The 72,089-nt window shown below is 43.7% G+C and overlaps 1 protein-coding gene across 2 annotated transcripts; it reads right to left on the bottom strand.

The window, feature by feature from the left end:
• Nucleotides 1-34,266: 34,266 nt before the first annotated feature.
• On the bottom strand, nt 34,267-67,034 carry fmoda (fibromodulin a). Of its 2 annotated transcripts, XM_061984835.2 has the most exons (7): nt 66,975-67,034; nt 63,382-63,760; nt 61,075-61,197; nt 45,999-46,139; nt 45,659-45,926; nt 41,347-41,522; nt 34,267-39,469 (listed from the first exon to the last, which is right to left on the bottom strand). In XM_061984835.2, exons 2-6 carry the CDS (start codon nt 63,724-63,726, stop codon nt 41,371-41,373), a joined length of 1,029 nt encoding a protein of 342 aa, XP_061840819.1. In that variant the 5' UTR covers nt 63,727-63,760; nt 66,975-67,034; the 3' UTR covers nt 34,267-39,469; nt 41,347-41,370. The 2 variants fall into 2 exon arrangements, with proteins under 2 accessions (XP_061840819.1, XP_061840818.1); XM_061984834.2 differs by having other exon boundaries at nt 34,267-41,522.
• Nucleotides 67,035-72,089: the final 5,055 nt, after the last annotated feature.

Genomic DNA, 72,089 nt, shown 5'->3' with positions numbered 1-72,089 from the left:
TTGCCTGTTCACCTGTGGGATGTTCCAAATAAGTGTTTGATGAGCATTCCTCAACTTTATCAGTATTTATTGCCACCTTTCCCAACTTCTTTGTCACGTGTTGCTAGTATCAAATTCTAAAGTTAATGAATATTTGCAAAAAAAAATGTGTATCAGTTTGAACATCAAATATGTAGTCTTTGTAGCATATTCAACTGAATATGGGTTGAATATGATTTGCAAATCATTGTATTCCATTTATATTTACATCTAACACAATTCCCCAACTCATATGGAAACAGGGTTTGTTTTATATATATATATATATATATATATATATATATATATATATATACACACACACATACAGAGGCAAATCATATTTTTTATGTAGATGATCTATATCTGCTGTACAGATTTATTTTAGAAAAGAGAAGTGTTGGATACTTCTCTCGTTGCCTTATTTGTATTTGACTTCATTAACCCTTGTATTATGTTGAAAAAAAATTACATTGATTATGTTGCGGGTCATTTTGACCCGTACTGTGTAAATGCACTCAAAACAGTCAAGAAAACAGGTTAAACCAATAACAACTTTATTTTAGGTTATATAAACATTTAGAAAAGTGACATACAATAAATTTTTAATTCCAACACTATATTTAAGAAATACTTTAACTTCAACTTTAACTTCATCCCAGCGAACTTCAACATTTTCAATGTTCTCCAAATTTTCTTCAACATTTTCGATGCTCTCCACATGATGGACAGAATGTTACTGTGTGCTTTCTGTAGATGCAATTCTTGCATTTCACACAAGAGGTACCGGTACTTGTTTTACTGTCCTCTCGGGAGGGACATACCTGGCATATTTTCCTTTTCTTTCCACTTGTGTCCACTGGATGTTGGTTGGGTGAGGTTGGGTTGGGTGACCTGAGTCTGACCTTTTCAATGACAGCTGCAGCTGCTGGGGATCGAGCTGACCTGGCTCGCGTCTGGATCTTGGGAGTGACAAGTGCTTTGCCGAGTTCTTCCAGGAAAAGCCGACGTCTGTACAATTTGCCGGCATTCCATTTCTGGTCGATTGCAGTCCACAGGACATAGGCATTGTAAGCAGACACGTCCACAATGTTGTAGAAAATCACCAAAGGCCAACGGGCTGTCTTGCGCTGGCAGCTGTATGTTGCTGTGACTTTGTCCAGATTGTCAACTCCTCCTTTGGTGGAGTTATAATACAGGATCATTTGTGGCTTCATGTCTTTTCTTGTGCTCAGAGATGCATCTGTGTGCATTGTACTCATTACAAGAACATTCTTGTTTCTCTTTGGGCAGTATGAAACAACTGTTGCTTTCTCAGTGAAAGCAAATATTGAGGAATGCACAGGTCTACCCTGCATCTTCAGAATTTCGGTGGGAAGTTCTGGCTTATTTCTTGACTGTTCCCAACATGGTCAGCTTTCTCTTCTGACGTTCATCTCCAAGGCGGTAGGATGTAAAGAAATTGTCACATGTGATGTTATGACATTGCAGCCCTTCACTCATTTCCAGCACCACACGCATCCCCTGATTCTTCTCAGATGTTCCTCCAGGTAGCTTTCCAGTGTATACTTGCATATTCCATGCATAGCTGGATTTTGCATCACAGGCTGCCCATATTTTGATGCCATACTTGGCGGGCTTGTTGGGCATGTACTGTCGGAAAGGACAGCGCCCCCTGAATGGAACAAGGCGCTCATCTACAGTAACATGGGGACCAGGATTGTACAACAAAGGTACATTTTCAACCCATTTATCCCACACATCTCTGATCGCAGCGAGTTTGTCTCTTTCACGTCCACCAGCTCTGGTGTCGCGGTTGTCAAAGCGGATCACACGAGATATCATGTGGAATGTCTCCAGAGACATTGTTGCACGAAAGATTGGCCTTCCATTCTCTTCATTCCATAGACTTGCAGTGGCTTCTCCCTTTGACCTGTACACTCCAGCTAATAACAGAACTCCAATGTAAGCATGCAAGTCAGTCTGATCCAGTGGCTTCCATTTCTCTTGAAACACACGTCTCCCCTCCAAGTTGGTCATTTCCAGTACAATCCTCTCTATTGGTGGGGATATGAAGAGCTGAAATGCTGATTGAATCTCATCAACTCGTGTGACAGCAAATCTTGTAGGACCGGGAGTCATTTTGATCACATTGGAAGATGATAGTCTGCCTCGGCTTGGGTGTGGTGATGTTGACCATTTTATATTACCGTCCTTAGATGCCCATGTCCCCTCTGTGGATGATGATTGCTGCATTTCTTGGTTTTCATCTGTTGGAGGAACAACGGCAGACTCGTCCTCTGAATCCTCCTCATCGTAGGAAAATTGACAATCTGGATCAGCAATAACATTGTCCTCTGTCTCTGAAAAATCCTCTGTTTCTGAAATCTCTTCCTCTACATCACTATCCCAGTTAAAAATCAGTGATAAAGCCTCCTCAGATGTCATCATTCTGGAGCTCATTTTTGGTGAGTTTGTCAAAGAGATGACATGAGAACAGTGACAAGGACAAGTGTGAGAAAGTTCCCTCTCTTCACAAACCTGGCTCTGGATCTCAGAGGCAATCAAACTACAAACAATTGTACATCAAAGTAAAAAGTACATCATAGAGACATGTTTATTTTGGATCTGAACAGCTGTTTACCCACATCAAAGCGTCTGGGTCAAAATGACCCGCAACATCATCTTTGTATACAACTCTAGACAGACATTCCACTACACATCAAAGTGTCCAGATTTTACACACCAGTTCATGACCCTAGATGAGGAAAAGTCACCAAATTTCAGCAAGAAAAAGAAAGGATAACCAGTACTTTGATCAACACAAAAACTGAAATGGGTCAAATTGACCCTTAACAATTTTAAAAAACAAAACCAGTTTCCTTTTAATAAATATATAAATGTATCAGAACTGTTTATCCACTCTATGGAGGGCTGTAGTTATTCATAGAACTGGCACCTGATGTTATTAAACAAGTATTGATTTTGAATCAAGAATTGTCTGGAATCGAGAATCGATTATGAATCGATTCGTTACCCCCAGGAATCGAATCGAATCGTGTGGTGCGCAAAGACTCACAGCCCTAGTAGCTAGTAATACGTTTGCAGTAAAATGTCATATGACGCACCCTGTCATTGAATAATTGACATTTTACACGCGCTTATTCACACAAAACCAGCCCCCTACGTGATCAGCGTGGGGCGAGGGGCGGCCCTGATTGAAGCACTTGTAGTTTGCAGCCATGTTAAAACTTCACTGTGCCCCTACCTGCATTAGTGAGCGTCACAACAAAGGCATCCTTCAACACGTTGTTGTGAAATTTGTTATAGGAGGCAAGAGTCATGACTCCTCCCCAGCCAACTGACAAAGAGTAGAAGGTCTGAACTGCAGCGTCTTTCCACACCTAAAACACGGAGTGATGATCAGTCCGACAGTTCTTCAGACGGGATAGGCATTGAATTCATCAAGTCCATACTTGTGCCTCGGTCAGCTTGGTCAAGTTGGACCGGGACCCGACGTAGAGCTCCATCCCATCTCCGGCTCCCTCCAGCGTCACCCCCCTGATCAGCAAGACCACAAGCACCATGTATGGAAATGTGGCGGTGAAATACACGACCTGGAGGAGCAATGGACAAAAGCTGTAACAATATCATGTGCACGTAGGAGCTTATTATTCTTAACATTGATGTTAACTCCGATGCTCTGCAGGGATATTCAACTTTCCGGAATATAAGCCGCACTGGTGTATAAGCTGCACCCACTAAATTTGAGAAGAAAAAAGATTTTATCATATACTATCCGCACCGGACTACAAGTTGCAGATATATACAAATACGTTGTGGAAAGAGTTATTTACAAAGACTTTGTAAACGTTTATTTACATACCTTAATTGTTTCCAAACAACGGTAAAACGGCTGATTTGATTTCTTTGCTTAATCTATTCCATAATATATCCGTTAGCGAAGAAAAAAACATAGATTTGCCGCACCTTCGTATAAGCCACAGGGTTTCGAAGCTTGAGAAAAAAGTAGCGGCTTATAATCCGGAAAATACGGTAAATTGTTTTGGAGGCCACATTTCCATAAATCAAAGGACCAGTGTGCCGGACTTCTCCCTTCACTCTTAGTCATATTTTTTATATTCTAGAGAGCCAGCATCCTCTACAGCAGACATCTGATTTTGGTCTGTTTATATTGTTGGAGTTACTGGCGCACTCTGTTTTTAAGGACATTCTGCCAAAAAAATAATCAAAGATCATCTCAATGACACTACTCTAAAATCTGCCGTAAAAATGTGAGTTGAAGTACCTCAGTCTTGTTCACGAGTGAGGGAAAGGTGGATTGTGAGATCGACAGGTGGATCGGTTTGCCGTCTGCAGTGATGCGTACCCTGTATCGGTCCGTCGTGGTGAAAAAGGAGCTTTAGCGGAAGGCAAAGCCCTCGATTTACCGGTCGATCTACGTTCCTACCTTCACTTATGAGCTTTGGGCTATGACCGAAAGGACAAGATCTCGGGTACAAACGGGCCAAATGAGTTTCCTCCGTCAGATGGCGGGGCTCTCCCTTAGAGATAGGTTGAGGAGCTCAGAGTAAAGTGCCTGCCCCTCCACATCGAGAGGAGCCAGATGAGGTAGTTCAATCATGTGGTCAGGATGCCCTCCAACCACCAATAAACACATGATTATATTAGTTTTTACAATGCCCCACTTTTTGTACGTTTTGATTTTCAATGAAAATTTTCTCCAAAGTATTGTTTCGGTTTACACCCACCTGAAGACTCCAGTGAAGCTTTTGCCCCTAACTCCCCACCCCCCCACTCAACACTAACTGCTGATTAATCTGAGGGATTGTACTATCTAGTCCTACGAGCTCAACTGATAAACTGGAGAAATCCAGTGACTGCTGTGAAAGGGCAGCTGACAACTAGGGAAAGACCTTGTGACAGCTTGGAAAGACAGCTGACAGGAGGGAAAGACCCCGACGGGGCTGTCATGGACTAGCTATCCATGATGGCAGGCTCTGTCGCTTAATAAGTAGACAAAGGCCACCCCTCATTGCTACGACACGCCCAAAGAGAAAAATACCCCCAGAGTCTGCGAGAGCGGGGGCGGAAGAAGACTCATCGGCTGAACACCCGGCAAATGACCCTGGATTGAACACGACGACGAAACAGATAATCAGCACAGAACAAGCAACATCAGCTGAAGGACAAGAGCGCCAAGTATGCAGCTGTGGCTGGTCCAAAATAACATCCATCAGAGGCCTTAAAATACATCAAGGGCGGATGAAGTGCTTGAAGAAAACAAAGCCAGGACCTCGCATTGATCTCTATCTTTTGAGAGAAAGGTCAAGTCAGGCGAGTGAAGCTCAGCGGCAGGATTTAACCCACAGTCCACCGAGCATCAATAACCCAGAGGCTGAAAGTAATTCAAGCACTACATCAGAGATTGTGGAACCAAGCCACTTGCAACCTGCTTTGGAGAAGAACATGCAAGGCCACAGACCTCATGTGAAGTGGCCAAAGTCCAGCAGCAAGAAAGAGTGGGGAATAATCGATGCAGACCTGATCAAGATCCTGGACGGAATCAAAGGAACGGTGGAGAAGAAACTGGAGAAGATGGGAGATCTGATCTACTCCTATGGAGCAGAAAGATTCGGAACACACCTGACAGGGAAAAAGGACATGCCATCAACAACCCCTCCAAAGTCCAGAAGGCAAAAGGAAATCGAACGACTGGTCAAAGAGAGAAGGGTTTTGAGAAAGGAATGGAAGAGAGCCTCACTGGAGGAAAGAGTGGGCATTGACCTCCTGCAAACAGACCTGAAGGGACACCTGGGAAGATTGCGGAGAGCTGAAAACCTCAGGACTCGACGCAAGAGGAAGGAAAGGGCGAGAACATCCTTCTACAAGGACCCTTTCAGATTTGTGAAAGGCCTCTTCACAAAGGAAAAGAGTGGATCACTTAAGGTGCCAAAGAGGGAACTGGAAGACCACTTGAAAACCACTCACACAGACAGTCAAAGATTCGAACAGAGAGAGATACCATCAGACATGCCACCAATACCTCAACCAGAACACCAGCTGGACGACAGTCCCCCAAGGTGGAGCGAGGTTGAGGAAGCAGTGAGGAAATCAAGGGCAGCTTCAGCTCCAGGACCAAATGGAGTACCATATCAGCTGTACAAAAATTCACCAAATGTCTTACGCTTTCTGTGGAGGCAGATGAAGGTGATGTGGACGAAGCAAACCATCCCAAAAGTGTGGCGCAGAGCTGGGGGAGTGTTAATCCCAAAGGAAAAAGATGCCTCAAACATCGATCAATTCCGGCAAATCAACCTGGTAAACGTTGAAGGGAAGGTCTTCTTTAGCATCGTTGCTAAAAGGATGACAACGTACCTGAAGCAAAACAGCTTGATTGATACATCCGTGCAGAAAGCTGGAATACCTGGTTTCTCAGGCTGCTTGGAGCATACAAGCATGATATGGCACCAAATCCAATCTGCCAAGAGGGAAGGAAGAGACCTGCACGTCTTATTCCTAGACCTAGCCAATGCTTTTGGATCCGTCCCTCATTCTCTCATCTGGACAGCCTTCAACTTCTTCCACATCCCAAATACCATCACAAACCTGGTGAAAAACTACTTCCGTGATCTGCAATTCTGTGTCAAAACAACAGAATACACAACATCATGGCAATCTCTGGAAGTGGGAATAATGGCTGGATGTACCATCTCCCCTCTAGCCTTCACCATGGCAATGGAAGTGATAATTCGAGCTTCCAAATGGGTTGTGGGTGGAGAACGTCTGAAAGGGGGACAGCGTCTACCTCCCATCCGTGCCTACATGGACGACGTGACCACCTTGACCTCAACCGTTGCATGCACTAAACATCTGCTGGGAAAGCTTCATGCCAACATTACATGGGCACGGATGAAGTTTAAACCCAGCAAGTCCAGGAGCATATCTATCGTCAAGGGGAAACTCATGGACCAGAGGTTCTACATCGAGGATACTCCCATTCCGTTGGTGTCAGAGCTGCCAGTCAAGAGTCTAGGGCGATTATACAACGCAAGTCTCAAAGACTCGGACCAGAGCAATCAGCTGAGGGAAGAAACCATCAAAGGCCTTGTCCGCATTGACAAGACCTTACTTCCTGGCAAGTTGAAACTGTGGTGCCTACAGTTTGGATTGCTCCCCCGTTTGATGTGGCCACTAACGGTCTATGAGATCCCCATGTCCAAAGTCGAGAAGCTGGAGAGAACAGTCAGTGCATACATCAAGAAGTGGCTTGGCCTTCCACGGTGCCTCAGTAACATCGGCCTATATGGTCATGGTGCCCTGGAACTGCCCATCTCTAGCCTCACGGAGGAGTTTAAATGCACCAAGGTGAGGCTGAGCATGACACTGACTGAGTCTCAAGATGAGGTGATCCGAGCGGTTGCTCCCAGACTGACAACCGGGAGGAAATGGATCCCATCTGAGGCCGTGCAACAAGCCAAATCTGCTCTCAGGCATGGAGACATAGTGGGACAAGTGCAGCACGGAAGAGGTGGGTTTGGACTTGAGGCTAGTCGACCCACATGGCACAAGGCGACATCAGCCCAGAGGAGAAAGCTGGTGGTTGATCAGGTTCGACAACAAGAGGAGGCAGACAGATGTGCAACAGCAGTGGCACAGTCCAAACAGGGACAGTGGACTAGCTGGGAAAACCTGGAGCATCGTAAGCTCACATGGAAGGATCTGTGGGAAATGGAAGGGAGCCAAATCAGCTTCATCATCAGAGCCACCTACGATGTTCTTCCCACACCCAAGAACTTAAACCAATGGTTTGGAGAAGATCCTTCTTGTGCACTCTGTCACACCCCTGCAACACTCAATCACATCCTCACCGGCTGTAAAATCAGTTTGTCTCAAGGCCGCTACACCTGGAGGCACAACCAGGTCTTGAGACAACTGGCGATCACTCTGGAGGAAAGGAGAAATAACAACAAGGCCCTCCCTCCCCCAATCCCTAGTCACCCAATCACCACTCAGTTTGTAAGAGCAGGACAACTCCCACCAAAACCATCTGCAAGAGTGGAGGCAACCCTTCTGGACTCTGCCCGGGACTGGAAAATGCAGGTTGACTTGGACCACAAACTCATCTTTCCGCCTGAAATCATTACAACCAGCTTCAGGCCGGACCTGGTCTTGTGGTCAACCTCCCAGAAGATTGTGCTCATTGTTGAACTAACTGTACCATGGGAAGCAGCAGTTGGTGAGGCATATGAGCGCAAACAACTGAGGTATGCGGACATAGCAGCCGAGGCAGAGCAGCGCGGCTGGCGTGCCCGAGTGCTTCCAGTTGAAGTCGGGTGCAGAGGCTTTGTTGCTACGTCCACAACCAAGCTCCTCAAAGGAATGGGATTAAGAGGTCAGGCCTTCCGGCGGGCTGTCAAATCGCTGTCGGATGCGGCTGAACGAGGTAGCAGATGGATATGGTTCAAGAGAAAGGACCCAAACTGGGCTGCTAAATGACATCTAGGGGTAAAGGCAGAGGGGGGCACACCTGGGACGCCAGATGTCGCCGTTGAGCCCTCCGGAGGTGTCGTGGGCCTATCAACGAAACACCAATGAAGGAGGGTGCCCACCTGAAGACCCCAGTGAAGCTTTTGCCCCTAACTCCCCACCCCCCCACTCAACACTAACTGCTGATTAATCTGAGGGATTGTACTATCTAGTCCTACGAGCTCAACTACGGTCCCGGTTAACGTACAGCCAAATTTGGCATGTAAAATGCTTTTGTCCGACCCGTAGGAGGTTACGGGGTAGACCCAGAACACGAGGAGGCACTATGTCTCCCAGCTGGCCTGGGAATGCCTCGGAATCCTACGAGAGAAGCTGTACGAAGTAGCTGGGACGAGAGAAGTCTGGGCTTCTTTGCTTAGGCTGCTGCCCCCACGACCCGACCTCCGTATAAGCGGAAGAAGATGGATGGATAGATGGAAAAATGTGAGTCTGTCACAATTTGTTTGAACTGAACTTGCGGGCCACCAGTTGAAAGCCCAAATAATGAAAGAGAGAGGACCTAAAATGGAACTTTGAGGAGCACCACAAGTATAACTGAAGAAGTTGAACAAATGATTACTGACTGCATCTGAAGTAAACAAGCCACAGCAACAACAGAGATAGATAAATCACAGAAAAAAGGCACTGTCAAAAAGGAGAGGATTTAGAAGGGTCCCTTAAGGAACGCCTCAGTTATGTAATTCACAAGTTTGGTTCCTCGGACCACCAAGCACTGACATGACAGTTCTGTTTCAGGGTTTACAACACTGTTTTATTTTGCAATAGTTCAGTTTCTTCGGTACTTTTCAGCAATTGTCCTTGTCTGGCTGTCTCTGTCTCTCGCTCTCGCTCTCGCTCCAACTCCACCACCTCTCTCCTCCCCGGCTGCTGCCTTTTAACAGAGCGACAGGTGATTAGATAAGCAGCCCCAGGTGGGCCATCTACGCACCTGTCGCTGATCTCGAAGCCGGTCCTGGCACACCCCGCTTCACTGCAGGTTTGCAGACCACGCCCCCCTCCACAGTTTGCTAGCAATTTTCAAATGTCATAGCAAGGATCTGCCAAAGTGTTTACTTTGGTCCAAGTTCCTCTCGGAGCACTCTATTGTTTTTTAGGAATTTGTTGCAAAAAATGTTTTGCACTGAACTCTGCAACCGGTATTTTAGGCCCCCGGGCTTCTGTAGGCTTCGAATTGCTGCAGATTTATCAACGTACTTTTCCTGATGACTTGATGCCTTTGACAAGCGCTGCAGCAACGAGGACAGAGCTGAGCAGCAAACAGAGAGCCAAGTGCCGAACGACTGGACCGGTCTCCTCGAACTAGCGGATCTCTGTAGAGTCACATGACTGTGGAACAAGAGAGCCTGAGAACCACATTCTGTAGACTAATGTGTGAAGACATGCGAGTGGGACACCCTTACTCCCAGTACTGCTCACTGGGATTCTGCACTGGAACTCTTATCTTGCTGGATGAAGGACAACTTGTGTTTTCTTGAGTCCAGTTGGTCACTAAAAGTCCATTGCAATACTCTGGAGAGATAGAGAAAATGAGTCAGCACTTTGCGGGTGTCGCAAATCTCTTACAACGGAATCCAAGTAATAAAAACACCATTTGGTGAGGTGCTGCAGTTGCTGTCGGCCCACTCCATGCAAGTGGACCAAGGCAGAGGAGACTGGAAGGATGCAAACATGTAATAGAGGCTGTAGGCGATGATCACGTTGTAGTAGACGGACACCATCAGGGTCACCAGCACCATGGCAACGCCAACACCTGCAGATAATTGAAGACACGTTTTCACTGAACCACAATTTCCTGTCTAACCCAAAAATTCCCTTGAAGTCGAGTTAGTAAGTTTATGAATACTTTATGAGGGAAGAGAACAGACTTTGGGTATTAGCTTCAGTTCAAATAGTCTTTTATGGTCTACTGCTTCACTGTTTGTTCTGTTTAGTATGAACTGTTTCAACCGTTATTTAACACGGAAGCTCTCAACATGAGCAACTATTTTTAATGACAGTATATTCTTACAGAATAATACAAAACCCAAAACCAGTGAAGTCGGCACGTTGTGTAAATGGTAAATAAAAACAAAATACAATGATTTGCAAATCCTTTTCAACTTATATTTAATTGAATAGACAGCAAAGACAAGATATTTAATATTCGAACTGAGAAACTTCTTTTTTTTTTTTGCAAATAATCATTAACTTAGAATTTAATGGCAGCAACACATTGCAAAAAAGTTGTCACAGGGGCATTTTCACCACTGTGTTACACGGCCTTTGCTTTTAACAACACTCGGTAAACGTTTGGGAACTGAGGAGACCAATTTTTGAAGCTTTTCAGGTGAAATTCCTTCCCATTCTTGCTTGTTCAACAGTCCGGGGTCTCCGTTGTGGTATTTTAGGCTTCATATTGCGCCACACATTTTCAATGGGAGACAGGTCTGGACTACAGGCAGGCCAGTCTAGTACCTGCTCTCTTTTACTATGAAGCCACGCAGTTGTAACACGTGGCTTGGCGCACCAGCGGCGCACGTCTGCCCGAATGCCCGGCCAATAGAATCGGACCATGACCCGATTGAGTGTCTTATCGTAGCCCATGTGGCCAGACATGGGATTAAAATGCGCCGCCTGGAAAATAATTTTCTGGCGGTGTTTTGGCACCAACAACTGGGTGGATTCCTCTCCCGTTTGAGTGCCACGGCTCACTCTGTATAGCCTATCTCTAATAATTGACAAGTGGGGGAATACCTGCGCTTTCCCCGGGCGCACCAGCTGACTGTCGATGCAATCCACCTGGTCCCAGGCCGAGCGCAAAGTATCATCACGGGACTGCTCAAGAGGAAAATCCCCCGTCGGGTGCCAACAGGGGACCGGGGGGGCTTCCCGCGAAGCCCCCGCCGGTTCCTGCTCGGCAGTGCCGGATGAACCCGCGTCACCACTGAGAACGGCGCGGATATTCCCCTGTCCTACCGTCCGTGAACACACCCCCACACATTGTGTCACAAGCTGGTGAAACCCCGGCCAATTTGTCCTTAAAATTATGGGGTGCATCAGGTGCACGCTTACGGCAACCTTAACCCTATGATTTTGTCCCTTATACCAAATCTCTACTGGCACAATAGGGTACGCGTGCACATCCCCATGTATACACCTAATTCGCCCCTGTGTCACATGCCTCAACGCCCCGGGTCAAACCAGGTTCTGGTGGATCATGGACTGTTTGCAGCCCGAATCCACCATGGCCCGGTATGTACTCCCTTGTACCCTTACCGGGACACAATTCGTCTCCCCTGGATCGGGGGAGGGCGTCGGATGGCCGGCAATCCGCGTCACATGTCCCACCTCCATCATGGAGCACTCTCGTCTCACATGACCGGGCTGCCTGCACCTCCAGCACGCCTGCCTTGGTGTTCGAGGTGCCGTCTGCGGGGGAAGCCCCCTCTCAGCAGTGCCGGTACCCTGGAAATAAGGAGCAGAGGAGAGATTATAGAAGTAAGCCGGCTCCTGCACATGCCCCGCCCGCAGGCGGCGCGTGGACCACGCCCCTTCCACACCAGCATTACATGTTATGTAGACCACAAGGAAGTCTTTTACATTTAGAAAAAAAATAATAATAATATGACTCCTTTAATGCGCCCTATAAGCCGGTGAATTTTGTATGAAAAAAGATCAACAATAGACCATTCATTGGCAGTGCGCCTTATAATCCGGTGCGCCCTATGGTCCGGAAAATACGGTACTTAACATTTTTTGTGTAATTGTCATTACAAGCGCTGCAGGGCCCTATTTAAATTGCTAACTGTTTATTATTATTATTTTATCACTTTGGATGCATTTTTGAGGGCCGAGCATGCACAAAAAGTCACCAAACTTTGCAAAAATGTCTGATAGGGATCTGATCAGATATTTCCAAGGTGCCGAAACCAAACTTTAAAAAATTGTCTCTCTGGCGCCCCGTTTAAAGTTGGAAAATTGAGCCCTTTTGGCCCATATTAATGTATCGTCACAAAAATCTCAGGAGACATCAGTCGTGACAGGACACACGTAAAAGTCTCAAGCACCCATTTCTGAAAACAAACAGGAAGTCGGCAATCTTTGTTTTCCGTCGACTATTTTACGGTCAAAAACAGGGATCGAACTTTAACAAACTACTCTTAGTTTATGTTGTATTTTGTTTATTACTACAGTAGAATATCTATTTTACTAATGTAGGAGAGATAGCTGCTTTATTAAACTCCGCCGGGAAATTCAGCTTTTCAGCATAATTCCGTTCAAGATTAGTCAAACATTGTTGGGGGAGGCAGAACAGGAACGCTGACGGGGCTGCCAATCACAGAGCCCCTAAAAAGGGTTAGGGTTTGTGGTCCATCCATTCATTTCAATCCACTTGTCCCTCTTGGGGACGCAGGGGTGCTGGAGCCTATCCCAGCTGCACACCGGCAGAAAACGGGGTACACCCTGGACATGTTGCCTCCTCTTGAGGGCCAACACAGATAGATATAACATTCAAGTTATTTTTAAAACAAATGATTTTTTTCTGATACCCCAGCCGGGCTTTGGCTCTCTTAAGACCTCATTCTTGTGTTTGTATTCTCATGTTTTTTTTTATTTTATTTTTTTAATAATACATTTTATATTACATTATTGTTTCTTTTGTTAATATCAGAGTCTGTTCTGAAAAAAGGTCATCCCTAGAAGTACACAGTTTATGGATAGGGACCCCAGTTAAAATATACATCATATAATATACAATATACAGTACAATACAATTCATTTCAAACTGGTATGACATTTACAATTTCATACCAACCTACCAACAGGTTGACATTTATAGAGAAGGAATCTTTAAATCCACTAAATCAGTCTCGATATCCTCCATCCATCCATTTTCTACCGCTTAATCCCTTCGGGGTCGCGGGGGGCGCTGGAGCCTATCTCAGCTACAATCGGGCGGAAGGCGGGGTACACCCTGGACAAGTCGCCACCTCATCACAGGGCCAACACAGATAGACAGACAACATTCACACTCACATTCACACACTAGGGCCAATTTAGTGTTGCCAATCAACCTATCCCCAGGTGCATGTCTTTGGAGGTGGGAGGAAGCCGGAGTACCCGGAGGGAACCCACGCAGTCACGGGGAGAACATGCAAACTCCACACAGAAAGATCCCGAGCCTGGGATTGAACCCACGACTGCTCAGGATCTTCGTATTGTGAGGCAGACGCACTAACCCCTCTTCCACCGTGCTGCCCGTCTCGATATCCTATTATTCAAATTTGATTAAAAGTTGCATCTTGAAGATCTGCGATGATCTCATGATACATACAGAGGTCAAGACCAAAATGATGCAACTAATGTGAATTCCTCAGCCACGAGGGGTGTGCTAAATATACTAAGCATAACGTCGCAATAAATTTAGCTTAAAACACTTTTAAATATGTTTAAAGAGTGTGATTTTTTTTAATAAAGCTATCAATTTCATCCCAGATCATCGGGCCTCTCCAGGCTATACTAAAACTTGTAGACTTTAGACCATTTTTCCCTCTTAATTAAGGTTTACTTCTGGTGTTACATCCATGAGAAGGAGTGGTCACTGGCAGAGTCTAGAATTTAATCCATCTACCACCTAATACAAGCACGGTGGAATCTGTTGCACTCAGTAAGCTTCAGGAGATTGTATCCATAAAAAAAGAGGATCTGAGGGAGCATTAAAGTTTGCCTGTATGACTTTCTTCTGAAGAATCTCCAGTTTTTGAAGATAACTGGGATACGTGTCACACCATACGACATTGCAACAGTTTATATGTGGTTCATATATAGTCCAATATGAATTAGGAGAGCGTTAAGAGGAAGAAAGTGCATAAATTTTGGGAGTAGACCGACATATTTAGATAATTTATTCATTAAATATTCAATATGGCTTTTGAAATTTATGAATCCAACTATGTATGTATCATCCGAGAAATGTAGTGCTCTCAACTCTCTCAATTGTTCTGAACTAAACAAAGTTGATACGAATCAACTGTTTTTTGCTATTCTTTTATCCAAATGAGAATCAACAAAGAACAGAATTGAAAGTGGAACCAGAATCGGAAAAATCCTATCAATTTCCATATCTTCATGCGACCAAAATGAGAACGGGAGTCTGATTATGGACTGAATGAAGTCTTGCATCTCACTTTCATTGACAGTTTTCATTCAAATTGAACCTCTGCTCTTAAAGCTCACCTGTCAGTATTACATGAACACAAATAAGCTATCATTTATTGCAGAGTTGCCACATAAACACATCTACTGTGTGGTGGGAGTGAAGTCATACCTGATAAACCACAGCAGGCTTAGACCCAATCAGATCCTTCACCTTGTTCCAGATGTGTTTCCTCATGTCCCCGAAGTTTATCTTTTCAGTCCGTATTGGTAGAAAATACTCAGACAAGTTCTTCCACCAATCGTAAGGACCCACCTGACCCTCACTAAATACCTGTATATGTGTGTGTGTGTGTGTGTGTATGTGTGTGTGTGTGTGTGTGTGTGTGTGTGTGTGTGTGTGTGTGTGTGTGTGTGTGTGTGTTCTGGCAATGCTTATTTATTGGGGACATCACTCTGTTTACAAAGTCACTTTAGGGGACCTTTGACGTTATGGGGACAAAAAAACAGGTCCCCTAAAAGGAAACCTTTTTAAATTATTGTCAGATCCATTCTGAAGATGCCTAAGTGATTTTTAAGCTTTTTTTTTTTTTTTTTTTTCATAAAACATGTTTACTGGTTAGTTTGAGTGTGATACATGTGCACAGCAGCCCCTTAACCGGGCTGCAGCTGGTACTGCACTAGAGATGCGCGGTTTGCGGACACAACCGCAGAGTCCGCAGATAATCCGCGGGTCGGGCGGGTGAAATTAAAAAAAATTAGATTTTAAATACATTCAGGCGGGTGGCGGTTAAACCAATTCGGAAATATATATACATAGTTAAATGTTGTTACCCACATACGAAAAACGAGCAGCACTCTTTGAAACAGGCAATTATTTATCAGGCACTGCACTGCAGCACACCACCACACAACACAACAGAAGAAGAAAAAGATGGCAACGCCGGCAGCAAACGTGGTACGCGACAAACTAAAAAAGGGAATACTAAAGACCAGGGGAAAAAAAGGCCAGAAAAGTTCAGCGTGGATTAGTTTTTATGAGGTTGTAAATCAGGATGATAGTAATGCTGGCTACGTGATTTGCAAGAGCTGCGACGCTGTTTATGTCTACGACAGTCACAAAACCGGGACATCTAACATGGTGCATCACATTTGTGCAAAACCCCGAAACTCCACAAACACCCTGAGCATGAGCAGTTTCGTCCGCCGTGATCCCAGAAGAGTGCCACAGGATGTTAAAACAAGGCTTACAGATGCACGTGTGGACCTGTGCACTAATGATATGCGCCCGTTTGATATAGTATATATATATATATATACATATATATATATATTAGATGTGTATGTAACCAAACAGGAAATAGGTGTCAGACTATGTGTGGAATTTAACTGGAGGGTTTTACCGTAAGTGTTGGAGGTGCGTGTTGAGAGGAGCGGTGCTGTCAGACAAGGGCGAGGCAGGCAGGGTTTGTCCAGGGGCGGAAGCGTGGTCGGGAGGCAGGAGGAGGATCTCTGGTGGCGGTTGTTTAAGTAGTCGTCCCTCTCATCAGTGCCGGGTGTGTTGATTGAAGATGGAACGCAGCTGCCTGCAGCAGATTGAGTGACACGCGCGCGAGCGCGCTTGGAGGTGCGCTCAGCGCGGCTCCCAGATGATTGCGCACTGGTGTGCGTCTGGGCCGTGACAGCGTGGCACGCATTGAATGTCTCTGCTATATTGGATCAGTCTCCTTTCTTTAACAGGCAAAAGCTTTATAACCTCACTAATGCCTTGCATCGTCTATATTAGATATATAACAACGGGCGGTTGCGGGCGGGTGTGGTTTTGATAAAATGTTGGTTCGGGTGGATGGCGGATGGTTGACGACTTTTGTGATGCGGTTGCGGATGGAACAATTGCCTATCCGCGCATCTGTATACTGCACTGACTGGTCCTTCATGGATGACTTTAAAAATTAACACCTGGCGCGCCACACAGAGACAGCGTGAGCGCAGTACAGGAAGGAGTTCTACATTTTGGACGTCGAGACACGGAAACAAGTCGTTTAAACTAAAACGTAACAACATATTTCTTATAAATGGAGGTTATTGACTATCATTTGTAGAATATTAATGTGTTAATGACCAAGTTAAGCCAAAAAATTAGCAGCGAAGCGAACCTTTTCCAACAGGTGCATTTAATTAAGAACATGAGCCTTGCTCAAAAAAAAGCTTGTGAATCACTTTGTTTTTTTGTTTTTTTTTGGCATTTGGACTGGTTTATAGTCAAAGTAGCTCTAATTTAATGCTAATTTGTTTTCTATAAGGACTTTTAAGAAGTTATATGTATAGTTATGATGGACATTGGAGATTAAGTACATTTTAAAAACCTCACATTGAATTTGTTTCACACATTTTAGATGAAAGACATATGTACATAGACCACATGGACATGGGACATAAACAGCATAACACCTGACGTCACTGGAACAGAGAAATACTGCTCAAGTCAGGAAACGATTGACAATGTAGTTGTTCACCCTCCCATTACAAAACATGGAAAAAGAGTTTACAACAAAATACATTATTGCTTGTATTGCTGTAAGCCTTATGCCGAGCTGGCACGACATCTAAAAAGTGCACACAAAAACAAATTGGAAGTAGCCACAGCTCTTAGCTTTCCAGCGAGTTCCATGGAGAGAAGGAAACAGCTAGAGAATATTCGTAATGAAGAGAACTACGCTCACAATACTGCTATTATGGAGTCAGGGAAGAGTGAACTAGTGCCATTCAAACGACCACCTAAAGAAGCTAAATGAAATGATTTCATGCACTGTGCACATTGCCAAGGACTGTTTACCAGAAAGGTACTGTGGAGACACATGCGAAGTTGACGCCTCAAACCTTCATCAGTCACCCGAAAACCAGGAAAGAACCGTGTCCAGTCTCTCTGCAATATACTGGGCCTGTATCTTCAAGTGTATCCAAACAACTGTGGGGAGTAATAAGTGTCATGATTCCTGATCCAATCACAGAAATAATAAAAACTGACCATGCCATCAGAGATGTTGGGCAGCACCTGTTGAACAAAAGTGGTATGCCAGCAAAAAATCAACAATGTGTCAGAGAGAAGATGTGGTAATTAGGAAGACTGGTTTATAATGCCAGGAGAGTAACTACCTTGAAAAAAATTGAGGATTTTGTGAATCCTAAGAACTACTTGGAGATGGTCAAAGCTGTCAAATGTATGGCTATGATAGTGACACTAACAAATTCTGCATTCCATCACTGGCAACTAAACTTGGGAATTCCCTGGTTATAGTCAGCAAACTTTTGAAAGCACAAGGTTTGATAAACAACAATGAAGATTTGGTCAGGAATGCCACTCAGTTCCAAGATGTCCATTGTGAGAAGTGGAACGAGTTGATCTCTGCAACAGCCCTTAGGAATATAGCCGAAAAAAAGTGGAATGTACCACAACTTATGGCCTTCACTGAGGATGTTCAAAAAATGCATCCGTTTCTCAGTCAAATGCATGATGAGTGCAGCAGTGCGCTATCTGAAAATTCTTCCACAAAGGCCTGGTCAGACCTGACAAAAGTATGTTTGACACAGATCATCCATTTTAACAGACGAAGAGAAGGAGAGGTAGCAGCCATGCCCCTGTTGGCTTTTTTGTCAAGAGACACAACTGATCCTCCTGAAGATGTTGATTGGGCTCTGTCTGAAGTGGAAAAAAAACTCTGCAGACATTTTTCAAGGATTGTCATCAGGGAAAATGAGGCAGACCTGTTCATATTCTCTTGACTTCAAAAATGGTGTGTGCATTAGAACTTCTCATTAAGTACAGGGAAACTTGTGGGGTTGTCAAAGACAACACTTACCTGTTTGCAAGACCCACAGCGATGACACATTTTTGTGGTTCTGACTGCATACGAGACTATGCTAAAGCATGTCATGCAAAGTGTCCTGTTTCCCTTACATCCACGAAACTACGAAAACATGCTGCCACCCTTTCAACTGTGCTAAACATGACAGACACAGAGATGGACCAGCTGGCCAACTTTCTTGGCCATGATATTAGAATTCATCGTGAGTTATATAGACTTCCGGAAAAGACATTGCAGCTGGCAAAAATCAGCAAAGTTTTGATGGCACTGGAGCAAGGTTGATTATCTGAGTTCCATGGAAAGAACTTGGACGAAATCACAATTGGTCTAAATGGTATGTTGTCATCTTTGTTGTTTGTTTGGTTTGAACTCAATTATAAGCTTAACATGTTATGTGTACCACAGAATCCATCCATCCATCCATCCATCTTCTTCCGCTTATCCGAGGTCGGGTCGCGGGGGCAGCAGCTTAAGCAGGGAAGCCCAGACTTTCCTCTCCCCAGCCACTTCGTCCAGCTCCTCCCGGGGGATCCCGAGGCGTTCCCAGGCCAGCCGGGAGAGATAGTCTTCCCAGCGTGTCCTGGGTCTTCCCCGTGGCCTCCTACCGGTCGGACGTGCCCGAAAAACACCTTCCTAGGGCGGCGTTCGGGTGGCATCCTGACCAGATGCCCAAACCACCTCATCTGGCTCCTCTCCATGTGGAGGAGCAGCGGCTTTACTTTGAGCTCCCCCCGAATGACAGAGCTTCTCACCCTATCTCTAAGGGAGAGCCCCGCCACTCGGCGGAGGAAACTCATTTCGGCCGCTTGTACCCGTGATCTTGTCCTTTCGGTCATGACCCAAAGCTCATGACCATAGGTGAGGATGGAAACGTAGATCGACCGGTAAATCGAGAGCTTTGCCTTCCGGCTCAGCTCCTTCTTCACTACAACGGATCGATACAGTGTCCGCATTACTGAAGACGCCGCACCGATCCGCCTGTCGATCTCACGATCCACTCTTCCCCCACTCGTGAACAAGACTCCGAGGTACTTGAACTCCTCCACTTGGGGCAAGATCTCCTCCCCAACACGGAGATGACACTCCACCCTTTTCCGGGCGAGAACCATGGACTCGGACTTGGAGGTGCTGATTCCCATCCCAGTCGCTTCACACTCGGCTGCGAACCGATCCAGTGAGAGCTGAAGATCTTGGCCGGAGGAAGCCATCAGGACCACATCATCTGCAAATAGCAGAGACCTAATCCTGCAGCCACCAAACCAGATACCCTCAACGCCCTGACTGTGCCTAGAAATTCTGTCCATAAAGGTTATGAACAGAATCGGTGACAAAGGGCAGCCTTGGCGGAGTCCAACCCTCACTGGAAACGTGTCCGACTTACTGCCGGCAATGCGGACCAAGCTCTGACACTGATTATACAGGGAGCGAACTGCCACTATAAGACAGTCCGTTACCCCATACTCTCTGAGCACTCCCCACAGGACTTCCCGGGGTACACGGTCGAATGCCTTCTCCAAGTCCACAAAGCACATGTAGACTGGTTGGGTAAACTCCCATGCACCCTCAAGGACCCTGCCGAGAGTATAGAGCTGGTCCACAGTTCCACGACCAGGACGAAAACCACACTGTTCCTCCTGAATCCGAGGTTCGACTATCCGGTGTAGCATCCTCTCCAGTACACCTGAATAGACTTTACCGGGAAGGCTGAGGAGTGTGATCCCACGATAGTTGGAACACACCCTCCGGTTCCCCTTCTTAAAGAGAGGAACCACCACCCCGGTCTGCCAATCCAGAGGTACCGCCCCCGATGTCCACGCGATGTTGCAGAGTCTTGTCAACCAAGACAGCCCCACAACATCCAGAGCCTTAAGGAACTCCGGGCGGATCTCATCCACCCCCGGGGCCTTGCCACCGAGGAGCTTTTTAACTACCTCGGCAACCTCAGCCCCAGAAATAGGAGAGCCCACCTCAGATTCCACAGGCCCTGCTTCATAGGAAGACGTGCTGGTAGGATTGAGGAGGTCTTCGAAGTATTCTCTCCACCGATCCACAACATCCGCAGTCGAGGTCAGCAGAACACCATCCCCACCATACACGGTGTTGACACTGCACTGCTTCCCCTTCCTGAGGCGGCGGATGGTGGTCCAGAATTGCTTCGAAGCCGTCCGGAAGTCGTTTTCCATGGCTTCCCCGAACTCCTCCCATGTCCGAGTTTTTGCCTCTGCGACCGCTGAAGTCGCAGACCGCTTGGCCTGTCGGTACCTGTCCGCTGCCTCAGGAGTCCTTTGAGCCAAAAGAACCCGATAGGACTCCTTCTTCAGCTTGACGGCATCCCTCACCGCCGGTGTCCACCAACGGGTTCTAGGATTACCGCCACGACAAGCACCAACTACCTTGCGGCCACAGCTCCAATCAGCCGCCTCGACAATACAGGCGCGGAACATGGTCCATTCGGACTCAATGTCCAGCACCTCCCTCGTGACATGTTCAAAGTCGTTCCGGAGGTGGGAATTGAAACTCTCTCTGACAGGAGACTCTGCCAGACGTTCCCAGCAAACCCTCACAATGCGTTTGGGCCTGCCAGGTCTGTCCGGCATCCTCCCCCACCATCGCAGCCAACTCACCACCAGGTGGTGATCGGTAGAAAGCTCCGCCCCTCTCTTCACCCGAGTGTCCAAAACATGAGGCCGCAAATCCGATGACACAACTACAAAGTCGATCATGGAACTGCTGCCTAGGGTGTCCTGGTGCCCAGTGCACATATGGACACCCTTATGTTTGAACATGGTGTTCGTTATGGACAATCTGTGTCGGGCACAAAAGTCCAAAAACAAAACACCGCTCGGGTTCAGATCCGGGCAGCCATTCTTCCCAATCACGCCTCTCCAGGTTTCACTGTCGCTGCCAACATGAGCATTGAAGTCCCCCAGTAGCACGAGGGAATCACCCGGGGGAGCACTCTCAAGTACTCCCTCGAGTGAATCCAAAAAGGGTGGGTACTCTGAACTGCGGTTTGGCGTGCAAGCGCAAACCACAGTCAGGACCCGTTCCCCCACCCGGAGGCGGAGGGAAGTTACCCTCTCGTCCACCGGGTTGAACTCCAACATACAGTCTCTGAGCCGGGGGGAAACAAGAATTGCCACCCCAGCCCGTCGCCTCTCACTGCCGGCAACGCCAGAGTGGAAGAGAGTCCAGCCCCTCTCGAGAGAACTGGTTCCAGAGCCCTTGCTGTGCGTCGAAGTGAGTCCAACTATATCTAGCCGGAACTTCTCCACTTCGCGCACTAGCTCAGGCTCCTTCCCCCCCAGCGAGGTGACGTTCCACGTCCCAAGAGCTAGCTTCTGTAGCCGAGGATCGGACCGCCAAGTGCCCTGCCTTCGGCTGCCGCCCAGCTCACATCGCACCCGACCTCTATGACCCCTGCTATGGGTGGTGAGCCCATTGGAGGGGGGACCCACGTTGCCTCTTCGGGCTGTGCCCGGCCGGGCCCCATGGGGACAGGCCCGGCCACCAGGCGCTCGCCATCGTGCCCCACCTCCGGGCCTGGCTCCAGAGGGGGGCCCCGGTGACCCGCGTCCGGGCGAGGGAAATCTGGGTCCTTGTTTTTTATTATATTTTTTTATTATATTTTTATTATTTTATTAGTACCACAGAATGTCTTGTGCAAACTGAAGAGGAAGATATCACCAGAGAGGAAGGACACTATCCATGTCCTGACAATGGTAAGTTAATAGTCATTTTTCTGGTTTATTAAAGGTGTCCTATGGTAAACATGACACTGAATGTTTATTACATTTAAACCACAACAGAGGTGGCCTTACCAACCCCTGATGATGAACACATCCCGCCACCCAAGAGACTGAAACCACCTTTAAAAGATATGGATGCATCATCACGACATTGTGCAGTGAGACATTCTTTCAATGGTATGTTGTCATCTTTGTTGTTTCCTTTGTCTATAATTTTTTTCCATCATTGTGTTTGGTTTGAACTCAATTATAAGTTTAAGAAATTGAAAGAGTAAATAAAACCAAATTTCTAGGTATGAAGATTGATGATAAATTGAACTGGAAATATTTTGTATGGTCACTTGCAGGTAAAGCTGCACAGAAAAGGGGACCCTGGACACAGAAAGAGGTGAAGGCTGTCGAGAAGCACATGAAGCGATTCATCCCTTCTGGTATTGTACCAGGAAAGAGTGACTGTTTAAAATGTTTGAGGGACGAACCGGAAGCTCTCCAAAACCGGAAATGGCAAGCATTGAAGTTCTATGTGTACAACTGCATTACGGCCTACAAAAGGAGATTGCAGCTAAAATAGTAGATTACGAGATAATCAGCAAGACTGGTGAAGTAGAACAGTTTTTTTGCCAGCCAAACATTGCACACACACCTTCTTCCTTGGCTAGAATGCGGTCAAGGGCTATGCGGTTCTGGACAGCCATAAGGGAGGTTGGGGCAAGTTGTTCAGCAAGTCCCTCAACAGCGTCACGAGTCAGGTTGGTCAGTCTCAACAGATTATAAAAAACATAGTTAATGTATTCTACATTTTAGTAGCAGTCACAGGGAAAATAGCACTAATGATAGGAAGGTTCTTGGCACCTGCACAGGATTCACACCACAATTTGTGCTCCCCACAATAACAAAATAAGTCAGTCCGTGCCCAAGGACCTATTTTTTGAGCCATCTAACAGTCTGGTGCACCAGGAAGGGTCAATGTCACCCAATTTGTTGGGGGACGAAGATGGTCCTGTGAATTGAAAACATGTGTAATTCAGCTTTTGGGCTACAAAAGGAAGAAGTAGGGTGGAATTGTCAACAGGAGGGTACACTCTCGCCAACAAATCGCAACCTGGCGGCGTGGGTTCAGAAAACAAGGAAATAAGACAGTTTGAGCCATTGTATCAGCCAACTTAAAAGGGGCGGGATAAGTGTGGGGAAAGGGACGTCCAGTAGAACAAGCAATACAGTCACCTAGATCTTAGCTCTTGTCCAGGCTAGTCATCCACCTGAGCCACAGGTTGTCTGCGCCCGCTCCTATGGTCAAAGTTACCAGGTCTTCGGTGGTGATGTCGTTAGTATAACAAACATAGAGGTCACGACCACGGTAATTGCTATTACATCCCCTGCAATTAATCACACTGCACAGGTCAAAAAAGTAAGTCTTGCTGTCCCCCTTGACCCAGTCTATTTCAAATCCGCCATATGTTCTAAGACACTTGTCAGTCACTGTCGTCAGGAAGGAGGGACTGAGGCACAAGGACAGTAGAACAAGCCCAAGCACCAGTCCCTCAGGGAATACTACTGGGTGTAACATCCTGTCTTTCGTCTATCAAATCAGGGTAATTTAGGTAACGAAACGGGGATCAACATCAAATTTTTCATTTATTTCAAAGATACAAAAAGCTACGTGGAAAACAAGCAAGAGAAACTAAGAAACAATTAGCATTTGGACTAGTCTCAAGCAATGATATACAATATAGTAGTTGAACAAGTCTGGAAGATCTACACGACGGTAGACGGCAGCTGAACGGAAGGAGATCTCTCTCAGCGTTGTCTTCTGGGACCCTTCTGTGGCAGGTTCCTCAACAGGAGTGCAGAGGGAGAGGTGGTACCAGGTGTCCCCTTTACCAGCTAGTCGAAGGGCGTGGGACGTTGGTTCCACGACCGTGAAGGTACCAGTCCACCTGGGCTCCGTCCACTTGCGCTTGATGACCTTGACCCTGACCCTCTCAGCGGGCGGAAGGGAATCTGGAGTTGCGGGCTGTCATCCTCGAATCTGTACAGAGGAACTGGCACACAATTTCTGCATTTTGTAAAAATACAATTTTGGTCTCACGCTGGTTCCTTCTTCCAAGGGAGCTGCTGGTCCTGGGAAGGGCTGACCTGTATGCAGTTCATAGGGTGAAAAATTCAAATGGCGGAAAAACTGTTTTATTCACGGACATTCGAATGATCATTAACACAATTGGCAACATGTCAATTCAATTCAATTTGGTCTGTGCACAGATTTTAGCCAATTTGTTTTGATGTTCTGGTTCATCTTTTCAACCTTATCTTGGGACTGTGTTCTAGTCAGAGAGGCTTTTCGACCAAGGCTAAGTGAGTATTTATAAAATGGGTGCCGTTGTCTGACCTATTCTTTTTGGGGAAACCATGTCGGGGTATTAGTTTCATTCACAAGCCATTTAATTACTGATTTGGCATCCTCCTTTGAGGTTGGGGTTGCTTCCGGCCAACCACTGTAATTGTCAACACAAGTCAGCAAGTACCTTTTCCCTTGCACCGGATTGATCATATCAATGAAATCAAAAACTCGACGCGCTGAAACTCGACACAATCCACCCTCACCTCCTCCCCCTTCTGTTTCTAAAAAAGGGACTGTGTTAGTAGTACTATCACTTTCAGAAACATCCAAGAAAAAGGGCAGCTGATAGTCAAGCACAGCAAGAGCAGAGGCGGAGGACAGGTCATGTTTGAGGTCAATGAAAGCCTTTTCAGCCTCTGTGGACCACTGGAGGATGGCATTAGTGTAGGGGACCCCTTAGCGATATCAACCCTACATTTTATGCATATTATTCAATATGGTGAAAGCCACAAAATATGCTTAAATATATATATTGACACAAATACTAGAAAACCACTAACCTTATGGCGGATGCTTTTGCGATAGTAATTTCATATTTTACAACACCTAGTGGCCACAATAATTCATTAAGTCAAGCTCATATTGTAGAAAGTTGAATGACGCGGACACGTTTGTTACTGAATACTTTCTATCAGACTTCTGTCTTGGCGACTGTGTATGTAATAAGCAACTATAATTATTTGATATGCTTAAATGTGTTGTTTTAGCTCAGCTGTTGTGTAGCTGCTAGCTCCTTGTAGCCTACAGCAGGGGTGTCCAAAGTGCAGCCCATAGCTATGTGTTTAATAGACAACTGAAACAATTGAAAATGTGGTACTTGCGTGTCGATTCAATCAGCGGCAGCTACGCCCTGTTTCATCATTGGATCTAAGTCTTTGGTTTCGCAAGCGGGACAGAGAGAAAGGGAACAATGTGGGACAGCAGTTGTGTCCATCTTATACCACGCTAGTTGTTGTAAGGATAGTTCACATGAGCAGCCACACCTTGAGTTCCAACATATATAGAAGTCAAAGGCCTCCTAGTATGAGTCGTCTAACTGGTGATCATAACATGTGGCGGGTCGGGTGGTACGGCACACACGGACACAGCTCAGTCAGCCAGGGTTTTCACTGATAGAACAGTTGGAGCAGTCCTTGTCCTTCACTCGTTCCTGGGAGGAGGCGTATCCAGTAGATGTCAGCCATTTTTGGTACTTCAGGCTGTGGTATGAGCTCATGCTCATGGTGTCATGTCTGTGTGATCATGTTTTGTTTCATTCATGTTCGGTTTTGTTTTTGGACCTTTTGTTTTGTTTTGTCACCATAGCAACCCATTAGTCTTCACCTGTCACGTCACGCACCTGTTTCACGTTTTGAGTCACGCACCTGTTTTCGTTAATCATGTCTGTAGTATTTAAGTTCACTGTTTTCAGTTTGTGTTTCTGGCGAAATCCCGCATTCTTACCCCTGTCACACTCTGTCTACCTCTGCGCACTTCATGCCATGTCCACGTAAGTTTTTTCTATTAATGCCACAGTTAGTGTTTTTGTTTAATTGTTCACAGTTTTTTGCCCACGTGCAAGTCTTTTTGTTTCATTAGTCAAGTTTGCACATCCGCCTTGAGCGCGCCTTTTGTTCCTTTGAGTGTTATTATTAAATATGTATTTACCTTCACGCCATGACCAGTCCAGCTTTACTTGCATCTCGGGAAAACAAACACACCATAGTCCACGTCGTGACAGATTTCGCCAGCAACATAGTTTTTCCGCGAGAAAGTTGGACAGTTTGGACGAGGCAACGTGGGAGGTCCTCCGCGCCATGGAAGCCGAGACGCTTCGCTATTCTCCCATGGAGCGCAAGGATCTCATTTGGGGTCCTGGCGGAAAACTGGTGCCGATGAGCTCCGTGTGCCATGACGACGCTAACGCGTCTCCCCAGCCACGGAAGCGCCGCCAAAGGAGAGGGACGTCAGGAAGAGCTTCCGCGAGCCAGCAGCACACGCCGCTCCCACAAGCCCCGCCCCCTCCGGGCGGAAGCAAGCAGCAGTCTGCCCGGCTTCCCCAGGATGACATCACAGCCCAGGATTTTTTTTTCAATACTTTTTCTTTAGATCACCCGCCTCCAGCTAAAAACTCTAATGCCATGTCTTTGATAAAACATTATCAAAACATGTTTTTAGAAATCAGGTCTAATCAGTCCAAGCCACGTCCCAAATTTCATGCCCCGCCCCCCAAGACTCAAGTCCCGCCCCCGTCACAATTTTTTTCTTTTTTTCCGCCCACACAACCCCAGGTGGGGGATAAAGAAAAACATTGTGGCCAATTTAAAGGGGAAGTTTCGGCCCCCCTCCTGTCCTTCCTCCGCCCACCCCTAGAGGGAGTTCCAGACCGCAGGGAGCGCGTCTGGTATCCGCCCCTTGAGCTAGGGCTGGGAATTGCTCAGGTGGGGTGGCTCTGCATCACCATGCCAAGCCACAGCCTCCAGCACGGCCGCCACCACCAGTCTTCCGACCTGCCAAGCCACAGCCTCCAGCACGGCCACCACCACCGGTCTTTCACCATGCCAAACCGCAACCCCCAGCTAGGCCACCTCCACCTGCACCAAGGCTAGCACCAGTAGCTGCACCACGGCTAGCGCCAAGGCTAGCACCAGAGCCAAGGCTAGCCCCTGTCGCAGCACCACGGCTAGCACCTGTCGCAGCACCACGGCTAGCACCTGTCGCTGCACCACGGCTAGCACCTGTCGCAGCTCCACGGCTAGCACCTGTCGCCGCACCAAGGCTAGCACCAGCTCCATGCCAAGACCAAGACCCTCCACGCCAAGACCAAGACCAAGACCCTCCACGCCAAGTCCAAGACCAAGACCCTCCACGCCAAGTCCAAGACCAAGACCCTCCACGCCAAGGCCAAGACCAAGACCCTCTACGCCAAGACCAAGACCAAGACCCTCCACGCCAAGACCAAGACCAAGACCCTCCACGCCAAGACCAAGAACCTCCACGCCAAGACCAAGACCCACCACGCCAAGCTCCGGTACCAGCTCTACGACGCCAAGTGCCGCCAGTCCCAGCTCCATGACGCCAAGTGCCGCCAGTCGCAGCTCAACGACGCCAAGTGCCGCCAGTCGCAGCTCAACGACGCCAAGTGCCGCCAGTCGCAGCTCAACGACGCCAACTGCCGCCAGTCGCAGCTCAACGACGCCAAGTGCCACCAGTCGCAGCTCAACAACGCCAAGTGCCGCCAGTCGCAGCTCAAGACCCGCCATGCCAAGACCAAGACCAAGACCCGCCATGCCAAGACCAAGACCAAGACCTGCCATGGCAAGACCAAGACCAAGACTCGCCATGCCAAGACCAAGACTCGCCATGTCAAGACCAAGAACAAGACCCGCCATGCCAAGACCAAGACCCGCCATGCCAAGACCAAGACCCGCCATGCCAAGACCAAGACCAAGACCAAGACCCGCCATGCCAAGACCAAGACCCGCCATGCCAAGACCTAGACCAAGACCAAGACCCACGCCTAGACCAAGACCAAGACCCACACCTAGACCAAGACCCACGCCGAGCTTCGCCGCCGGACGCGCCACGCCAAGCTTCGCCGCAGGACGCGCCACGCCGAGCTTCGCCGAGCTTCGCCGCCTGAATTACCACGCCGAGCTGCCACGCCTGCCAAGTTGACGACGCGCCTGTCTCCTCGTCGGCCACGGATATGGCTGCTACCTGGTCGCCCGCCACGCCAAGTGTGCCCACCTCCCAGTCGGCCACGGATGTGGCCCGTCCCGGGTCGCCCCCCTCGCCTGCTGCAGCGGCGTTCCACTCGCCGCCGCCACATGACTATGCCTCGGTGGATTCGGGGCCACTAGGCCAGCGACCCACCGCCATGTCCCCCTCCCACCCTCCCATGACTCTTGTTAATTTTTTCTTTTTGGACATCTGGGATCTGTCCGTAAGGGGGGATTCTGTCATGTCTGTGTGATCATGTTTTGTTTCATTCATGTTCGGTTTTGTTTTTGGACCTTTTGTTTTGTTTTGTCACCATAGCAACCCATTAGTCTTCACCTGTCACGTCACGCACCTGTTTCACGTTTTGAGTCACGCACCTGTTTTCGTTAATCATGTCTGTAGTATTTAAGTTCACTGTTTTCAGTTTGTCTTTCTGGCGAAATCCCGCATTCTTACCCCTGTCACACTCTGTCTACCTCTGCGCACTTCATGCCATGTCCACGTAAGTTTTTTCTATTAATGCCACAGTTAGTGTTTTTGTTTAATTGTTCACAGTTTTTTGCCCACGTGCAAGTCTTTTTGTTTCATTAGTCAAGTTTGCACATCCGCCTTGAGCGCGCCTTTTGTTCCTTTGAGTGTTATTATTAAATATGTATTTACCTTCACGCCATGACCAGTCCAGCTTTACTTGCATCTCGGGAAAACAAACACACCATAGTCCACGTCGTGACACATGGAGGAGCTTTCGTAGTGGTGTTGCAGCTTGGTGGTTGTGCCGTCAGGTAATACCAGGAAGGTTCCTTCTGTGCGATATTGAATGTCAGGGTACAGTTTGTAAAGCAGCTCACTGCCAAGCAGGCAAGGTGTGTGTAGGTCGACCACAAAGGGATGCTTCAATGAGTGTGTGGCACCAGTGTCAATCATGAACTGATAACATTGTCCGTTGACACTTATGTCCAGCAGGGGGCCTGTCTGTATTTCCTGCTGGGGCTCCTGCTTTGGGCGTCCTTTGCCATGCCTGTATGATGTTTTGGCTGCAAATCGGAGCCTGTCTCGTTCAGAGGAGTTAGGACAGTCACATGACCAGTGACCCGGCTGGCCACATGCAAAACAGTTTCCACTCTGGACTGACCTTGGAGCATCGCGTCCACCACCCGAGTCTGAGGGTCTAGTTTCACGTTTGTTGAGGATTCTTCCCTCCATCTGTTGGAGCTCAAAAGCAAGTTCACCCACTTTAGTAGATTTTTGACCTTTCAGTTCTTTTGACATTTTAGCATTTTAGCTGTTTCCTTGCTGCTCTATCACCAGCCTTGTCGTTATCTTCCTGCTTGGTCCAACTCTGCATATGACATTTAAAATCACAGCATTAATTGTCCTAGTAAACGTTAAATCAATACACTTAATTCAAAGGTTATACGTACTACTTCATGTAATTTAAGTACAATTTTAAATCAACTAAAAATTGTGTGATAATTGACAAAATAATAGCATGCATTTATTCCTGTTCGTTTATTACCATGCCGTAAAAGCCAGATCTCCAGAGGTCCCTAAAAATGTTAAGTCCCCATGTGTTTACGTCAATAAAACACCTAATTCTAACCATGGTGTCAAAACTCCATGACCTCCCTGCACATTCAAACCAGCCACAACACACACACACACACACATTCACGCGTAGACACGCGCACACGCACACACACACACACACACACACACACACACACACACACACACACACACACACACACACACACACACACACACACACACACACACACACACACGTAAGCACCACGCACACACACGCACACACGCACGCGTAAGCACCAGGCACACACACACACACGCACGCGTAAGCACCACACACACACACACACACACACACACACACAACACACACACACACACACACACACACACACACACACACACACACACACACACACACACACACACACACACACACACACACACACACACACACACGTAAGCACCACGCACACACACAAAAGAAAAAGATGCATGAAAGCTCTTTCTTTGCGTTTCACTTTCAGTTTCAGTTTCATAACTTCCAGTTACTTTTCTCATTTACCAAACGTTTGAGTTCACGACTTTGAGTTCACGACTGTTGTAAACTCCCTCTTAACCCTTCCTACTCGGACTCGGAGTCATTCGTCAAGAAACTTTCTCTTTTTTTTCTTCTTTTTTTTTAAACCCTACCTGCTAATTCCATCGTCACCAACAACACATTGAATAGACCATTAAATGGTAACCAGTCATCACATTTACCCCAACCGCCATCACATTTTTTTTTCTTGGTCAACCTCCCCATCCATTGTGTCTCTCTTGTACAAATGGCCTCCTGCCGAGGAATTTATCATACGGTACAGAAGGGCCTCCACTCTTACGGTTCTTATTTTTAGTGTACAATTAAAAATCGTCACAGGGATCTCGCAACCAGGGAGTATTTATTGTACTTTACAAATGGCCCCCAACCCATTTCTTCGTTTTAGTGCATATAAAGATGTCACAGGGATCTTACAACCAGGGAGTATTTACTGTACCATATGAAGGGCGTCCAACCCGTTACTCTTTTAGGGAAGACCAAAAACCCAGGGTAAGCCACACCCGACTATTAGCTCACTTGTCAGTGAAGCAACCCATCACGGTAGTCCATACACAATGACGTGAGTTGACCACTATTTACAACTATTATGTAGAGGCGGGTAAGGTAAAAATGCACTCAACATTACAATATTACAACTCTGCCTATGAGGTCCAAAACAGTGTTTGACTTACAGACTTCAGGACAGACTCCTAATGCAGATTTTACAAAAAGGCTCTGCTTACCTTGATTTATGTTTTGGCCAAGTGAGTCTGTCCAGAAGAGTGCAAGAGATGTTCAATCCTCAGCGTGTCATCTCAGACGAATCCCCCAAATTGTTGCGTCGGACCAGTTCTTCCTCCAAGGGAATCTAAGTTACTGGTCAATCCCAAGTTCTTTCGATGACATATATGCTGAGTAAGAAGGACCATCAAGACAGAATTGGAATATTTTCAAGTTTATAGCAAAGCTTTGGGAGATCAATTTAATTAATACATTCATATCGGCTGCTCTAGTTGATCTGGCATTCCAAGGGAAAAACACACTCTTTTCACATAAAGAAAGCCCCCATCTCCCCCCCTCTCAACACTGATAAGAAGAGAGACGTGGGGGTTGTTTTCACTTTCCGATGGTTTACGACACTAACCAGGCATCTGAAATGTCTAAAGAAACTGGTAGAATATCCAAAGGAAAAATACTAGCTACTCAAACATGGCTATGAATAGAGAAATAATTCTTATGCGTGAGGTGAGGATGGGATCGTAGATCGACCGGTAAATTGAGAGCTTTGCCTTCTGGCTCAGGTCCCTCTTCACCACAAACGGATCAATACAGCGTCTGCATTACTGAAGACGCCGCACCGATCCGCCTGTCAATGTCAGGATCCACTCTTCCCTCCCTTGTGAACAAGACTCTGAGGTACTTGAATTCCTCCACTTGGGGCAAGATCTCTTCTCCAACCCGGAGATGGCACTCCACCTCGAGAACCATGGACCCGGACTTGGAGGTGCCGATTCTCATCTCAGTCGCCACACACTCGGCTGCGAACCGATCCAAGTTATGTCTTGATATTAGGGTTGTCCTGATACCAACACTTTGGTACCGGTACGAAAACGTATTTTGATACTTTTCATTACTTTTCGATACTTTTCAAAATAAAAGTGATCATGAACATGTCACAAAGTGTTGGTGGCGAACCCCAAGATGCAGAGAAGGTAGACTTGGTACAGGAAAACATAATTTAATGTCCATGAAAATAAGGCAAAACACAAACCAGGAAACAGGCACAGGCAAACTGGAGACAGGGAACAGGAACGAGCAAACAGGAACTAGGAATAACTAACGGCTAACTGGATATAGCTAACAGAAAAACAAGAAGTTAGGAGACAGTAAACTGTAAATAGCTATAGGAACTATTAAACAGGAACAGCTTATCGCAAACAAAGACATCGACAAGTATCAGCTCGAACGACAATACTCCAGCCCTGACTGGAGTGCAAAGTAGGTTCAAATAGCAGCTGGCTGATTGGCACCTGGCCACACCTGGTGTCAATCAGCCACAGCTGAGGGGACACAGCACTCAGAGAGACAAACAGGAAACTGAACCAAAATAAGAGTGCTGACAGGAAATAAAACAAACACAGAGGAAAAACTAAAACTTAACCAAACTGTCAGGGACAAGCCTGACAGAACCTTTTTTATTTTTGGCTTCATTTTAACAAAAAAAATCTTACAATACATTAAAACGGTGGTCAGCAACCCGCAGCTCTAGAGCTGAATGCGGCTCTTTAGCGCCGCCCTAGTGGCTCCCTGGACCTCTTTCAGAGATGTATGAAAATCGAAAAAAATGCAGAAAATGTTTTTTTGTTTGTTTTAACATAGTTTCTGTAGACAAACAAACATGACACAAACCTTCCTAATTGTTAGAAATCCCACTGATTATGTTATACATACTTCACTGATGAGAGTATATGGCAAGCACTGTTTTGTCTTACTAATTTAAACGATCTTTGAACTCACCGTAGTTTGTTTACATGTACAACTTTCTCCAATGCTGCCACAGAAAAATATGTTTTATGCCACTCCTTTATCTCATTTTGTCCACCAAACCTTTTATACTGTGTGTGAATGCACAAAGGTGAGCTTTGTTGATTATATTGATTTGCTGAAGTGCTAATCAGGCATATTTGGTCAATCCATGACTGCATGCTAACATGCTGTTTAGTCTAGCTGTATGTACATATTGCATCATTATGCCTCCTTTGTAGGTATATTTGAGCTCATTTAATTTCCTTTACTTATGTCCTCTGTGTATTTAATTTACATTTGCATGTCTCATGACACATTATCTGTATGTAATATTGGCTGCATTTCTGATAGTTGTTTGTGTGCCATGTTGTTCCAGACCACAGCAAACGTTACCCAGCTTGCAGATATTGTAATAAATTCATTAGAAAAAGACAGCTTGCCGTTTCCTTTAACTTGGACACACACATCTATACCTTTGGCCATTCTGAGCCAGTCATTTCCAGAAGTTATCTCATCCTGTGAGTAGCCCTCCATTTTACAAATGAGTTCCATGGGGACAGCGTGGCGAAGTTGGGAGAGTGGCCGTGCCAGCAATCTGGGGGTTCCTGGTTCAATCCCCACCTTCTACCAACCTAGTCACATCCGTTGTGTCATTGAGCAAGACACTTCACCCTTGCTCCTGATGGGCCTGGTTAGCGCCGTGCATGGCAGCTCCCGCCATCAGTGTGTGAATGTGTGTTTGTGAATGGGTGAATGTGGAAATACTGTCAAAGCACTTTGAGTTCCTTAAAAAGGTAGAAAAGCGCTATACAAGTACAACCCATTTACCATTTACCATTCCAATGTTGCAAAAATGTGTCGAATAAAAATTAGAATACACCATTTCTGTCAACAAAGATTTGTGTCCGCCTTTGATAGTAGGCTAATAAAGCTAATATAGACACTTACACCATGTGTTGCCTTCATTATAACACTTATATAAGGCATTTAAATTTTTTGCGGCTTTGTATTTTTAGTCCAATATGGCTCTTTCAACATTTTGGGTTGCCAACTCCTCCATTAAACATATGGTTATAATTGCACTCAAAGAACAATTTTAGAAAATCAAAATTGAAATAAAAAGGTATTGAATACGCTGGGTGTTACGTGCAGATATTGTGGATCCCAAATAACGCAGAGACGGTAGCTACGGCAAAAAGTCTTTATTCTTGAGGGTAAACACAAAAAGGCAGCAGACAAAAAGTGATGGCGGCAAAAACTAACACACCATGAGAATACTACAAAGGATACACCAAAACACAAAAATAAGGACGCTAGGCAAAACCCGGAAATACTGGGCAGACCTGGGAAGCAAAGACAAGGATTCTGTCCAGTGATATCAAGGACACTGGGTCCCATTCAGCAATAAGTTCCTAACTTTTCCTCTTATCTTTCTTCCTAAGTGATTTCCTAAGAGGAGTCAATTCAAATTCATGACGTGTTCTTAAACCCCCAAATTGTTACCACCTGCTGTTCTTAAGTTGCTGAATGCCAAATGGTTAGCGCGTGCGTGTCTATCATAATTTGCATATAAACACGCCCTTATTTCCTCAGTATGCATATGTAAACGCCCTTAATTCCATAATTTGTATAGGTAAACGCCCTTAATTCCCCGTATAAGGGCACAATTCCGGCGGAAAAGCCGAACACCAAACACAAGGAGAAAACACAAGCAGATTACAGAAGAGAAATTCGTATTATCCCATGGGGGAAATGCATAATGTAAAAACGTAACTTTAAGAAAGGGGGGACTGCAGCGTTCAAATAAATATTCGTCATTTGGGGCAAATAGGTATACATGGTGGTGAAATATGCGCTCCCTCTCCAGGGCACGATCTGCGGCATCTTTCAATGGCAGCAAAAGCATTGCCATTGTGTGTGTGTGTGTGTGTGTGTGTGTGTGTGTGTGTGTGTGTGTGTGTGTGTGTGTGTGTGTGCGTGCGTGTGTGCGGTATTTTGAAATGTCTATATATTGCTCATTTTGCTATATGTCTGTCTGTCTTATCTACACTATATTGCCAAAAATATTTGGCCACCCATCCAAATGATGAGAATCAGGTGTCCTAATCACTTGGCCCAGTGTATAAAATCAAGCACTTAGGCATGGAGACTGTTTCTACAAACATTTGTGAAAGAATGGCCGCTCTCAGTGATTTCCAGGATAGGATGCCACCTGTGCAACAAATCCAGTCGTGAAATTTCCTCGCTCCTAAATATTCCAAAGTCAACTTTGTTATAAGAAAATTGAAGAGTTTGGGAACAACAGCAAGTCAGCCACCAAGTGGTAGGCCACATAGTGAAGTGAAGTGAAGTGAAGTGAAGTGAATTACATTTATATAGCGCTTTTTCTCAAGTGACTCAAAGCGCTTTACATTGTGAAACCCAATATCTAAGTTACATTTAAACCAGTGTGGGTGGCACTGGGAGCAGGTGGGTAAAGTGTCTTGCCCAAGGACACAACGGCAGTGACTAGGATGGCGGAAGCGGGGATCAAACCTGCAACCCTCAAGTTGCTGGCACGGCCGCTCTACCAACCGAGCTATACCGCCCCGTAAACTAACAGAGAGTGGTCAGCGGATGCTGAAGCGCATAGTGCAAAGACTTTCTGCACAGTCAGTTGCTACAGAGCTCCAAATTTGATGTGACCTTCCAATTAGCCCATGTACAGTACGCAGAGAGCTTCATGGAATGGGTTTCCATGGCCGAGCAGCTGCATCTAAGCCATACATCACCAAGTCCAATGCAGTGGTGTAAAGCACGTCGCCACTGGACTCTAGAGCAGTGGAGACACCTTCTCTGGACTGATGAATCACGCTTTTCTATCTGGCAATCTGGTGGATGAGTCTGGGTTTGGAGGTTGCCAGGAGAACGCTACATTTCGGACTGCCTTGTGCCGAGTGTGAAATTTGGTAGAGGAGGAATTATGGTGTGGTGTTGGTTTTTCAGGAGTTGGGCTTGGCCCCTTAGTTCCAGTGAAAGGAACTTTGAATGCTCCAGGATACCAAAACATTTTGGACAATTCCATGGGATGGCACTTCAAGTTCATATGTGAGTCAAGGCAGGTGGCCAAACACTTTTGTATCTCTATCCATCTATATATCTCTCTATATATATATATATCCATATCTATCTATCTATGATATTAATGTAACATTAGACAATAGAAGTAAGGGAACTTGTCACACTTAAGAACAAATAAGCCACCCAAAGAGTGCTCTGGAGCACTCGTAGATTTTGTTCTTACCCACGAACAAATCCCAGCTAAGAAAACATTGGTGAATACAAAAATCTCCTTAAAAACTTCGTAAGTGGGCCTATGAGCAAAATGTGTTCTTAAGAACGGTTGCTGAATGGGGCCCGATGTGTTTGTGGTACAACGCTCCGGCACGCAAATGCTACACCGGGACGGTTTGGTAGCGCGACCCTTAATTGGGATCAGGTGTGCTCTGAATGAGAGCAGGTGCGGGGACAGAGACAAAATTACACCAGTTGCTAAGACTACCACACTGGGTTTTTCTTGTTGCACTCAAAGAACAATTTACAATCCTACATTTTACGTATAGTCTGCCATAATCCAGGATTAGGTTAGAATAGACTAAAAAGATGTATTGACATTTTGTTAAATACTTCATGATTTATGGTTGCCACTCTTTGTCTGTGATTTAAAACAATACAATCCTTAGTAAATACTAAAAACAATACCAAGGCAAAAAGTACACATACAAGACATGTAGCAGGTAAAACACACATTTGTTAAAGATAAAACACAAATTGTAGCAATTTGTTACAAAATTCAGTCATTTCATTTGCAATGGTTTGCGCTACGTGGGCGGTTTGAACTCTGCAAATATTTGGTATCAAGCCAAGCAGCTGTCTACATTATGCGCTCAACAGGATGGTTACCATATTTTACGGACCATAGGGCGCACAGAATTATAAGGCGCACTGCCGATGAATGTCTATGTTCAATCTTTTTCCATATATAAGGCGCACCGGATTATAAGGCGCATTAAAGGGGTCATATTATGATTTTTTTTTTCTAAATGTAAAATACTTCCTTGTGGTCTACAAAACATGTAATGGTGGTTCTTTGGTCAAAATGTTGCATGGATGATGTTTTATAGATCATCTTCAAGTCACTTTTTGACAGTGGCTTCCGGATGCGCCGTTTTGTGGGCCGTCTTATTTACGTGGCTCACCTTCGACAGCGTCTTCTCCCCGTCATCTTTGTTGTAGGGGTGTAGCGTGCAAGGATAGTAGTGGAAGAAGTGTCAAAAGATGGAGCTAACTGTTTTAATGACTTTCAGACTTTACTTAATTCAACAACGGTGCAGCATCTCCTCATCCGGAAACAACAACAAGGCCTGAAATGTGTCCCGTGAAAAAACATCCATCCATCCATCCATCCATCCATCTTCTTCCGCTTATCCGAGGTCGGGTCGCGGGGGCAGCAGCCTAAGCAGGGAAGCCCAGACTTCCCTCTCCCCAGCCACTTCGTCCAGCTCCTCCCGGGGGATCCCGAGGCGTTCCCAGGCCAGCCGGGAGACAGTCTTCCCAACGTGTCCTGGGTCTTCCTCGTGGCCTCCTACCGGTCGGACATGCCCTAAACACCTCCTTAGGGAGGCGTTCGGGTGGCATCCTGACCAGATGCCTGAACCACCTCATCTGGCTCCTCTCGATGTGGAGGAGCAGCGGCTTTACTTTAAGCTCCCCCCGGATGACAGAGCTTCTCACCCTATCTCTAAGGGAGAGCCCCGCCACCCGGCGGAGGAAACTCATTTCGGCCGCTTGTACCCGTGATCTTGTCCTTTCGGTCATAACCCAAAGCTCATGACCATAGGTGAGGATGGGAACGTAGATCGACCGGTAAATTGAGAGCTTTGCCTTCCGGCTCAGCTCCTTCTTCACCACAACGGATCGATACAGCGTCCGCATTACTGAATCTCACGATCCACTCTTCCCTCACTCGTGAACAAGACTCCGAGGTACTTGCTCCTCCCCAACCCGGAGATGGCACTCCACCCTTTCCCGGGCGAGAACCATGGACTCGGACTTGGAGGTGCTGATTCTCATCCCAGTCGCTTCACACTCAGCTGCGAACCGATCCATTGAGAGCTGAATATCCTGGCCAGATGAAGCCATCAGGACCAAATCATCTGCAAAAAGCAGAGACCTAATCCTGCAGCCACCAAACCGGATCCCCTCAACGCCTTGACTGCGCCTAGAAATTCTGTCCATAAAAGTTATGAACAGAATCGGTGACAAAGGGCAGCCTTGGCGGAGTCCAACCCTCACCGGAAACGTGTCCGACTTACTGCCGGCAATGCGAACCAAGCTCTGACACTGATCATACAGGGAGCGGACCGCCACAATCAGACAGTCCGAAACCCCATACTCTTTGAGCACTCCCCACAGGACTTCCCGAGGGACACAGTCGAATGCCTTCTCCAAGTCCACAAAGCACATGTAGACTGGTTGGGCAAACTCCCATGCACCCTCAAGGACCCTGCCGAGAGTATAGAGCTGGTCCACAGTTCCACGACCAGGACGAAAACCACACTGTTCCTCCTGAAAAACCAACCGACCGAAACTTACTAATAATTAAAGTTCCTTGGGTGAATATTGTAAACTCACTACACCGGTATGTTTTAGCGCTTTCATGGCGAGTTTACTGAGAGATATAAGTAAGAACTTTACATTACGCAATTTTTCAGGATTTATGCAGATCCCAAATACAGATCAGCAGGTACCAACCAGAAGGTAAGAAAAGTTGCTTTTGCGTAATATTGCGAAACAAAACGCCAGGTAATATGTCTTACCTTATACACACACCATAGTAATACTCCTATGTTGAAGCAGAGTACAATCCATCAAGTGGTCGGCTTCATAGCTTACCAAAGTCGTACTAAAACATTTTGATAAATTTTTTAGCGCCGTGTGTAATGTTCTATATTTTCAATGGAACATATAAAAGGTTGGTGTTGTTTACTTGAGTCATATTGCAGTCTACACGTATCTATTGTGTTTGACTGCCATCTACTAGTCACACTTAACATTAAACCAAGTACCAAGTAAAATGGCTTTGAGGTCGGTAAGCACAACCAAAATTATTCCGTACATTAGGCGCACCGGGTTATAAGGCGCAGTGTCGAGTTTTGAGAAAAAAATAATAATTTTAAGTGCGCCTTATAGTCCAAAAAATATGGTACTAAAAATAATACCATGGCTAAAAGTACACATATAAGACATGTAGCAGGCAAAACACACATTGTTAAAGATAAAATGAACACTTAGCGTGGGTTGAGTTTTTTCTTGCCCTGATGTGGGATCGTTGTAGCTTGTACTGCCCTTTGAGACACTGTATGAATAAACGTTGATTGATTGATTGATTGATTGATTGATTGATTGATTGATTGATTGATTGATTGATTATGGACAGACAGTCAAGCAGTACACAGAAAAGCACAGGACAAAACAGACACAAGTTGGGTTGTCATTTAGCTGTAGTGACCGGTCATGATTGTTGCCTGCAACTCCAAATAATAAAGAACATAGATCATAGAATATTTATTCCATAACTTCACACGAGTCAGAAGTCAAATATTAAGACTACTTGATTAAATATATGTATGCAGAGAAAAAGAGCAAGAAAAGTGTAATAAAAAAAGCCAAAATAATGATTAATTAAAGTAAAACGAGTGTACGTCTTCTATCTCAGCGTTTCTTAACCATAGGGCCGGGGCCCGCTGTTGGGCCGCGAACGCCACCTAGAGGGCCGTAAAAAATATCTGTTTTTCTCAGCTGTGATCCGTACTTACACTGTTCCACCACTTGTGGCAGTATTGACAACATCAAACAAACAAAAGAAGTCTGGAGCTAAAGTCATAGAAACGTTTCTTAAGCGCAAAAAAATTACTAAAGTGGGTGGAGCTGTATTTTTGTTTGCACTTTAATTTTATTGACAGTTTATTTAAAAAAACATATATATTATTTATTAATTTAATTAGATTGTTTATATTTTAGCACTGCATAATTGTAGGTTAATTGATCTTTCATCAGTTTTTACGAGTCCCTCCTTTTGCTGAATATTTGATTAGTATTTATTTCGGAAATCAGCCTGACCTAAGCCTTGATGACGAACACATGCTTTCATATCATTTGACGAGGTTGATCCTGTTAAACTGTAAGTAGGTTAGATATAATTATTGAATATGATTAAAATCAAGAATGTTAATATTTGAATGGGTCCCGGGCCCATGTGTAGTGGAAGAGGTGGGCCCTGAGGTCAGAAAGCTTAAGAACCCCTGCTCTATCTGAACTAAAAGAACACATACAATATATTGCCAAAAGTATGTGGCCACCCATCCAAGTGATGAGAAGCAGGTGTTAAATTTTATACTAGGCCTGGTGTATAAAATCAAGCACTTAGGCATAGAGACTGCTTCTACAAACATTTGTGAAAGAATGGGCCGCTCTCATCCAGTCGTGAAATTTCCTTGCTCCTAAATATTCCAAAGTCAACTTTATTATAAGTGAAGAGTTCGGGAACAACAGCAAGTCAGCCACCAAGTGGTAGGCCACGTAAACTGACAGAGGGGTCGGCATAGTGCAAAGACTTTCTGCACAGTCAGTTGCTACAAAGCTCCAAACTTCATGTGACCTTCCAATTAGCCCACGTACAGTACGCAGAGAGCCTCATGGAATGTTTTTTTTATGGCCGAGCAGCTGCATCTAAGCCATACATCACCAAGTCTAATGCAACGCGTGGGATGCAGTAGTGTAAAGCACGTCGCTACTGGACTCTAGAGCAGTGGAGACGTCTTCTCTGGAGTGATGAGTCATGCTTTTCCATCTGGCAATCTGATGGATGAGTCTGGTTTTGGAGGTTGCCAGGAGAACGCTACATTTCGGACTGCATTGTGCCGAGTGTGAAATTTGGTGAAGGAGGAATTATGGTGTGGGGTTGTTTTTCAGGAGTTGGGCTTGGCCCCTTAGTTCCAGTAAAATATACTTTGAATGCTCCAGGATACCAAAACATTTTGGACAATTCCATGGGATGGCACTTCAAGTTCATATGTGAGTAAAGGCAGGTGGCCAAATACTTTTGGCAATATAGTGTACAACATACCTGACTATGTATATACATAGTACTCATATTTATTATCAAGTATTTGATCACCCATGATGCAGTTGAGGTCACTTCAAACATGAAACAGACGTAAACCAAGTCGTCACCTTTGAAGAGGCTGTGCGGTGCGTTTAAACGTCGATGCTGGAGGCCAGGCGCAGGCAAAGCGACGAATCGGACGGGATGTCCTGGCGAGCGATCTGGTTGCCGTCCAGGCGCAGAGTTTCCAGTCTGGAAAAGTTGTTGACGTCCACGAGGCTGCAGAAACTTCCCAGTGTGAACTCTGCAAGCACACAACATCCTTGTTGGCTCTGCTCACTAATGATGACAGCAGAGAAGGGATTTGTGCGGCCCCATTTCTGTTAATGGTAATCATTGTGCAATATAGTCCACTGAAAACGATGGAAAGCGACACTCTACTTAGCAACCGACGCTGTGGTCAAAGTTGGAATAGCAATAAAAAACACATCTGTAGATATTCAACTCTACTGCCCTTTGGTGGCTGAAGTGGATAGTGCACCCAGCCAATTCGTCACGTTTCATGTGTCAGGTAATCCCCTTCCTACTGTGCGTACATTTGAACATGTAATGACAGCGATGACTCTGTTTCAATGCTTATGCAAAACTAACATATTGCGGCATTGTACGAACTATAAGCCGCTACTTTTCCCACACTTTGAACTCTGCGAATAATAAAACAGTGTGGCTAATTTATGTATTTTTTTCCGCTGACGGCCATATTATATTGTATTCAACAAATAGTTTTCATATTACACAAACAGTGACACTGAAAAGGTGTGTTATTGTTTGTGTTATGGCGCCATCTTTTGAACAAGTTTGCTAACTACAGGCACTGTATTTAGTGCTTTCAAACGGAAGTAGATGTGCTGTTCCGTCTTCTAGCCATCCATAGCGTTCCTACTCGTATGGATTCTTCATTCATCACTCCAAGCAACGTTTGTAAGTTTTACAATATAACTAAAACTATTCTTATTTACTAAAGTGTCCCATGTGTGATGTCTGTAGGAGTGTTTCCATGCATATGTGTACGTGCTATCGTAATGTAATCAAGCTCGCGTCATTAGCATTAGCTAATATGCTAACACGTTTCCGAGTGTCTGTGTTAGTATTATTAACTTACAATGGCATTTTTTTATATTGTTTCAGTTGGGTAGATTCACCAAAACGTCACCGTGGAGTTATTGAGTCTGTTTAGCTCAGTGCTACTCAAATATTTTCTGTTACGCCCCACCTTGGAAGAAGAACATTTTTCGAACCCCCCACTCTCCACCGTGACTATAAATAGTATAAATGGTCTATAAAATTGTTATAAGTTTACCTCTGCAAAATATTATAAACTCTTTAACATTAAAGGAAACAACACACCGATCCTTCCTTTCTCCCATCGTGGTTACAATGAAGCCAAGGGATGCATACGCCTCGTCATATTCTGGTATGGGCAAAAAAAACATGCACCCCCGGCATCACACCGTGCTACCCCACTATTTGAGAAGGACTGGTTAAAGAGCTTGCTTTCGCAACTATTAGGTCCATGACAATGACTTCTGTTTGAAAACAATTAGGGGTATGTACCATATTTTTCGGCCCATAGGACGCACCAGATTTTTAAGGCGCATTAAGAACCCTTTGTTATGATTATTTTCTACATGTAAACACTTCCTAGTGGTCTACATAACATGTAATGGTGGTTCTTGGTCAAAATGTTGCATAGATTATGTTTTACATAACATCTTCAAGTCGCTTTCTGACAGTCTTTTCAGGATTCCTCGTTTTGTGGGCAAACATATTTATGTGCCTCCACGTTGACAGCGTCTTCCCTCCACCATCTTTGTTGTGGTTTTTAGTACTTCCATACCAAGTCTACTGACAGTAGACTCAGTATGGAGCAGTGAGAACTGTATGCTACTTTGTATTAAAGGATGAATGCCCCACAATAAGATAGAGAAAAAGAAGAAGCTTATTGACTACAATGGCGGACGAATGCACATTTTCAGCACTTATGCAGATCCCAAATACACATCAGCAGGTACCAGAAAGTAAGAAACGTGGGTTTTGCATAATATTGCAAAACAAAACGCCAGATAATGTCTACTAATAGGTGCCATTTTGGGGTCCTTTTACAAACACACCATAAAAATACCGTATGTTGAAGCACAGTACGTCTGACTACGGTAGCTGTCATGCTCCGACAACCCATCAAGCAATGCGGCTTCATAGCTTACCAAAGTCGCAATAAAACATTTTGACAGATTTTCCAGCGCCGTGTTTACTGTTCTATATTCTCAATAAAACATCAACGTTTTGGTGTTGCTTGCTTACAGCTACTTGCTAGTATCATTTAATGAACAGGCGTCAAACTGCAGTCCACATATATCTCTTCTGTGTGACTACTGTTTACTGCTCACACTTATGAATACGCCGTGTACTAAATAAAATTGTTTCGAGGTCGGTAAGCACAACCAGAATTAATACGTACAAACCCCGTTTCCATATGGGTTGGGAAATTGTGTTAGATGTAAATATAAACAGAATACAATGATTTGCAAATCCTTTTAAACTCATATTCAATTGAATGCACTACAAAGACAAGATATTTGATGTTCAAAATCATAAACTTTATTTTTTTTTTTGCAAATAATAATTAACTTAGAATTTCATGGCTGCAACATGTGCCAAAGTAGTTGGGAAAGGGCATGTTCACCACTGTGCTACATGGCCTTTCCTTTTAACAACACTCAGTAAAGGTTTGGGAACTGAGGAGACACATTTTTTAAACTTCTCAGGTGGAATTATTTCCCATTCTTGCTTGATGTACAGCTTAAGTTATTCAACAGTCCGGGGGTCTCCGTTGTGATATTTTAGGCTTCATAATGCACCACACATGTTCAATGGGAGACAGGTCTGGACTACAGGCAGGCCAGTCTAGTACCCGCACTCTTTTACTATGAAGCCACGTTGATGTAACACGTGGCTTGGCATTGTCTTGCTGAAATAAGCAGGGGCGCCCATGGTAACGTTGCTTGGATGGCAACATATGTTGCTCCAAAACTTGTATGTAGCTTTCAGCATTAATGGCGCCTTCACAGATGTGTAAGATACCCATGTCTTGGGCACTAATACACCCCCATACCATCACAGATGCTGGCTTTTTAACTTTGCGCCTATTACAATCCGGATGGTTCTTTTCCTCTTTGGTCCGGAGGACACGACGTCCACAGTTTCCAAAAACAATTTGAAATGTGGACTCGTCAGACCACAGAACACTTTTCCACTTTGTATCAGTCCATCTTAGATGAGCTCAGGCCCAGCGAAGCCGACGGCGTTTCTGGGTGTTGTTGATAAACAGTTTTCGCCTTGCATAGGAGAGTTTTAACTTGCACTTACAGATGTAGCAACCAACTGTAGTTACTGACAGTGGGTTTCTGAAGTGTTCCTGAGCCCATGTGGTGATATCCTTTACACACTGATGTCGCTTGTTGATGCAGTACAGCCTGAGGGCTCAAAGGTCACGGGCTTAGCTGCTTACGTGCAGTGATTTCTCCAGATTCTCTGAACCCTTTGATGATATTACAGACCGTCGATGGTGAAATCCCTAAATTCCTTGCAATAGCTGGTTGACAAAGGTTTTTCTTAAACTGTTCAACAATTTGCTCATGCATTTGTTGACAAAGTGGTGACCCTCGCCCCATCCTTGTTTGTGAATGACTGAGCATTTAATGGAATCTACTTTTATACCCAATCATGGCACCCACCTGTCCCCAATTTGCCTGTTCACCTGCGGGATGTTCCAAATAAGTGTTTGATGAGCATTCCTCAACTTTATCAGTATTTATTGCCACCTTTCCCAACTTCTTTGTCACGTGTTGCTGGCATCAAATTCTAAAGTTAATGATTATTTGCCAAAAAAAAAAAAGTTTATCAGTTTGAACATCAAATATGTTGTCTTTGTAGCATATTCAACTGAATAAGGATTGAAAATGATTTGCAAATCATTGTATTCCGTTTATGTTTACATCTAACACAATTTCCAAACTCATATGGAAACGGGGTTTGTACATAAGGCGCACCGGGTTATAAGGCGCACTGTCCGTTTTTGAGAAAATACAAGGATTTTAAATGCGCGAATGGTAAATAAACATTAAAAACCATTATATACCTGCGGCTTATAGTCTGGTGCAGCTAATACAGGTAAAATTATTTTTTTCCTTCTGAAATTTGGTGGGTGGGGTTTAAATATTGATGTGCTTTATAGCCCGTAAATGATAGTACTTATAGTGTTGCTTTTGCAGGAACATCCTTGGTGGTCCTGCTGGGTCTCTGATAGTTGGTCATCCTGGCTGGTATACGCCCTCTCAGGTCACGTCTTTACCTGGGACACTCGGCCCCTCCATCGCTCACCTTTGATCTGGTTGGCCTGCAGGTAGAGATGCTGCAGGGCGAGGCTGACTGGAGGGATTCTCTCCAGCCTGTTGAAGCTGAGGTCCAGCTCCACCAGCGCCGTCACGTTAAAGGCGCCGGAGGGCACGCCCGTGTTGGTCAGCTGGTTGTGGGCCAAGCGCAGGTACTGCAGCCGTGTCAAACCGCCCAAGAAGCCCTCGGACAGAGAGGCGATGGAGTTGGCGTCCAGGTAGAGCTGGTGGAGATGCTCGGGGAGACCCTCTGGGACCTTTGAGGCAAAGCATTTTGACGACCGCAAATTAAAAAAAAATTTTTTTTATAACTGTAGGTAAAAACGCACCTTAGTCAACTTGTTGTTGCTGATGTCCAACAGTGTGAGGGACGCCAGAGACTGTAGTGACGCACCCATGTCTGAGATAGCGTTGTCATGCAGATGCAGGATGGTGAGGTTATCCATTCTGGCTAGATCTGAAGGCGTTACCTAGGCAACGTGTGATAAAAGGCCCATCAACAGCAAAAACGTAACAAAAGAAAAGGTACGCACTTCTCACACACTAACAAACTTTATGTTCCTGAAACGAAAGATTCCTGTTGACATGTGGCTGTGCAATAAGTATGTTGTGGGAACCCTGCGTCTTTAGAGCTGCACTGGAAAATTAGTCGACAGCCATTGGTTAGTTTATTGGCTAGCGCCGCTCGAATCGACTCTCAATCAGTGTGGAATTGTGCTTGCCGGTTCTAAACGGACATTTGCAGGGCTAAAGGTGTGTCCAAAGTACGGCCTGCAGCTAATCTTTTCACGGCCCGCGGCACATTCTAAAAATATTAAAAAAAAAAACCCAACTACTTAAAAAAGTGGAATAAAAGAGCAAACAGGTGAAATGTAACAAGAGAAAGTTGCAAAGTTGACTCTAATAACACAAAGCTTCTATGCAGGCAGTTTGTCTTTTCATTAAAGTTGTCATTGTTGAAAAAATAATAATGAATCAAAATTGATGTTATGAATTGTTGACCTATTCAAGGCTGCAATTATTTCACATCAAATATTCCACTTTGAAATATGTTTTGGGTAAAATATTGCATATTTTGTGTTTGCCATAAAAATATTTTTATGACAAAAACGACATAATATAACTAAGCAAAAACATTTGTAAAAAATGTATGACAAATGGATAGGTCTGAAGCTGCTCTGGAAATTTGCGTGTTGAAAGTATATATATATAACAGGACAGAATTGGACAGTGCTATAGATCCAGACACACATTTTTTTTCTCACATGGACAATAATTGTTTATATTATACAGAAGTACAGTACAACACCAACATTAATTCCAATAACAAACTGTCAATTATTCACATTAACTGCAGAAGCTTGTATGCCAATTTTAACAATATGAAATCATTTTTGGAACAATTTAAAGAACCTTTCAAAATTATCGCTGTATCAGAGACATGGATGGATCCAAAAAAAGGAATGGACTTTGGACTAGAAGGATATGAACTCAATTATATTAATAGAGTAAATAAGAATGGAGGCGGAGTTGCTGTATATGTGATGAAGGACTTCCATTACAAGGTGGTAAAAAACATGTCACTGGCTATTGACAATGTTTTAGAGTGTATAACCATTGAGATATGTCATGAAAGAAGTAGAAATGTATTGATCAGTTGTATATATAGGGCACCCAACTCAAGTATTGAAGGATTTGAAGACTGGATTAAGGGAACTTTCAATGGAATCAGTCAAAAAGTACTTCTTTTATGTGGAGACTTCAACATTGATCTCTTGAACCCCAACAAGCAAAAGTCCATTAATGATTTCACAGATACAATGTATAGTATGAGTTTGTATCCCCAAATCACAAGGCCAACCAGAATTGCAAGTCACAGTGCTACACTTATTGACAATATCTTCACTAATGTCTTTGAAAATAATACAATAAGTGGACTGTTAATAACCGACATCAGCGACCATCTGCCAGTCTTTACTATTTATGATGGGAACTACAGGAAGAAGAATATTGACAAAAAGACATTTCAAAGACTATGCACAGAGGAAGGAATGATTTCCTTCAGGAAGGATCTGAGGAAACAAATTTGGGACAACGTATATAATGAAGATGATGTAGATGATGCATATGGGAATTTTGTTAACACCTTTCTTACACTCTATGATAAACATTGCCCATGGAAAGAACGTAGTAAGAAGCAAAAGAAAAACAACCAACCATGGATGACAAAAGGACTGAAAAATGCTTGTCACAAAAAAAACACATTGTATCGAATATTTATAACACAGAGATCTATAGAGGCAGAAAATAAGTATAAGAAATATAAAAACAAACTAATTGGTATACTACGAACATGTAAGAAGGAATACTACAGTCAATTATTAAACAAGAACAAAAACAACATGAGAGCAACATGGGGCATCCTAAATAGCATCATTAAAAATGGTGCTAAGAAAGATTACCCCCAGTACTTTCTAGATGGAAATACAAAAAATGACAATATGAACCAAATAGCTGAACGTTTCAATGATTATTTTGTTAATATCGGAAAAAATCTGGACCAAATAATTCCAAATGCAGATGATGGGTCAGTTGAGGCCTTGAGTGAGCTCATAGACAGAAATCCCAATTCCATGTTTCTTAAAAGTGTAACAAAAGAAGAAATAATCAAAATTGTAAAAAATTGTAAATCCAAGACCTCAACCGACTGTCATGGAATGGATATGGTAACGATAAAAAAGGTTATACAAGACATTTCAGAACCTCTGACATATATCACCAATGTATAATTTTTAACCGGTAAATTCCCTGATATAATGAAAATTGCAAAAGTCGTACCAATTTATAAGAATGGAGACGTACACCAGTTTACTAACTACAGACCAGTTTCATTACTTCCACAATTCTCCAAAATCTTGGAAAAATTATTCAATAGTCGATTAGATTTATTTATTAACAAAAGTGGGACGCTTGTGGAGAACCAATATGGATTCCGAGCAAATATCTCAACATCAATAGCACTAACCAAAATAACAGAGGAAATTACCAATGCAATAGATAGTAAAGAATGTGCGGCCGCAGTATTCATGGACTTAACAAAAGCATTTGACACAATTAATCATGATATTTTAATACGAAAATTAGAACGATATCAGAGGTTTGGTATTGAATTGGGTAAGAAGTTATTTAACCAACAGGAAGCAATATGTAAAGATGGGTGAAAATATGTCAACACGGCTAGATATATCCTGTGGTGTACCCCAGGGGTCAATACTGGGACCAAGATTGTTCAATCTTTATATAAACGACATTTGTAAGGTTACGAAGGACTTAAAGTTGGTTTTATTTGCAGACGACACAACTGCTTTCTGTTCAGGAGAGAACACACAGAAGATAATACAAATAATAAGAGAAGAAATGAACAAATTAAAAAGATGGTTTGACAAAAACAGACTATCTTTGAATCTCAGTAAAACTAAAATAATGCTATTTGGTAATAGTAGAAAAGAGCATCATACACAAATACAAATAGACGAAGTAGACATAGAAAGGGTAAAAGAAACTAGATTTTTGGGAGTATTAATAGATGATCAAATGAACTGGAAATCTCATATACAAAACATACAACATAAGGTGGCAAAAAACATTTCAATAATGAATAAAGCAAAATATGTCCTGGGCCAAAAATCACTACATATTCTCTACTGCTCGCTAGTGTTACCATATCTGAGTTATTGTGCTGAAATATGGGGAAATAACTACAAATGTGCGCTACATTCGCTAACCGTGTTACAAAAAAGATCAGTTAGAATAATACATAATGTTGGATATAGAGAACACACAAACCCTTTATTTATTAAGTCAGAAATATTAAAGTTTGGTGATTTGGTAAAATTGCAAACAGCTAAAATGATGTACAAAGCAAACTATAACCTGCTACCAAAGAATGTACAACAATTCTTCTCAACTAAAGAGGAGAAATATAACCTTAGAGGAAAAAATAATTTAAAACATTTATATGCATGTACAACACTTAAAACTTTTAGCATATCAGTATGTGGAATTAAATTATGGAATGGATTAAGTAAAGAAGTTAAAAATTGTACTGATATGATCCAGTTTAAGAGGTTGTTCAAAATAATAGTGCTTACAGAGTACAAAAAAGAAGAATTATGAGAAATACTTTCAACCTTATTGAAAATAAGATATTCTTCATCTCAGTATGTTAATAATGACTGAATTAATTAATTAATTACATATTACAAAACTGTTGTATACTAATTCATAGATGTTATTTTATTATATAAAAAGGTCAGTAAATGATTCTATATATTTGTAAACGCTTGAAGTGGGAAAGGGGTAGGATTAAATAAGCTTTGCTTCTTCCTACTCCTTTTCGGGCATGATGTAAAATGAAATGATATGAAATTGTGTGATGTATTATGATGTAAGTGTGTTCATGTTCGAAATAAACTAAAGAAAGAAAGAAAAGAAAGAAAAATGTGGATGTTTCTCTAGAAAGTGCCTCCGCAGGTTATATTCCTTTGAGACTGTTTACTTATTTACAAAGTAAACACATCAGCTTTCAACCTGCACTGTCAATCTTATATATATATATATATATATATATATATATATATATATATATATATATATATATATATATATATATATATATATATATGTATATATATATATATATATATATACACATATATATAATTTATTGTTCTGCACTCGCTACTTGTTTCCAGCGCGTGCAGCTAGACAAGGGGTCGGCAAACTTTACCACTCAAAAAGCCATTTTGACCCGTTTCACAAAATAAAGAAAACAATGGGAGCCACAAAACTCTTTTGAAATTTTAAATGAAATAACACTGCATAGAAAGTTTTTTTTTGCTTTGTGCTATGTATAAACCAGGGGTCTCAGACACGCGGCCCGCACCTTAATATGAAAATGTAATGTTAGTGCGGCCTGCGAGTTTTATATGAATGCCGCATATGTCCGGGCCCTCTACTCCTCCTACTTATAGCGCACACACTCACAGAGACTTTGGGGGATTGTCCTGCGGGGAGACATGGCGGGGGGATGAGGATGCCTCCTATGGGGCTCCAGTTCTCCTGTCTTGTCCATCCCTCAATCTTAGCCGCATATTAGACACTTAGGATTTGGGGGGCTCGGCTTGGTTAGGATCCACCATGACCTTGATGTCCCCCAATTTTTATCGCAATATTAGTTCCTGTAATATTCTTAGGTAATACGATCTCCGAGCGGTCCCTGAAGTATACACGAATATGATTGGCCCAAGGAATGAGGTACTTCCTGTTTAAGCGTTGCCGGAAATGTGATGTGTTATTCCCACTAGTCGTGAATAAAAGTACAGTTAGCAACACGTCGTGTGTTGGCTCAACTTATTTCCACAACACGGAACAAGACATGGTGTCAGAATAAAAGGAAAGAAGAATTTTGCAACAAGATGGACGTCGCCGGAGTTCCTTCACCTCGAATGGATTGGGATGCGAGCAACCTGCCCGAAGCATGGCGGAAGTTTAAGCTCCACGTAGAGTTGATGTTTTCTGGTCCTTTTAAGAAAAAAGGAGAGGACGAAAAGTGCAGCTATCTTCTCATTTGGATTGGCGAAAGAGGACGGGACATATATAACACATGGACACTTACAGACGACGAACGTAAGGTACTGATTACGTACTATGAGCGCTATGAAGCATACGTCATGCCGAAGTCAAACATAATATTTGCTCGTTATAAATTTCACGAAAAAGTCCAAGGAGCCAACGAGCCATTTGAACAGTTTTTGACGGATTTGAGACTGCTTGTGAAGGACTGCAATTATGCAAACAAGGAGGAGATGGTGAGAGACCGTGTCGTGTTTGGGATCCACTCACCTAAAGTAAGAGAAAAGCTACTAAGTGTCGGTTCCGATTTGAGGTTGGATAAAGCTATAGATATAGTCAGGTCTCATGACATGGCACAAGCACAGCTCAAAACTATAGCTAGCGGCCTGCACGAGCAGACTGTCCATGCTATCAGTCGCCATTATCCAAGGAAGACAGCTTGGAAAACGCGCCATGACAAGACAACAGAGCACACCTACAGACCTGATGGGGACAGAGAGCGTCATAAAAGTTGTGGCTACTGCGGAAACAAGCCTCATGGAGCAAAAGACTACTGTCCAGCCAAAGGTAAACAGTGCAAGATATGCAGCAAATGGAACCATTTTGCAAAAGTATGCCGCTCAAAGCAGAGTACAGGAGTGCACACTGTAAGTGAAATTGACTCACTCAGCAAGACAGACAATGAAGAATTATTTATTGATGCAGTTACACAAGGCAGCGGTAACAAAAGAGAAACTGAACAGGCATATGCAGATGTGTTTGTTGGACCAAGTAAAACTACTGTCACCTTCAAGCTAGACACCGGGGCTTCAGCTAATGTCATTCCCACTAATGTTTTCCAAAGGCTTGGGATACAGGACACACTACAACCAACAACACGCCCTCTCTATGGCTATGAGGGTGAGAAGTTATCCATCAGAGGAAAATGCAACATTAAATGCCAGTACAAAAGCATCCATCTGACATTAAAGGTCCACATCGTTGACACACAAGCTCCTCCTGTGTTAGGATTAAAAGCCTGTTTGGATTTTGGACTCATTAAACTTATACTGTCCGTGCACAGCACACCTGAGACATCGGTTATGGATGAGTTTGCTGATGTGTTCACAGGAATAGGACTGTTTCCTGGAGAGTGTACAATTCACATTAAACCCGAAGCAGTACCTGTAGTTCACCCACCTAGGCGCGTCCCTCTGGCCCTTCGTGACCGCCTCAAAGAGGAATTACAAAACATGGAAAAACAAGACATCATTGTAAAAGTCACTGACCCAACCGAATGGGTTAATTCAATGGTAGCAGCAGAAAAACCACGCACAGGAAAACTAAGAGTATGTCTGGATCCAAGGGATCTAAATAAAGTCATCAAACGCCCGCACTACCCCTTACCTACCCTTGAGGACACCACATCCAAATTGGCAGGAGCCTGTTTCTTCAGTGTAATGGATGCAAGGTCAGGCTACTGGGCCATCAAGCTCTCAGATGAGTCCTCAAAGCTGACAACCTTCAACACTGTTTTCGGACGATACAGATTCCTCCGCTTACCTTTTGGACTGATTTCGGCTCAAGATGAGTTTCAGCGTAAAGTTGACGAGACTTATGAGGGTTTGCAGGGTGTCACAGCAATAGTCGATGATATCCTCATCTATGGCAAGACTAAAGAAGACCATGATACCAACCTCCGTGCAATGTTGCAGCGCTCCAGGGAGCGAGGAGTTAAGCTCAACCCAGATAAGAGTACAATCTGTGCTACTGAAGTCAGCTACTTTGGGCACCGAATCACCAAGGATGGAATCAAGCCTGATCCAGCCAAAATTGCAGCTGTGAAGGACATGGAGCCACCAAGAGACAAAGGTGAGCTGGAAACAATCCTTGGCATGATTAACTACTTGTCCAAATTTGTCCCTGGACTGTCTGATGTCAATGCACCCATGCGTCACCTATTAAAAGATTCGAGTGAATTCAGATGGGATGCACAGCAGGAGGAAGCATTCGGAAAGATTAAAGAGCTCCTCACTCAGGAACCAGGTCCAGTGTTAAGGTATTTTGACCCGAGCAAGGAACTCAGACTCCAAGTTGACGCATCAAAATATGGATTAGGGGCAGTACTATTACAAGAAGGAAAGCCCATAGGCTATGCATCTAAGTCACTAACTGATTGTGAAGTCAATTATGCACAAATTGAGAAGGAGTTATTTGCTATTCTGTTTGGGTGCAAGCGTTTCCACCAGTACATATATGGTCGGCACATCACCGTGGAAAGTGACCATAAGCCACTTGAATCCATTTTGCAAAAACCACTTGCAGCAGCGCCTCCAAGGTTACAAAGAATGATGTTACAGCTACAGAGGTATAACTTCACCATCACTCACAGACCAGGCAAAGACATTCCTGTCGCAGACACTCTCTCCAGAAAGTCACTGCCTGACCAGGACACCAGCCTCAGTGAAGGTATGGACATGCAAGTGCACACCGTTTATAGCAACCTACCTGTCAGTGACACCAGACTTGAAGACATCAAGGTGGAGACTGGAAAGGATGCTCAACTCATCTTGCTGAAAAAGATAATTAAGTCAGGATGGCCCGAGGAGAAGAAACGATGCCCTCAAAACATAGCGGAGTATTGGAACTACCGGGACGAGCTCTCGCAGATGAATAACATCCTGTTCAAGGGGGAAAAAATCATCATACCCAACTCACTGCGCACAGAGATGTTATCCCGTATCCATGCAGGTCACATGGGTATGGAAAAGTGTAAACAAAGAGCGCGTGACATCATCTTCTGGCCTGGGATGAACAAACAGATTGAGGAGTTATTTGGTAAATGCCACATCTGCAATGAACATAAACCATCAAACACTAAAGAGCCAATGATAAGTCACAAGATCCCAGACAGGCCATGGCAAACAGTGGCTACTGACCTGTTCACTTGGAACAATGATGATTATTTAGTCACAGTAGACTATTACAGCAGATACTTTGAGCTAAACAGATTAAACAGCATCACAGCTGCTGCTGTTATACATAAACTAAAATCTTCTTTTGCAAGACACGGGATACCAGAGACTGTTATATCAGACAATGGTCCACAGTACAGATGTAGAGAGTTTGATGTTTTTGCCAACACATGGGGGTTCACTCATATTACCTCAAGCCCATGCTATCCTCAAAGTAATGGGTTAGCCGAGAAGTCGGTTCACATTGCAAAGTCCCTTATGGAAAAGGCCAAAGCTGATCAGAAAGACCCTTATCTGAGTCTGCTTGAATATCGCAATACCCCAGTGGACAACTTCAAATCACCAGTTCAGCTGCTCATGAGTCGTCGCACACGCTCAATCCTGCCTAACACCCATCAGCAGCTGCAACCCAAAACTATCAGCCACAAGGATGTTCACATCATGAGAACCAACAAACAACACCAGCAGAAGGAATACTATGACAGATCAGCTAAGCAAATGTCACCTTTGCATGAAGGACAATACATCCGTTTTCAGGAGAAAGGCTACTGGAAACCAGCAGTTGTCATTCGTTCAGCTGATACCGAAAGATCATATCACATACGTGCATCAGGAGGACAAGAATATAGGCGAAATAGACGACATCTCTTGGACACAAGAGAGACACTGACCACTCAGACTGAAGAAAACACAAAATATGACACACAACATGCACCGCACACTGACACACCACACACCTCAAAGATAACAGAAGAAACAGCCCCACAGCCTGTGCGGTATCAGACAAGGTCTGGACGTGAGGTTAAGCCCAGAGTTGTTATGGACTTATAAAAATTATGCTCAATGGTGTTCAGATATGTACAATTCAATAACATTGTGATTGTGTTTCTATTTACAACAGTATGACATTCAAGCAAGTTAAGTGATAATTGAAATCTGTTGTTGAATTCTTACTTTATGACAGTCGTACATGTGCTACTTGAATTTCAATACGTTTCAGTAATGGTTATCGCACAGAGTGTGTTTTCTTAAATGTTGTGTTCCATATTTTTCTAAAAGAAGGGGGATGTAATATTCTTAGGTAAAACGATCTCCGAGCGGTCCCTGAAGTATACACGAATATGATTGGCCCAAGGAATGAGGTACTTCCTGTTTAAGCGTTGCCGGACATGTGATGTGTTATTCCCACTAGTCGTGAATAAAAGTACAGTTAGCAACACGTCGTGTGTTGGCTCAACTTATTTCCACAACACGGAACAAGACAGTTCCCACAAGCATACATATCTCACTCACGCTACAGTACACACATCAATAGGGACAGAAAGTCGGCTGTAATGGCTGACCTCCTAATTTTAACTACACAGTAAACACTCTGGGGGCCTTGTACACATGGGGGGTTGGGGTTCGGTGGTACGGCGCACCCCTCATTGCCTCCTCGGCCGGCGCGGGTTGCGGGGACTGCGGTCTGGTGGCCTGCCACTCCCGGGCAGAGACCTCGCTGAGGGTGTGAGGCTTTTATTAATTTATTATTATTTTTTATTTTTTATTTTAATTTATTAATATTATATATATATATATATATATGTATATATATATATATATATATAAAACCCTAATATTATATATATATATATTTTTATTTTTATTTTATTTTATTATTATTATTATTATTATTATTATTATTTTTTAATTATTTTTAAAATTGTATTATTTATTTGTGTGTGGCGTTGCGCAGGTCTCACTTCCTGTTGGGTGGGGTCCGTGCCCGTGTGGCCCGACCTTGCGCTGTGGGGTCTCTGTTAGTGACTTGATGCCGTGGCGGCGCGGCCCCCATGTCTGGTCTAGATGCTGTATCTCGGTTGTTTAGGCGGTGGTGTGTTTGTGCGGGTTTGGGTTGGGGTGGTGGGGGTCTTTTGGTGGGGGAGGTGTTAGTGTCTCTTGTTTATGTGTTGGCATTTGGGCTTGCTGGCGGGCTGGCGCTGGCTAGTCTCCGTGATCCTGTTGGCGTGTGGTTGCCGGTCGCAGTTTGAACAGGTGAACAGGCAAATTGGGAACAGGTGGGTGCCATGAAATACAAGTAGATTCCATGAAATGCTCAGTCATTCACAAACAAGGATGGGGCGAGGGTCACCACTTTGTCAACAAATGCGTGAGCAAATTGTTGAACGGTTTAAGAAAAACCTTTCTCAACCAGCTATTGCAAGGAATTTAGGGATTTCACCATCTACGGTCCGTAATATCATCAAAGGGTTCAGAGATCCTGGAGAAATCACTGCACGTAAGCAGCTAAGCCCGTGACCTTTGATCCCTCAGGCTGTACTGCATCAACAAGTGACATCAGTGTGTAAAGGATATCACCACATGGACTCAGGAACACTTCAGAAACCCACTGTCAGTAACTACATTTGGTCGCTACATCTGTAAGTGCAAGTTAAAACTCTCCTATGCAAGGCGAAAACCGTTTATCAACAACACCCAGAAACGCTGTCGGCTTCGCTGGGCCTGAGCTCATCTAAGATGGACTGATACAAAGTGGAAAAGTGTTCTGTGGTCTGACGAGTCCACATTTCAAATTGTTTTTGGAAACTGTAGACGTCGTGTCTTCCGGACCAAAGAGGAAAAGAACCATCCGGATAGTTCTAGGCCAGGGGTCGGCAACCTTTATCACTCAAACAGCCATTTTGACCAGTTTCACAAATTAAAGAAAACAATGGGAGCCACAAAACTCTTTTGAAATTTAAAATGAAATAACACTGCATACAAAGTTTTTTTTTGCTTTGTGCTATGTATAAACCAGGGGTCTCAGACACGTGGTCCGCACATTAATATGAACATTTTATGTTAGTGTGGCCTGCGAGTTTTATATGAATGGCGCTTGACAGTGTCAAACTTGCCAACCCTCCCGAATTTCAGGGCAACTATTCTCTCGAACGTCTGATGATTTTCACCCAAACAACAATAATAAGGGCGTGCCGTGATGGCACATCATTTATCACCCTCTGCAACCTGTACAAATAGCGTGCCGGCCCCATCCACACGATGTATGAGGCTTCTGCTTACACACATAAGTGACAGCAATGCATACTTGGTCAACAGCCACACAGGTTACACTGACGGTGGCCGTATAAAACAACTTTAACACTCTTACTCATATGCGCCACACTGTGAATCCACACCAAACAAGAATGACAAACACATTTCGGGAGAACATCTGCACCGTAACACAACATAAACACAACAGAACAAATACCCAGAATCCCATGCAGCCCTAACTCTTCCGGGCTACATTATACACCCCCGCTACCACCAAACCCCGCCCACCTCAACCGATGCACGGAGAGAGGGGGGGTTGGCCTTTCCTTTTAACAACACATCTTGTTACATCTTGTTACCTCTGGTTACCTCCTGTTACATCCTGTTACATCCTCTTACCTCCTGTTAGATCCTGTTACCTCTTGTTTCATCCTGCTACATCCTACTACATCCTGTTACATCCTGCTACCTCTTGTTTCATCCTGCTACATCCTACTACATCCTGTTACATCCTGCTACCTCCTGTTACATCCTCTTACCTCCTGTTAAATCCTGTTACCTCTTTTTACATCCTGTTTCCTCCTGCTACATTCTGTTACATCCCGTTACTTCCCGTTACTTCCCGTTACATCCTGTTACCTCCTGTTACATCCTGTTACCTCCTGCTACATTCTGTTACATCCAGTTACATCCCGTTACTTCCCGTTACCTCTCGTTACCTCCCGTTACATCCCGTTACCTCCTGTTACATCCTGTTACATCATGGTACCTCCTCTTACATCCTGTTAGCTCCTGTTACATCTTGTTACAGCCTGTTACCTTCTGTTACATCCTGTTACATCATGTTAAATCCTGTTACCTCCTGTTACATCCTGTTTCATCCTGTTATTTCCGGTTACATCCTGCTACATCCTGTTACATCTTTTTACCTCCTATTACATCCTGTTACCTCCTGTTACCTCTTGTTACATCCTGCTACATTCTGCTATATCCTGTTACATCTTGCTACCTCCTGTTACATCCTGTTACATCCTGCTACCTCCTGTTACATCCTGCTACCTCCTGTTACATCCTGTTACCTCCTGTCACATCCTGTTACATCCTGTTACCTCCTGTTACCTCTTGTTACATCCTGCTACATTCTGCTGTATCCTGTTACATCCTGGTACCTCCTGTTACATCCTGTTACATCCTGTTACCTCCTGTTACATCCTGTTACATCCTGTTACATCCTGTTACATCCTGTTACATCCTACTGACATGTTCCTATGTTGTACATTAGTTAAATTTGTGTTTCCATGGTTACCACCAAGCTTGTTTCTCTACCCTTTGTCAGGCTTGTCCCTGACAGTTTGGTCAAGTTTTAGTTTTTCCTCTGTCATTTCCTGTCAACGCTCTTATTTTGGTTTTGTTTCCTGTTTCTCCCTGAGTGCTGTGTCCCTTCAGCTGTGGCTGATTGGCACCTGGCCACACCTGGTGTCAATCAGCCAGCTGCTATTTATACCTGCCCTACCCTCCAGTCACTGCTGGATCATTGTCACTACTACCTGTCTTAACACGTGTCGTTGTAGCTCTGACTACTTTTGTTTCACTCTGCTCATGTCCTAGTTCCTTTGTGTCACAGTAAGTGTTTTTGTTTCTTGTCCACAGTTAGCCTCTGTGCTATTTTAGTTCATTTTGTTCTCCGCCTTGTGCGCGCCTTTTGTTACTTTTTTCTTTGTTGTTTTGCCATAGTGTTGAATGGGGTTCGGCACCAACACACCCTGACATAATGATCCAGCCTAGTACGAACCTCGCGGAGATTTCCTTGGCGGAGAGACTAAACAAAGCTTTATCGTTGATGGCCGAATCAAAAAAAAGCTTTGCCTCTTTTTGCAATCCCTCCCACCCATCCCTGTCCTGTGTTGGTTTCTCGTGGGACGTCTTGGATCCGTCCCTTGAGGGGGGGGCTATGAGTAGCTGTGCAGCTGGGGAGGCACAGCTACTCCTCACCCCAGTGGGTCTGCAACAGACGGCGCCATCCTCTCCGGTGGGCCGGCAGACGCCACCATGCAGTCCGGTGGGCCGGCAGACGCCACCATGCAGTCCGGTGGGCCGGCAGACGCCACCATGCAGTCCGGTGGGCCGGCAGACGCCACCATCCTCCTCTCCGGTGGGCCAGCAGCAGAGGGCGCCACCATCCTCCTCTCCGGTGGGCCAGCAGCAGAGGGCGCCACCATCCTCCTCTCCGGTGGGCCAGCAGCAGAGGGCGCCACCATCCTCCTCTCCGGTGGGCCAGCAGCAGAGGGCGCCACCATCCTCCTCTCCGGTGGGCCAGCAGCAGAGGGCGCCACCATCCTCCTCTCCGGTGGGCCAGCAGCAGAGGGCGCCACCATCCTCTTCTCCGGTGGGCCAGCAGCAGAGGGCGCCACCATCCTCTTCTCCGGTGGGCCAGCAGCAGAGGGCGCCACCATCCTCTTCTCCGGTGGGCCAGCAGCAGATGGCGCCACCATCCTCTTCTCCGGTGGGCCAGCAGCAGAGGGCGCCACCATCCTCTTCTCCGGTGGGCCAGCAGCAGAGGGCGCCACCATCCTCTTCTCCGGTGGGCCAGCAGCAGAGGGCGCCACCATCCTCTTCTCCAGTGGGCCAGCAGCAGAGGGCGCCACCATCCTCTTCTCCGGTGGGCCAGCAGCAGAGGGCGCCACCATCCTCTTCTCCGGTGGGCCAGCAGCAGAGGGCGCCACCATCCTCCTCTCCGGTGGGCCAGCAGCAGAGGGCGCCACCATCCTCCTCTCCGGTGGGCCAACAGACGCCGCCACCGCCATCCTCCCCGGTGGGCCAACAGACGCCGCCACCGCCATCCTCCCCGGTGGGCCAGCAGAGGGCGCCACCGCCATCCTCCCCGGTGGGCCAGCAGAGGGCGCCACCGCCATCTTCTCCGGTGGGCCAGCAGAGGGCGCCACCATCCTCTCCGGTGGGTCCACCCACGCCGGCGGTCGAGCCGCCTCGCCAGCGGCGTTCAACTCGCCGTCGCCACCTAACTCTTCCCCGCTGGTTGCGGGGACACTTGGCCTGGTGGCCCACCTCCTTGTCCTCCCTCCACCCTCCCGTGACTTTGGACTGTTTTTTGGGGGGGGTTCCTAGAACGTCTGGTATCCGTTATAGGAAGGGGGGCTACTGTCAGGCTTGTCCCTGACAGTTTGGTCAAGTTTTAGTTTTTCCTCTGTCATTTCCTGTCAACGCTCTTATTTTGGTTCTGTTTCCTGTTTCTCCCTGAGTGCTGTGTCCCTTCAGCTGTGGCTGATTGGCACCTGGCCACACCTGGTGTCAATCAGCCAGCTGCTATTTATACCTGCCCTACCCTCCAGTCACTGCTGGATCATTGTCACTACTACCTGTCTTAACACGTGTCGTTGTAGCTCTGACTACTTTTGTTTCACTCTGCTCATGTCCTAGTTCCTTTGTGTCACAGTAAGTGTTTTTGTTTCTTGTCCACAGTTAGCCTCTGTGCTATTTTAGTTCATTTTGTTCTCCGCCTTGTGCGCGCCTTTTGTTACTTTTTTCTTTGTTGTTTTGCCATAGTGTTGAATTAAATCATGTTTTCTTGCACAACGCCTTCCGCCTTCTCTGCATCTTGGGGTTCGTGTCCTACAAACTCTGACACCCTTGTGTGGTGCCATGACAACAAAACAAAAAAAAACTCATCCCACTTCTCTGAGGTGACAAAGCTCACTCTGAATGGTCCCACTTCTGCAGGTTCTGTGTCTACATATATTTTATGGACCACAATCTAAGACTGAGGTACCTGCTGTATGCTGTTATGGTCCATCCTCAGGTCTCGCAAGGAACGAGGGAGGTTCTCAGGGATGCGGGTCAAATTGTTGTGTTGCAAATACAAACGCTCCAGTCCTTCCAACTTCACGAAGGCCTAAGAAGAGTTTGGAGAAGTCATGACGTGTCCACCATGCAGCCAGCATGCAAGCCACAACATCACTGGTGTCCAACTCAAAGCCCGGGGGCCACATCTGGCTCGCCGCATTATTTTATGTGGCTCGTTAACGCCTGGAAATAATATGTGTTAATAAAGTACTTTATCTTTTCCTACTGAATGTATTTGTTCTTTACATTTTGACAGAATATAAACACATGTACTTAATGTACTTTTAAAATGTAATATTGTCCAGAACTGCAACAAATATTATATTATCATACTTTCCAAACAATTTTTTTTGTTAAAATAAAAATAAATATCTGCTTAACTTATGATTTCAAAGCAAGTTACCCATCAAATTGTGCACTGTCAAAATGAAAATAGATTTTACAGTAAAATTGATGAAACTTCCCACATTTTTTTTTTTTACGGTAACATTTTGTTGACTGAGCTGCGATTTTTTTTTTTAATTTACTGTAAAATCTACAGGTGTTGTTGTTACGAAGTATTACTTTAAATGGAAAAACAATACTGAAGTATATTGTAACAAAACAAGCATACATTTTACAGTAAAATTCTAGCGACTAAGAGTCCAGTTTTTTCACATAACAAAACAGTGGTAATGTTTTTACATTTATCGTAATGTGTTGTGAAAAGCACTTTATATTTTACAGTAAAATTCCGGTGACTGAGTTGTCGTTTTTTTTTACCGTAAAATCTATGGTTGTTGTTTTTACAATGTAATACTATAAATGGAAAAACGGTACCACATTTTTTTTTTACGGTTAACCAAAAAATAACTCAGTTGCCAGAATATAAATACAGACAAAAAAAACGTGGGGATGTTTTTACATTTACTGTAATGTGTTGTGAACAAAAAACACTGTAAATTTTACACAAAAAATATAGCTAAACAGTGGTAATAATTTTACATTTACATTAATATGTTGTAACAAAACAAGAATACATTTTACAGTAAAATTCTAGTGACTTAGCTTCCATTAATTTACATAACAAAAGAGTGGTACTGTTTTTACATTTTCTGTAATATGTTGTAAACAAAAACACTGGACATTTTACAGTACAATTCTAGCAACTAAGTTTTTTTACGTAACAAAAGAGTGGTACTGTTTTTACATTTACTGTCATATGTTGTAAACAAAAACACTGTAAATTTTACAGTAAAATTCTAGCGACAAAGTTTTTTTTTTACGTAACAAAAGAGTGGTACTGTTTTTACATTTACTGTACTATGTTGTAGCATAAAATACTGGAAATTTTACAGTAAATTTCTAGCGACTAAGTTTTTTTACCTAACAAATGAGTGCTACTGTTTTTATATTTTACTGTAATATGTTGTAAACAAAAACACTGTAAATTTTACAGTAAAATTCTAGCGACTAAGTTTTTTAACGTCACAAAAGAGTGGTACTGTTTCTACATTTACTGTAATATGTTGTAACAAAAAAACACTGGAAATTTTACAGTAAATGTCTAGCGACTAAGCTTTTTTTACGTAACAAAAAAGTGGTATTGTTTTTACATTTATTGTAATATGTTGTAACAAAAAACACTGGACATTTTACAGTAAAAATCCAGCGACTAAGTTTTTTTTTACGTACATTTCTAGCGACTAAGTTTTTTTAAGTAACAAAAGAGTGGTACTGTTTTTACATTTACTGTAATAGGTTGTAAACAAAAAACACTGGAAATTTTACAGTAAAATTCTACCGACTGAGTTGTCGTTTTTTTATTTTGTTTTTACAGTACGTTTACAAATATATACAATAATTATAATCAAATGCATAAGCAAATTCATATACAGTAGAGAAGGGATTCATACGGCCCCATCCCTGGGTGGATCTCGAGTGAAAGAGGGGGGGTTAATCATTTTGCAATGCAGTCTGCTGAAAATGATGGAAAAGAGACACTCTCCATAGCAACTCACGCTGTGGTCAAAGTTGGAATGGCCACCAAACAGATTTAAGGATATTCAACACGTGACTGCCATCTAGTGGCTAAAGTGGCTGAAATGTGTCACGTTTCATGTGTCAGGTGAAGCGCAACGAATGGGGCCGTATGAATCCCCTTCCTACTGTTACAAGCGACCATAACTACGACGTGGCCCCTCAAAGGAAGCGAGTTTGACACGCCCGCACTAGACCGAGCTGGGCTGTTTACCTTCCGGCTGATGGCGCTGGCCGTGAGAAGGTTGTGGTGCAACATGAGCCACCTCAGCTCGGTGGCGTTGACCAGAGCAGAGTCGGACACAGCCGCGATGGCGTTATGCTGGAGGTAGAGGTATTTGATCCGGGAGGGCACGGTGGGCATTGCCGTCAGGCCCCGCCCGTCACAGTACATGGCGATGGGGAAAGTGGGAGGACAGTCACACTCGGGGGGACACTCGCCGCCTGTGGTGTCCGCCTGCAGAGAGCGCCGTCCGCTGTAGAGCCAGGCGAACGGATCTTGTCCACGGGAGGGAGACAGCGGAAGCAGGGCGAAGAGGAGGAAGATCACCTGACGCATGGTGGCACTCGGACACAATCCACCTCCAGCTGACCTGAGAGACGGAAAAGTCACACTCTCAAAGTTTTAATACTAGTGAGGTGCAACTTGGAGGTTTCTCAGCTAAAATGTACTTGCACAAAACTAAATAAACATTCATGGGTTTCAGAACATCTAATTTAAATATTTTAATGCAACTTAGTTAACAGTAAATTTAGTTAATAGACTTATATACTGTATATAATCTATAGTTACATATATGTATATATATATATATATATATATATATATATATATATATATATATATATATATATATATATATATATATATATGTAACTATAGATTATATACAGTATATAAGTCTATTAACTGTGTGTGTATGTATATATATATATATATTAAAGATGTCGATAAATGCGTTAAAATGTAATATCGGAAATTATCGGTATCGTTTTTTTTATTATCGGTATCGTTTTTAAAAAAAAAATTTTTTTTTAATTTATTAAATCAATGTAAAAAACACAATATACTCTTACAATTAGTGCACCAACCCAAAAAACCTCCCTCCACCATTCACCATTCACACTCATTCGCACAAAAAGGTTTTCTTTCTATTATTAATATTCTGGTTCCTACATTATATATCAATATATATCAATACAGTCTGCAAGGGATACAGTCCGTAAGCACACTGTGATGCTGGTCCACTAATAGTACTAACCTTTAACAGTTAATTTTACTCATTTTCATTAATTACTAGTTTCTATGTAACTGTTTTTATATTGTTTTACTTTCGTTTTTATTCAAGAAAATGTTTTTAATTTATTTATCTTATTTTATTTTATAATTTTTTTTTAAAAGTACCTTATCTTCACCATACTTGGTTGTCCAAATTAGGCATAATAATGTGTTAATTCCACGACTGTATATATCGGTATCGGTTGATATCGGTATCGGTAATTAAAGAGTTGGACAATATCTGATATCGGCAAAAAGCTATTATCAGACATCCCTTATATATATATATATATATATATATATATATATATATATATATATATATATATCCAATAAATATTAGTGTTTATTAAATTGATTACCTGCTCATTCCAGTATTAAAAGTGAGTATTTATTAAAATTGTACCTGCTAGTTCCATTAAAAGTGAGTGTTTATTAAAATTAATACCTTCTAGTTCCAGTATTAAATGGAAGTATGTATTCAAATGATTACCCGCTAGTTCCAGTATTAAAAGTGAGTATTTATTAAAATGATTACCTGCTAGTTCCTGTATTAAAAGTGAGTATTTATTTAAATGATTAGCCGCTAGTTCCATTAAAAGTGAGTGTTTATTAAAATATTACCTGCTAGTTCCAGTATTGAAAGTGAGTGTTTAATAAAATCATTACTCACTAGTTACAGTATTAAAAGTGAGTGTTTATTAAAACGATTACCCGCTAGTTCCTGTATTAAAAGTGAGTATTTATTAAAATGATTACCTGCTAGTTCCAGTATTAAAAAAGAGTATTTAATAATTGATTGCCTGCTGGTTCCAGTATTAAAATGTGGGCAGTTATTAAAATGATTGTCCGCTAGTTCCATTAAAAGTGAGTGTTTGTTAAAATAATTACCTGCTAGTTCCAGTATTAAAAGTGAGTATTAATGAAAATTTTACCTGCTATTTCCATTCAAAGTGAGTGTTTATTAAAATGAATACCATCTAGTTCCAGTATTAAAAGTAAGTATTTATTAAAATGATTACCCGCTAGTTCCAGTATTAAAAGTGAGTATTTATTAAAATGATTACCCGCTAGTTCCAGTATTAAAAGTGAGTATTTATTTAAATGATTACTCGCTAGTTTAATTAAAAGTGAGTGTTTATTAAAATATTACCTGCTAGTTCCAGTATTGAAAGTGAGTGTTAAATAAAATGATTACCCACTAGTTACAGTATTAAATGTGAGTATTAATTAAAATGATTATCTGCTAGTTCCAGTATTAAAAGTGAGTATTCAATAGTAGATTACCTGTCAGTTCAGGCATTAAAAGTGAGTATTTAATAATAGATTACCCGCTAGTTCCAGTTCCGAACATGGAATACATTTACTACAACCACTACTACACGCCACCTGCTCGTACCGAAACAAAGATTGTGTGTTTATTAAAACGATTACCCGCTAGTTCCCGTATTAAAAGTGAGTATTCATTAAAATGATTACCTGCTAGTTCCAGTATTAAAAGTGAGTATTCATTTAAATGATTACCCGCTAGTACCATTAAAAGTGAGTGTTTATTAAAATAATTACCTGCTGGTTCCAGTACTAAAAGTGAATATTGATTAAAATGATTACCTGCTAGCTCCAGTATTAAAAGTGAGTGTTTAATAAAATGATTACCCGCTAGTTTCAGTATTAAATGTGAGTATTATTTAAAATGATTACCTGCTAGTTCCAGTATTAAAAGTGAGTATTCAATAGTAGATTACCTGTCAGTTCCAGTATTAAAAGTGAGTATTTAATAATAGATTACCCGCTGGTTCCAGTTCCGAACATGAAATACATTTACTACAACCACTACTACACGCCACTTGCTTGTACCGAAACAAAGATTGTGGATGACTGAAAGGAGGCTCACTCTCTTCATGTAATTCCACTGGCGAATAAACGTGCCGCACAGAGTGAACCCTCTTGTAGCCATCCGCTTTAAGAGCCAGAGAGGAAGAAAAAAAAGAATATGCAGAGACGTAGCGATTGAAGGATGATGGCAAAGTTTTCATTAATGGTTGGATTGATTGACTTATTGATTGACTTATTGACTTATTTATTGACTTGTTGACTGTCAGCCCAGGCCTACAATCGTATTACCATTTAACGCCTCTGGATGTCCAATTTAATGCTTTTTAATGGCATTTAGGCCCTTAAATTTCGGAAAAATCCATTGAATTACTTTTAATGCTTTTTGACGGCCCGCGGGAACCCTGCCTTCCGACATGAGAAGAGTCGCCATGGCGCATTTTGGAAGCGGGAAGTGCCAGCAGGGAGTCACATTCTTGGAGGGTTTAGTCCACGGGGAGGAAGTGGGAAAAAAAAGAAAAAAAAGAAAACCACGGTAACAAAAGGCGGCTTTGTCGACGGGCCTCAGGAATGGTCCAAATTGTGTGGAGGTCGGAGGAGCAAAGAACAGGCGAGGTCCCATCATCAGGTGTTGATGGCAGCCCTCATCAGATAAAGACACACTGACAGACACAACCTTTCACAAAATAATTTACCTGATTTTAGTGAGAGTTCCCTCTGTGTGCCCCTTCTGCCTGCGACTTGTGTTCCTTGGACCAACACTTCACAAACATACACTTCAAGGTCTCCGCCCCTTTTGGCTTCCTTCGCCATGGTGGTTGCCCCCACCCCTTTCCTTCACGCTGCTATGATAGGCTGTGATCGGCACATGTGGGCGAGCGAGCCGCTTCCTCTCCTCCTGCCAAGGTGAGATAAAAACAGGTGATGCCTGCGTGGACTTCATGCCAGTCACTTCCTGCCCGTCTTCACTCGTACTTTTGCTGCCATTTTCGAGGAAAGCATTCCCCGAAAAAAAAAAGTAGTCTGATATGTTTTGCAGTGGAAAGTGTGAGCCAGGCGAGTGTGGAACGCACTTATGTAGAAGCATCGTGCCAGGATTGTTTACAGCTTTGTTTGTGCTTTCACACAACTCGTTTTTTCTTTTGTGGAAAATCTGTGAGTTCATGTGAGACTCTTATACATTTACCAGGATGAGGCATCATCTTCACCCCTGGAGATGTTTTGCCTGTAAAAACATTCGCTATTGGCCGCTGAATATTACTAAGTATTTGCCTGTGACTTTGGCCGGTTTCCATGCATCCCAAGTCAGGGTGGAACCACACAAAAAAAATTCAAATAAATAAATTAAAAAAAACAGGAAAAAACACGGAGGCTATTTCATCCCTACAAGCCTGTTTCGTAGGTCTCCCTGGTCTTTAGGGGACCTAAAGTATATTCCGCTCTACACCAGGATATTGAGCACTGTATAACGGATGAACCACAGTAACCTCGGTTATATATATATATATATATATATATATATATATATATATATATATATATATATATATATATATATATGCAACATCTCAAGACTCTGCCCTCACTCACCCCAGCCGACACTACATATATATATATATATATATATATATATATATATATATATATATATATATATATATATATATATGTATATGTTACGGCTCAGACTCCTGCCAACGCCGTTCATCCATCTGTGCACTCCAGTGAGTGCACCTCGGGACACGCCCACGGCCGCGCTCAGCCAGGGACGCGCCGCGCGCGTCTCCGCCCAGCAGAAGCCGCCAGCTGCAATCATTTGCCGGCAATCGGCACACCTGCCTGTGATGATCAAGCGGTCTTCTTAAGCCTGGACAACCTTCGGTCGCTCACCGGAGTATAGTCTTCTCTTACCCTTCACTTCCCGTGTTCTTCCGTGATCCCCTGTTGTTTCCCCTACCTCCCGGACTGCCCTTTTGGATTCTCGACCTCCCGCTTGGAAACGGATCTTGCCTCTTCTCTCCTGCCCTGGATCATCTGCCTGCCCAATGGACTGTCTTCCTGCCTTGTTCCTCCTCTCGCCCAACACAACACTTGGTAACACACACTACAACTAATCACACACATAGCCACACGACACATACACTTTTGGATCTAGTTCACACTCCATTTTTCCTTAGTTTATATTTGTATTGTTTGATTATTTTATATATATATATATATATATATATATATATATATATATATATATATATATATGGTTAATATATATAATAAATCATCTGCCATCTAGTGTCTGTCGCCGTCACCTCCCCTTAGTCCAACCATTACAATATATATATATATATATATATATATATATATATATATATATATATATATATATATATATATATATATATATATATATATATATACATACATATACATATATATATATACACATATATATATATATATATATATATATATATATATATATATATATATATATATATATATATATATATATATATTGATTAATTGATTGATTGATTGAGACTTTTATTAGTAGGTTGCACAGTGAAGTACATGTTCCGTACAATTGACCACTAAATGGTAACACCCGAATAAGTTTTTCAACTTGTTTAAGTCAGGGTCCACTTAAATTGATTCATGATACAGATATATACTATCATATATACTATCATCATAATACAATCATCAAGATAATCATCAGGGTGTATACATTGAATTATTTACATTATTTACAATTCGGGGTGGGGGTGTTTGGTTGTTATCATCAGTCATCAACAATTGAGAACAGAGAAATGGATATTGAAACAGTGTAGGTCTGACTTGGTAGGATATGTACAGCAAGTAGTGGACATAGAGAGAGAGAGAGAGAGATCAGAAGGCATAAGAAAAAGTATCTGCATTTGATTGTTTACATTTGATTATTAACAATCCGGGGAGGGTGTTAGTTTAGGGTTGAAGTTGCCTGGAGGTGTACTTTTATTGCGGTTTTGAAGGAGGATAGAGATGCCCTTTCTTTTATACCTGTTGGGAGCGCATTCCACATTGATGTGGCATAGAAAAAGAATGAGTTAAGACCTTTGTTAGATCGGAATCTGGGTTTAACGTGGTTAGTAGAGCTCCCCCTGGTGTTGTGGTTATGGCGGTCATTTACGTTAAGGAAGTAGTTTGACATGTACTTCGGTATCAGGGAGGTGTAGCGGATTTTATAGACTAGGCTCAGTGCAAGATGTTTTACTCTGTCCTCCACCCTGAGCCAGCCCACTTTGGAGAAGTGGGTAGGAGTGAGGAGTGATCTGGGGTGGAGGTCCATAAGTAATCTGACTAGCTTGTTCTGGGATGTTTGGAGTCTAGATTTGAGGGTTTTGGAGGTGCTAGGGTACCAGGAGGTGCATGCGTAATCGAAAAAGGGTTGAACGAGAGTTCCCGCCAGAATCTTCATGGTGCTTTTGTTGACCAGAGAGAAGATTCTATAGAGAAATCTCGTTCGTTGGTTGACCTTTTTGATTACCTTGGTTGCCATTTTATCACAGAAAAGATTAGCCTCTAGAATGGAACCTAGGTAGGTGACCTCATCTTTCCTGGTAATAACAATGTCACCCACTTTTATAGTGAAGTCATTGACTTTCTTAAGGTTGATGTGGGACCCAAACAGGATGGATTCTGTTTGACCTAAGTGTATGGATAGCTTGTTGTCAGCGAGCCAGGTGCAAGTTCTACAGAGTTCAGCACTGAGGATTTTCTCCACCTGTGACTTGTCCTTGTCTGATACCAGCAGGGCCAAGTCATCCGCAAACAAGAACAATTCACAGTCGCATGCTGATGACATCTCGTTTATGTATACTAGGAACAGTAAAGGCCCCAATATACTGCCTTGGGGGACTCCACAGCTCACGGGGGGGGGCACGGTGCCGTTCACCTCTACCACCTATTCCCTCCCCTCCAAGTAAGATTGCATCCAGCTCGATGAGGTTTTGTCAAATCCGATTGCTCTGAGCTTATCCGACAGTATAGCGTGGTCAACGGTGTCAAAGGCCTTCTGAAGATCCAGCATGTCCATGCCGCAGTATTTGCCCGCGTCCACCTCATGTTTCATGTGGTCGGTCAGATAAAGAAGGCATGTGTCAGTGGAGTGGTTAGTTCTGAAGCCGGATTGGAATTTGTACATGAGTTTATTGGTGGCAAGGTAACCATCGACCTGTTCATAAACTATTTTTTCCATTACTTTCGAAATGGAACTGAGAATAGAAACAGGTCGGTAGTTGCCAGGTTCCAATTTGCTTCCTTTTTTAAAGAGGGGAGTTACTCTTGCTATCTTAAAATCTTTTGGTACTTGGCCTTGTAAAATTGAGAGGTTTATTATGTGCGTGATGATTGGGGCAATGATGGAGGCAGAGTCCCTGAGGAATCTGGAGGGGATATTGTCAAGGCCGGTGGCCTTGTTTGGGTGGAGCGCGCTCAATTTTTTAAGCACCTCATCAGCTGTGACCATTTCTAATTTGAAATCATTGTTGGATACTCCTAGCTTTCTGTAGAAGGCTTTAATGTGTTCTACACCAAAGCGACCAGAGTGGTGGGACAGCTTGTTGACAAGAGTTGCGGCTATGCTGGTGAAAAAGGCGTTAAGTCTGCTTGCTACCTCCATTTTGTCTGTAATGAGGGAGTCACCCTCCTTGATGCTGATGTTGGTGAGTCTGGTTTTAAGTTTTTGGCTGCAACCGGGAAGCTGGTTGTTGAGAATTTTCCAGAGCTCACGTGGCTTATTTGTGTTTTCCTCTATTTTGTCGTTAATGTAATTTTTTTTTAAGGATTTAGTCAGGTTAGTTGACTTATTTCTCAATTTATTGCATTGCTTTTTGAGAGTTGAAAGGAGTGATTTGAGGTTGTTATTATTGGGTTGTTTATCTACTTCTGTTTTACACTTTTGGTATTCTGAGTATTTTCTGTCTCTGTCTTTTATGGTAGCTAGTAGGTCCGGATTCATCCATGGTTCAGAGCGGGCTTTGATCCTGACTGTTTTCACGGGACCATGTCATTTAGTATCTTTAGGAACGCTGTTTTGAAGCGATCCCAAGCAACATCGACCAGGTTGCTCGCGAGCACAGGGGACCAGTCCCACTCATCTAATTTTAAGTTGAAATTATCACTGGAGTATTTTTTAAGGGATCTGAATTGGGCTGTTATTTGGCCATTGGCTTTGGGTTTAGCTATTTTGCGGGTGCAGAAGGTTAGATAGTGGTCGCTAAGACCCCAGATCATGACCCCACTATGTTTTATTTTAAGCCGGTCTGAAGTGAGAATGAGATCAATGGTTGATTGGTTGGAATCACACACCCTTGTAGGTAGTGTTATTAGCTGGGAAAGACCGTGTAGATTACAAAACTTGCTGTAGGATCTGAAGACAGGCGCATCTCTGCATTGAATATCTGTATTCAGATCCCCAGTTATAATTTTCTCCATGTTGTCCGCCCCAGCCAAGCACTCCTCCAAAGCCCCATAGAAATCACTCTGATTAGGGGGTCTGTAAACAGTCCCTATCAGTACTGGCTTAGCGTTTTTAAATTTGATTTCCACCCACACAGATTCAAGGTCATTGTGGTTAAGATCAGTGCGAGTTATGTATTTTATATCCTGGTGAATATACATACAAACGCCCGCACCATGTTTATTCCTGTCCTTTCTGATAACCAAAAAGTTTTTTATTTCTATCTCTGAGTCAGAAACACTTTGATAAATTTGGTTTCAGAGAAACACAGGATTTTTACCTTCATGTTGAGGAACATTTCTCTGATTTGGTC

Source organism: Nerophis lumbriciformis, linkage group LG23 (genome assembly GCF_033978685.3).
Source record: "Nerophis lumbriciformis linkage group LG23, RoL_Nlum_v2.1, whole genome shotgun sequence".
NCBI classification, from domain to species: Eukaryota; Metazoa; Chordata; class Actinopteri; order Syngnathiformes; family Syngnathidae; genus Nerophis; species Nerophis lumbriciformis.
This window is presented reverse-complemented; position numbering and strand designations above follow the sequence as displayed.

Coding starts and splice junctions, on each gene's coding strand:
- fmoda (XM_061984834.2), bottom strand. CDS start 63,726: ATGCGTCAGGTGATCTTCCTCCTCTTCGCCCTGCTTCCGCTGTCTCCC. Junction 61,198..63,381: donor CCAGCGCCATCAGCCGGAAG/GTAAACAGCCCA, acceptor AACTCTTCTTAG/GCCTTCGTGAAGTTGGAAGG. Junction 46,140..61,074: donor ACCATAACAGCATACAGCAG/GTACCTCAGTCT, acceptor CACGTTGCCTAG/GTAACGCCTTCAGATCTAGC.